The 72,089-nt window shown below is 40.1% G+C and overlaps 1 long non-coding RNA gene across 2 annotated transcripts; it reads right to left on the reverse strand.

Annotated features, from left to right (window-relative positions):
• Nucleotides 1-9,786: 9,786 nt before the first annotated feature.
• Nucleotides 9,787-28,830, reverse strand: LOC135231219 (uncharacterized). 2 transcript variants are annotated; one of them, XR_010321873.1, is made up of 3 exons: nt 28,654-28,830; nt 25,170-25,374; nt 9,787-19,810 (listed from the first exon to the last, which is right to left on the reverse strand). It is a non-coding gene; the product is annotated as an uncharacterized LOC135231219 (long non-coding RNA). The 2 variants fall into 2 exon arrangements; XR_010321872.1 differs by lacking the exon at nt 28,654-28,830 and adding an exon at nt 25,493-26,916.
• Nucleotides 28,831-72,089: the final 43,259 nt, after the last annotated feature.

Here is a 72,089-nt window from a genome sequence, read left to right on the forward strand (position 1 = left end):
CATATTCTATCCTAAGACAGTGCCTTTAAACTGCTGTTGAAATCCCAGAACTAAAAATAAATGGATAAAAAAGAATAGAATAGAAATGAAAATAATAGAGTATAACAGATATTGTTAGGGCAAGTATTTATTCAGTTATATATGTGTATGTGTATGTGTCCTAGGTCATAACATAAGATGTATTATATCTTTGAGAACTGTCTTAGGTAATCCTCAATAATTATGCAGATGGAAATTTTCAAACATGGAAGCAATCATCTCAGAACAGGAATGGCAGGATCAACAAGCGTTCCTAGGAGCAAAAGGTGAGGATGTAAACAATTTGTTCCTGGAGAGAATGTGCATAACTGAATATGCTGGTGCCACTCACCTAGGGAGTAAAACTCACTCCCCCCTAAGTAAAAAAAAAAAACAAAGGTCCAACATTTATATTTCAAAAGACTCCAAAGCTGAAGCTGAATCAGTCATTAACCCACTACCTTTCCTTTGTACTCTATGCATAAAAAACCTCTAACTTGATAGAGACAGTGAAGTGCTTTGGATGTAGAGATAGAACTTGGGGCTCTGTGTTTCAGATCAGGGTTCTCCCTGCTAACCCCAAGCCCCATGGTGAAGAGATGTGTGAATAGCATTTAGGGTGGACATGCTTTCATTAAATTTCATCCAAGAGTCTGCACGCTGTGCTAGATACCCAGGGCAGCTAGAGTGTCTGCAGCATAGCAGGCAGCAGCACCCTGTAGTGGGGACAGTAGCTGGCATTGTTCACCATTCTTCCAGAATTTACTTTCAAAGTGTCTGGAGGGAGGTTCCTTTGACAGGGTTCAATCCAATTAGAGTTCACTGATCATGTATAGGAGGAGCTCTGGTGGCACAGTGGTTAAAGAGCTCAGCTGCTAACCAAAAGGTTGACAGTTCAAACCCACCAGCTGCTCTGCAGGGTCTCCTTGGAAACTCTATGGGGCAGTTCTACTCTATCCTTTAGGGTTGCTATGAGTTGGAATTGACTTGATGGCCTGGGTTTTTTTTTTTTTTTTTTTTTTAATCGTAGGTACAACCAGAATGCAACTTTGAAGTCAGAATGGCAAGACTTTGGCTCGTTTACTTTGGACATTCATCAGGAAAGAACAATCACTAGAAAAAGTCATCATGTTTGGTAAAGTTAAGGGTCAGTGAAAACAAGGAAAACCTTCAGTGAGATGGATTGCCATAATAGCCACAACAACGGACTCATCGATCATGATCCACTTCCAAAAATCAGCCAATGAAAACTCTATGGATCACAACAGTCCTGGCTGCAATCTATTGTGGGACTTGTGCAGGATCAGGCAGCATTTCCTTCCCTTGTCCATGGGGTCACCACATCAGAGGCTGACTCCACAGCAGGTAACAACAATGGATAACTGGGGTAGGAGGGTCAGGAAGAGGTAGGAGTGCGTGAAGACCTAGGATACGAAAGAACTTGTGTATTCCAGGACTGGAGAGAAGGCCTTAGAGCTTAGTGAGTATAGGGTGTAGCTTGCTTTGTCTTGAGCCTTGACCCTCTCTCCTAAAAGGAAAGCTTGTGCTGCAGCCCAGTAAATAAAGCAGATGAGAACCCAGCTGCTCTGACAAGAGAGGTAAGAAGATCACCGACTAAATGAGGACTTTACACCTAAAGTTCTCAGAACAATACCTGGTTCATAGTAAATGCTCAATAAATATTAACTTAAACCCCCACACACACACAAGTCTAAGAAGTCCTCTTCATCAATCCCCTACTTTCCAACTGTTCCTTTATTGTCAGGTGCCATCAAGTCGATTACAACTTATAGTGACTGACCTCATGTGCAGACCTATAGAACTGGCCCAAAGGGTTTTCTAGGCTGTAATCTTTACAGGAGCAGGTAGCCAGGTCTTTAATCCCACGGAGCCACCAGGTGGGTTCAAACCACCAACCTTTGGGTTAGCAGTCAAATGCTTAACTGTTGCACCACCAAGACTCCAAGTGTCCCCTTAGGACACTCAAAGGAATGCCTAGGGTTCCGAGGAACACAGCTTGATAATCATTGCAATATTGCCAATACCTTACGCAGGAACATCAATTTCTGAAATCAGGTTTGTTTGTAAAACCTGCATAATGTAGTTTCTCTCTGGAAGAGACTGGTTTAGTGAGGCATTCTGATTGAAGGATTACATGTAGGTCCTGGTTTATGAAAAAAATCTTTAAGAAAACATAATGCTAGGAGAAATGAATAATACAGAGAGTATTAAAAACCAAACCAAACCCACTACCTTCAAGTCAATTCCAACTCATAGCGACCCTGAAGACATAATTGACAGGATTAAATGAAGTAGAAAAGGAGGACAACCAAGGAAAGATGTAAAGATGGTAAAATAGGGTTTAGTTCAGTGCTCCTCAGTCATTCATGTGTAAGGACCACCTGAAGAACTCGAAACAGCCCCAGAGCTTCTGATGCAACAGGTTTGGAGTGAAGCTCAAGAATTTGGGATTCTATCAAGTTTCCATAGGATTCTCGTGCAGCCCATCTGGGGAACACACTTTGAAAGTCACTGTTCCAGTCCTGGAAACCAGGCAGAAATTAAATGAGAACAGATTGAGGGGCAGGTCATGGCCAAATGTGAGATTCTTTTTGGCAGAATTAGTCATCTCTGTTAGTTGGAGGTGGGTGCAGCTTAGCCACTCTCCTAAACCCTCACTACCAGGTTACAGTGAAAGCAAGTCTGTAACACACAGATGTTTATTTGCAGACACAAAACAATGCAGAAAACCTGCTCTGTAAGTTCAAAGTAAAGTCCTGCTATCTGTCCTTTAAAGTGCTCCAAGCACACCTAGCATAAAAAAAGTTCACACTGAAGCAGAGGCCACACTATTCAGTTAACCAGGATGATAGCCTTAGGCACCCCAAGTCCTCTGTACAAATAGCTAGACACAGCACATTTAAGTACTAAGATTTTGAGGCCACGCTTAGGGGTATAGGCTTCGAGAACTTTGAATTCTTATGCCCTGTTCAAGCAAGAATGAAAGTATTTCTGCAACATTTTCAGCTAATCAACATCTCTTGAATATCATTAATTTCATCAATCAAAATCCATTTCTAACATTCATTTTAATAATTAGCACAGCCTCTGGGTTTGTTCAGAAGAAAAAGTAACTCGAGCTTTGTAGTGGCCACTTCTCAATTATGATCTTTCTGTTTAGGATATCAGATAAGCAGCTCTGGTGGAGCCCTGGACCATCAAGAGGGCACTTACTTGATATCACACTGCTTAAGCTAATGGTTTTAATGACAATTACACCATAAGCGTCACCAGCTACAGTAAAATTTAAAAAGTAAAAAACGGTTCTTAGTTGTCTTGGTCTAGGCTCTCTAGTGGACCAAAACCAGTGAGATGTATATATATATAAATATAGAGAGATTTACTTCAAGGAAATAGCTGATGCAATCATGAGGTCTGGAAAGCTCCCATATTTGTAGGTCAGGCTACAGGGTAAAGACCTCTGTTGGCTCACATGATTCCGGTGGTTGGTGAAACCAAAATCTGCAGGTCAGGTGGCAGGCCAGCCAGAGACTTCTGCAGGCTTATGTCCCAGGAACTTGAAGACAGAATTGAAGAGGGAGTGGGGGTAGGGGGGAGGAGAAGGAAGGGAAGAAAAAAGAGCGCTTGCCAGAACATACGCCCAAGGAAGCTCCCTGTCATGGATTGAATTGTGCACCCAAAAAATACGTGTCAACTTGGCTAGTCCATGATTCCCAGTATTGTGTGGTTGTCCTTCATCTTGTGATCTGATGTAATTATCCTTCATTTTGTGATGTATTGTAAATTCTAACCTCTATACGTTAATACGTTAATGAGGGTGTGACTCAAGACACATCCTTACTCAAGTCACACCCTTGCTTAAGTCACACCTTTTATCTTACACAAAATAAAAGGAGAGCGGAGTGAGCAGAGAGGGGAGGGACATCACTACCACTAAGAAAGAAGAGCCGGCGTGGAGCACATCCTTTGGCCTGGAGGTCCATGGACTGAGAAAATTTTTTAGGTTAATTTGTGAATATATAAAAATACTTATAAAATTTTATAATTAAAAAAAAATTAAAGCTTCTATTTATTCTGATAGATTATTATGGTTTCTTTTTTTTTTTAACAGTTATGAACTATGTGTATACTTCAACCAATTGCAAGAACATTTCTGATCCGTGTGTTTCTTAATTTAATAAGAACTTTTTTTTTTACCATGAAGCTGTACTGCATCAAAATGTAAAACAAATTATTTTATTTTTAATGCTGAATTTTTTAGTTGAACCTGTTGTTGTTGTTGTTAGTTGCCGTTGAGTTGGTTCCAACTCATAGCACCCTATGCACAACAGACCAAAACTCTGCCCCGTCCTGAGCCATCCTTACAATCTTTGTTATGCTTGAGCTCATTGTTGCAGCCACTGTGTCAATCCACCTCGTTGAGGGTCTTCCTCTTTTCTTTGAAGCATGATGTCCTTCTCCAGGCACTGATTTCTCCTGACAACATGTCCAAAGTATGTAAGACGCAGTCTCGCCAGCTTGCTTCTAAGGAGCATTCTGATTATACTTCTTCCAAGACAGACTTGTTCATTCTTTTGGCAGTCCATGATATATTCAATATTCTTCACCAGCTCCACAATTCTTCTTCTTCTTCTTCTCTGTCAATTCTTCTTCCGTCTTCCTTATTCATTGTCCAGCTTTCACATGCATATGATATGGTTGAAAATACCATGGCTCAGGTCAGGCGCACCTTAGTCTTCAAGGTGACATCTTTGCTTTTCAGCACTTTAAAGAGGTCCTTTGCGGCAAATTTACCCAATGCAATGCGTTGTTTGATTTCTTGATGCTGCTTCTGTGGCTATTGATTGTGGATCTAAGTAAAATGAATTCCTTGACAACTTTAATCTTTCCTCCATTTATCACGATGTTGCTCATTGGTCCAGTTGTGAGGATTTTTTTTTTTTTTATGTTGAGGTGCAATATACTGAAGGCTGTGGTCTTTGATCTTCATTAGTAAGTGCTTCAAGTCCTCTTCACTTTCAGCAATCAAGGTTGTGTCATCTGCATAGTGCAGGTTTTTAACGAGTCTTCCTCCAATCCTGATGCCCCATTCTTCTTCATATAGACCAGCTTCTCGGATTATTTGCTCAGCATACAGATTGAATAGGTGGGGTGAAAGGATATAGCCCCGACATACACCTTTCCTGACTTTAAACCACTCAGTATCCCCTTGTTCTGTCCAAACAACTGCCTCTTTATCTATGTACAGGTTCCTCATGAGCACAATTAAGTGTTCCAGAATTCCCATTCTTCGCAATGTTATCCATAACTTGTATGATCCACACAGTCGAATGCCTTTGTATAGTCAATAAAACACAAGTAAACATCCTTCTGGTATTCTCTGCTTTCAGCCAGGATCCATCTAACATCAGCAATGATATCCCTGGTTACATGTCCTCTTCTGAAACCAGCCTGAATTTCTGGCAGTTCCATCCATATACTCCTGCAGCCATTTTTGAATGATCTTCAGCAAAATTTTCCTTGTGTGTGATATTAATGATACTGTTCTATAATTTCCACATTCAGTTGGATCACCTTTCTTGGGAATAGGCATAAATATGGATCTCTTCCAGTCAGTTGGCCAGGAAGCTGTCTTCCATATTTCTTGGCATCGATGAGTGAGCACCTCCAGCGCAGCATCTGTTTGTTGAAACACCTCAATTGATATTCTGTCAATTCCTGGAGACTTGTTTTTCGCCAGTGCCTTCAGAGCAGCTCGAACTTCTTCCTTCAGTACCATCGGTTCCTGATCATATGCTACCTCTTGAAATGGTTAAACATCGACTAATTATTTTTGGCATAATGACTTTGTGTATTCCTTCCATCTTCTTTTGATGCTCCCTGTGTCGTTTGATGGTTTCCCCCGTAGAACCCTTCACTATTGCAATTCAAGGCTTGAATTTTTCTCCCACTCTTTCAGCTTGAGAAATGCCAAGCATGTTTGTGCCTTTTGGTTTTCTATCTCCAGCTCTTTGCACATGTCATTATATTTTACTTTGTCTTCTCAAGCTGCCCTTTGAAATCTTCTGTTCAGTTCTTTTACTTCATTATTCTTCCTTTTGCTTTAGCTGCTTGACATTTGTGAGCAAGTTTCGGAGTCTCCTCTGACAACCAGCTATGTCTTTTCTTTCTTTCCTGTCTCTTCAATGATCTCTTGCATCCTTCATATATGATGTCCTTGATGTCACTCCACAATTAGTCTGGTCTTCAGTCACTAGAGTTCAATACGTCAAATCTATTCTTGAGATGGTCTCTAAATTCTGATGGGATATACTCAAGGTCATATTTTGGCTCTCGTGGGCTTGCTCTGATTTTCTTCTGTTTCAGCTTGAACTTGCATATGAACAATTGATGGTCTGTTCCACAGCCGGCCCCTGGTCTTGTCCTGACTGATGATATTGAGCTTTTCCATCGTCTCTTTCCACAGATGTAGTCAATATGATTCCTGTATGTTCCATCTGGCGAGGTCCATGTGTATAGTCGCCGTTTATGTTGGTGAAAGAACGTATTTGCAATGAAGAAGTTGTTGGTCTTGCAAAATTCTATCATTCGATCTCCAGCATTGTTTCTATCACCAAGGCCATATTTTCCAAATACCAAACCTTCTTTGTTTCCAACTCTCGCATTCCAATCACCAGTAATTATCAATGCATCCTGATTGCATGTTCGATCAATTTCAGACTGCAGCAGCTGATAAAAAATCTTCTATTTCTTCATTTTTGGCCTCAGTGGTTGTATGTAAATTTGAATAATAGTCGTATTAACTGGTCTTCCTTGTAGGCACATGGATATTATCCTATCACTGTCAAGATCTTTCAAGGTCTATTCTAAAGTAACCCTAGTAAGGGTTGGGAAAAGGAAGATAGGTTATCCCTTCTATTTAAAATGAGAGTTCTGCTCACAGCACATGTGTTTCATACACTACTATATAAGAACATGGCAGAAGCTGGAAGTGCTAAGTGGAAGTCTACCAAATCTATCCTAGCTTCTTCTTCTTTTTTTTTTTTATTCATATCAATTGGTGTTTAAATGTATTTTGAAAAATGGGATAAGGATAAACTATTGCTGTCCAAAGCAAAGTTCCAGGCAGCTGGTGATGTAAACAATTGTGGAAGAAATTGTATTCATCAGACCTCTTAGGGATGCCTGTTTGTGTTTGGAGGGACTCTTAGGTCTACTACTTGAGAAGAAGGGGTGATGAGATCCCCCCAAGGGTCATACTCAAATAACCATAACCTGTCTCTAAGGAGTGAGAATGTGGTAACTGTGAGCCATCTGATTCACTGGGTGAGTCTGGGCTCTCCAAGTAATGCTCGCCATCTCTTCTAAACAAATGTTGAACATATATTTAAACAGTATTGCTTTGAAAGGGAACCAAATAACCAGTGTGTTGTGTCCCTCCCTCCAGCCTGTATTAATACTAAGAGTGATTTTCAAAATATTTACCTCTATCCTTGGGGTCTCTAGTAATGTCTCCTATAATACCTCAATCATGAAAAAGAAGTTTTCAGAAGTATCTTTTTTAGTGGAAAAGGACCTGGAAAGAGGTGGAAATGGCAATGACATAGCTACTGAGCTTATATATACTTTTGAATGAGGTAGATTAAAAAACAAATAAAACACATATTTTGAGGTTCAAATAGCTGTTTAGCCAGTTAAATTAGTCAGACAATGACCCTTTGGGTGTGTTGAGTTCAGGAAAAAGTGAGCTTGGAGAGTAAGGATTTAATTTAACTTCATTTCACAATCTTTTTTTAAACATTTCTTAAATGTCATAAGCCATATAAAGAGGAATAATTTATGCAACCTACCTTAAAGGAGTTCACACTCCCTCAGGGGATACAGATACCACCCGAAAAACTATAATTATCATAGGGTTTGAAAGGTTATGCTAACAGCATGCGTAAAGTGTAATAGGATCTCAGAGGTGGGGCTCAATTAATTGTGTCTAGAAGAGTTTTTTTTTTTTTAGAAGAGTTAGCAAATAGATGAGGTGATATTTGAGCTGGTCTTAGGAGTAGAATGAGTAGGATGTGTTCCATCAGATGGAGAAGCAGAAAAAGGGTTTTCGCAGCACAGGAGACAAAGCTTGAGCAAAGGCAGAATGCTTATACATACTAGGGACTGGTGTGTTTTATGGGGGGAAAGTGAGAAATTTCCTGTGACTGGCACAAAGAAAATATAAGATAGGGCCAAGGAAATGAGACAAAAAATAATTTGGTCCTAGTTTTTGAAAAGCCCTGACTATCATGATTTAGATATAGTTTTTTCGGGCTAGTTGTTCCTTATTTCTCCACTGGGGACCCACAAGAACATCACAGAGTGACAAATATTGGTATATCCTGCAAGGTAGCTGCAATTCCAACTCTTTCTCTACACCAGTCTTATCCAAAAGAAATAAAATGTGATCCACAAATGACAGTTGTGAAGATTAAGGTCATATGTCACCTTGCCTAGCTCATAATTTTTGTGCTTTGGCAACTATTATGTAGTCATCTTTCATTTTTCATCTGATGTGAGCAGCCAATCAGATCACACCGAGCCAATCAGCCAAGAAAAGAAGAGATTTCTTGGGGTTTGGTTTGCACTGAATATTTATATGGGTGCTCTGGCAAAGCTCAAACTCTCCCTGGATCTTGCATCTGACTCATCATCCTCTGATCTCCAGTCCTCGGAACATGAGCCAACAGCCTTCCATCTGACCTGCAGATTTTGGAATATGCCATCTCCCACAGCTTCATGACCCAGAGCCTGCCATCTGACTTGCTGATTTTGAGTTTGTTACCCCTGCAACCATGCGGGTCAGAAGAAGCCTGCAGCCTGACATCTGACACACGGATAAGGGACTTCCCAGCCTCCACAACAGTGTTACCATTTCTTTCAAGTAAATCTCTCTCTCTCTATATATACATATATTTGTTGTTGTTAGGTGCCATCAAGTCGGTTCCAACTCATAGCAAACCTGTGTACAACAGAATAAAATACTGCCCAGCTCTGCACCATCCTCATGATCGTTGTTGTGCTTGAGCCCATTGTTGCAGCCACTGTGTCAGTCCATCTGGTTGAGGGTCTTTCTCTTTTTTGCTGGCCTTCTACTTTACCAAGCATGATGTCCTTCTCCAGGGACTGATCCCTCCAGAAAACATGTCCAAAGTACGTGAGATGAAGTCTCACCATTCTCACTTCTGAGGAGTATTCTGGCTATACAGATCTGTTCACTCTTTTAACAGTCCATGGTATAGTCAATATCCTTCACTAACACCATAATTCAAATTCATTGCCAGCTTTTGCATACATATAAGGCAACTGAAAGCACCATGGTTTGGGTCAGGCACACCTTAGTCCTAAAACTGACATGTTTTTAAGAATTTAAAGAGATCTTTTACAGCAGATTTGCCCAGTGCAATGCATCATTTGATATCTTGACTGTTCCTTCCATGGGCATTGATTGTGGATCCAAGTAAAATGAAATCCTTGACAGCTTCAACCCTGGTTTTATCACGATGTTGATTATACATATACTCATACATGCTTCCCTGGTTTTCCTCCTAAAGAGAACCCAGCCAAAGGCATTTTGGTACTGAGAGTGCTTCTAGAGAAACAAAATTGTAAGGATAAGTTTTCTGAATTGGTTCTCAAGTCTGGCTAGTCTTAAAGGTGCTGATGATACCACCTCCAGTAATAAACAGGGCACTGCTAATCCCTGGTGTGAGATGGCAATAGAAATATACAAAATATCACTGCCAATGGCTCAAATATTTATGAGAAACAAGGCTGTGGGTGATTGCATATTTGATACATTTCTGCAATTTTGTCACAATGAGAAATGTAGGGAGGCTGGTTGGTTGGTTCTGCTTTCGCTAGACAAAGTGGTGAAAGAAAAAGATGAGATCAAGGATTCAGAGTCCCAGCTCAAAAGCCTCATAAAGGACCCCAGAATTGCCATTTATGCCCTGAAAGAAAGCCTTATTTCTTGTAGTAACAAAGCTTATAATGCCAAAAAACAAACCCAAAGTCTTAAGAGTGGCTGAATTACAATGCCAACTGAATTCTCAACCTTGAATGGTGTCTGAATTTAAAGTGAGGGTATTGATTGGGAAGAAATGGGATCCTGAAACTTGGCATGGGGATATATGGGCAGATAATCTGTAAGATGGGGACATTGAGCAACTAAATTCCATTGAATCACTCCTGCCAACAGAACCAACCCTATTACTCACCTCTGAAGAGATTACTCCATCTTTGTCTGCTAAGCCACCCTGCCCATTAAAACCATTATCCTTTTCATGGCTATTTGATGAGATTAACCCAGCTGTGCCTGAAGAGTCTTTGCCTGAGACATTGCCTAAGATAGCACCTGGGGCATTGCCTGAGGCACTGCCTGAGATAGATGCCTTACAAGACATTGTTAAATGTCCCCAGGACCCACCCCCAAGATCAGGTTTTCTTCTAGACCTATAACTAGACTTAAGTCCCAGTGAGCCCCAAGAAGTGAAGTACAAAGCGCGACCCAGGAGGAGGTACACTATACTCAGAAGAACTGTTTTATTTTTCTAATATGTACAAACAGAAACTTGGGAATATGTGTGGAAATGACTATTACGGGAGTGGGATAATGAAACAAGCAACATAAAGTTGAATCAGTCTGAGTTTATTGATATGGACCCACTACAGATCCCTCATTCAATGTTTCAGCATGAGAGGTTAGGAAAGGATTTAATAACCGAACCATAGATTAAGCGGTTGCCTACACTATATCATGTTGAAATGCAAGACCTACTTTGGTATACTGCAGAAGGTATTCAAAAGCTCAGGGAAATTGGCATGTTAGAGTAGACTTATCAAGTTAAATCCACAGACCCACCCATGGTAAGCCAAAAGCAATACTGCATACCTGGAGGGATTGCAGATTTTAGTATCACCATCAAGGACTTGAAAGATGCAGGGGTTATGATTCCTACCTCATCCCCACTCAATTCACCTATTTGGCCTGTGCAAAAAAACAGATGGATTTTGGAGAATGACAGAGGATTATTGTAAATTTAACCAGGTGGTGACTCCAGTTGCAGCTGCTATTCCAGATGTGGTTTCATTGCTTAAGCAAATTAATACATTTCCTGGTACCTGATATGTAGCTACTGAGCTGGCCAATGCCTTCTTCTTGATTCCAGTTTTGCAGGAACACCAGAAGCAGCTTGCCTTCAGCTGACAAAAGCAGCAATACACCTTCACTGTCCTACCTCAGAGGTATATCACTCTCCAATCTTATGTTGTAATTCAGTCCCCAGGAAAATTGAACACCTTTCCCTTCCTCAAGATGTTGTACTGGTCCATTACATTAATGACATTATGCTGATTGGACCTAGTAAGGAAAAAATATCAACAACTCTATGCTTAGTGATAAGACACTTGTGTGCTAGAGGATGGGAATTTAATTTGACAATAAATCAGGCAACTTCCACCTGAGTGAAATTTCTAGGGGTCCAGTGGTGTGGAGCATGTCAAGATATTCCTTTTACAGTAAAGAATAGGTTATTAGATATGGCCCCTCCTACAACTAAAAAGGAGGCATAATGCCTGATGGAACTGTTTGGGTTTCAGATGGAACATATTCCTCATTTGGGTGTGCTACTCCAACCTATTTATCAAGTGACTCAAAAAGCTTCTAGCTCTGAGTGGGGTTCAGAACAAGAGAAGGCTCTGCAAGCCTGAAGTCTCTCATGCAAACCGCTCTTCCATTTGGGGCATATGATCTGGTTGCTTTAGTGGTTCTTGATGTGTCAGTGGTAGATCGTGAGGTTGTCTGAAGTCTCTGTCAGGTCCCTATTGATGAATCACAGTACAGACCCTCAGGATTTTAGAGCAAAGTCCACAAATCCCCTGCAGATAACCATGGATCACAAAGTCACCATGTGGTCTGAGCTGTCCATCATGATCTCGTTGTTGTCTGATCCACAGAGCCATATCAGACATGTCCTGCAGCACTTCATTATTAAATGGAAGTGGTATATAAGAGATCAGTCTCAAACAGGACCTTAAGGCACAAGTAAGTTACATGAGGAAGCACCCAAATGCCCAAGCTCCACACTCCTGTCACTTTACCTTCATTATCCCAGCCTGCACCTAGGGCCTCATGAGGAGTTCCTTATGATTGACTGAGGAAGAGAAAACTCATGCCTGGTTTACAGATGGTTCTGTGCAACATACAGGCACTACTTGGAAGTGGACAGTGGCAACACCGAAGCCTCTTCTGTGACCTCCACAAAGGGAAATCCTCCCAGTGGGCAGAATTTCAAGCAGTGCAAATGGTTATTCATTTTCCTTGGAAGGAAAGATAGCTAAATGTGTGATTGTATACTGATTCATAGGCTGTGACCAATGGTTTAGCTGGATGATCCGGGACTTGGAAGGAATATGATTGGAAAATTGGTGACAAAGAGGTATGGGTAAGAGACATGGGGATAATCCTCCCTGAATGGGCCAAAGAATTGAAGATATTTGTGTCTCACATGAATGCTCACCAAAGGGTGACCTTGGCAGAGGAGGATTTTAATAATCAAGTGGATAAGATGAAATGTTCTGAGGATACCAGTCAGCCTCTTTCCTCAGACGCTTCTGTAATAGCCCAGTGAGCTCATGAACAAAGTGGCCATGGTTGTAGAGCGTGTTGTTATGCATGTGCTCAGCAACAAAGACTTCCACTCACCAACACTGACTTGCCTATAGCCACTGCTGAGTGCTCAATCTGCTAGCAGCAGAAATCAACACTAAGTCCTCAGTATGGCACCATTCCTTGAGGTGATCAGCCAGCAACCACGCAGGTTGATTCCTTTGGACCACTTCCATCATGGAAATGGCAGCATTTTGTTCTTAGTGGAATAGACACTCTGGATACGGATTTGGCTTCCCTGCACTCAATGCTTCTGCCAAAACTATCATCCATGGACTTACAGAATGACTCACCCACCATCATGGTATCCCATGGAGCATTGCCTTGGATCAAGGAACTCACTTTACAGCAAATGAAACATGGCAATGGCCCCATACTCATGGAATTTACTGGTCTACCATGTTCTCCATCATCCTGAAGCAGCTGGCTTGACAGAACAGTGGAATGACCTTCTAAAGGCACAATTATGGTGTCAGCTAGTTGGCAATACATTGCAGGGGTGGGGCAATGTTCTCCAGAGGCTGTATATGCTAAAAAAAAAAAAACAGTGTCCAATACATGGTGTTGTTTCTCCCATAAGCAGGATTCATGGGTCCAGAAATCAAAGGGTGGAAGTAGGAGTGGCACCACTCACTATTACCCCTAGTGACCCACTTGTAAAATTTTTGCTTCCTGTCCCCATGACTCTATGATCTGCAAGTCTAGAGGTCTTAGTTCCAAAGGGAGGAATGTCCCTACCAAAAGACACGACACTGATTCCGTTGAACTGAAAGTTAAGAATGCCACCTGCCTACTTTGGGCTTCCCATGTCTCTAGATCAACAGGCCAAGAAGAGTTACTGTATTGGCTGGCCTGATTCATCCTGAATACCAAGTGGAAATTGTATTGATATTACATAACAGATACAAAGAACAGTATGTCTGGAATACAGGAGATCACTTAAGATGTCTCAATACTACCATCTCTGATGATTAAAGTGAATGGAAAACTACAGCAACTCAATTTCAACATGACTACTAATGGCCTAGACATTTCAGGAATGAAGGTATGGATCACCCAACCAGGCAAAGAACCATGACCAGCTGAAGTGCTTGCTGAGTGCAAAGGAAATATGGAATGGGTATGTTTTAGTCATCTAGTGCTGCTATAACAGAAATAACACAAGTGGACGGCTCTAACAAAGAGAAATTTATTCTCTCACAGTCCACTACACTAGAAGTCCTAATTCAGGGCACCAGCTCCACAGGAAGTATTTTTCTCTCTGTCGGCTCTGGAGGAAGGTCCTTGTCCTCAGTCTTCCCTTGGTCTGGAAACATCTCAGCACAGGAACCTCAGGTGCAAAGGATGCACTTTGCTCCCAGCACTGCTTTCTTGGTGGTATGAGGTTCCCATGTCTGCCCACTTGCTTCTCGCTTTTATATCTCAAAAGAGATTGGCTTAAGACGCTACCTAACCTTGTAGACCTCATCAATATAATTGCCATTAATCCATCTTATTACATCATAGTGATAGGATTTACAATATAGAGGAAAATCACATAAAATGTTGCTGTGATGCTGGAAGCTATGCCATAGGTATTTAAATACCAGCAGGGTCATTCATAGTGGACAGGTTTCAACAGAGCTTCCAGGAGAAGTCAGACTAGGAATCTTGTGATCTACTTCTAAAACCATTGGCCAGTGAAAACAGTATGAATAGTAGTAGAACATTGTTTGAAATAGTGTCTGATGAGCCCCTCAGGTTGGAAGGCACTCAAAATACAACTGAGGAAGAACAGCCTCCTCAAAGTAGAGTTGACCTTAATTAAAGACGTGGATGGAATAAAGCTTTTGAGACCTTCATTTGCTGATGTGGCATGACTCAAAATGAGAAGAAACAGCTGCAAACATTCATTAATAATTGGAACGTGGAATGTACATAGTATAAAGATCTAGGAAAATTGGAAGTCATCAAAAAAGAAATGTAAAGCATAAAGATCAATATCCTAGGCAATAGTGGGCTGAAACGGAAATCTATTGTCCATTTTGAATCAGAAAATCATATAGTCTACTATGCCAGGAATGATGAATTGAAGAATGGCATTGCATTCAGCATCAGAAAGAATGTTTCAAGATCTACCCTGAAGTACAAAGCCACCAGTGACAGGATAATACCTATATGCCTATGAGAAAGACCACTTTACACAACTATTATTCAAATTTACGTACTAAGCACTAATGCCAAAGATGAAGACATTGAAGATGTTTATCAACTTGTGGCAGTCTAAAACTGATCAAATGTGCAATCAAGATGCATTGATAATTACTGGAGATTGGAATGTGAAAGTTGAAACAAAGGAGGATCAATAGATGGAAAATATGACCTAGACAATAGAAATGACACTGGAGATTGCAGGATAGAATTTTGCAAGACCAATGACTTATTCACTGCAAATACCTTTTTTCAACAACATAAATGGTGACGATACACATGGACCTCACTGGATGAATGACACGGATTGAACTATGTCCCCCCCATATGTGTGAACTTGCTGAGGCCATGATTCCCAGTACTGTGTGGTTGCCCTCCATTTTGTGATTTTCCTATGTGTTATAAATCATAATCTCTGCCTGTGGTTAAAGAGAATTCGGGTGGGATGTAACACCCTTGCTCAGGTCACATCCCTGATCCAATATAAAAGGAGTTTCCCTGGGGTGTGGCCTGCACCACTTTTATCTTACAAGAGATACAAGGAAAAGGAAACAAGCAGAGAATTGGGGACCTTACACCACCGAGAAAGCAGTGCCAGGAGCAGAGCGTGTCCTTTGACCCAACGTTCCTGTATGGAGAACCTCTTAGTCCAGGGGAAGACTGATAAGAAGGACCTTCCTTCAGAGTCAACAGAGAGAGAAAGCCTTCCCCTGGAGCTGACACCCTGAATTTGGACTTCTAGGCTACTAGGCTGTGAGAATATAAATTTCTTTTTGTTAAAGCCATCTACTTGCGGTATTTCTGTTACAGCAGCACTAGAACACTAAGACAATGGAGCAAACAGGAGTCAGTTGAACTATATCTGTGGAAAGAGATGATGGAGAAGCTCAATATCATCAGTCAGAACAAGGTCAGGAGCCAACTGAGGAACAGACTGTCAATTGCTCATATGGAAGTTCAAGTTGAAGCTGAAGAAAATTAAAACGAGTCCATAAGAGCCAAAGTATGACCTTGAGTGTACCCTACCTGAATTTAGAGATCACCTCAAGAATAGTTTTGTCGCTTTGTACACTAATGACCGAGGACAGACAAGTTATGGGATGGTATCAAGGACATCATACATGAAGAAAGCAAAAGGTCATTAAAAAGACAGCAAAGAGTGAAAAGTCCAAAATGGATGTCAGAAGAGACTCTGAAATTTGCTCTTGAATGCAGAGTAGCTAAAGCAAATGGAAGAAATGAACTAAAATGGCTGAACAAAAGATTTCAAAGGGCAGCTAAGGAAGATAAAGTATTATAACGAAATGTGCAAAAACCTGGAGTTAGAAAAACAAAAGGGAAGAACATGCTCAGCATTTCTCAAGCTGAAAGAACTGAAGAAAAAATTCAAGCCTCAAGTTGCCATTTTGAAGGATCTAAAGGCAATGCAGGCAGCATCAAAAGAAGTTGGAAGGAATACAGAGTCACTGTACCAAAAATAATTGGTTGATATTCAGCCATTTCAGAAGGTAGCATATGATCAAGAACGGATGGTATTTAAGGAAGATGTCCAAGCAGTACTGAAGGTATTGGTGAAAAAACAAGGCTCCAGGAATTGACGGAATACCAATTGTTAAGAGTGGCTGAATTACAATGCCAGCTCAATTGCTAACCTCGAAAGGTGTCTGAAGGTAAAGTGAGGGCACTGACTGGGAAGAAATAGGATACTGAAACTTGGAATGGGGACATATGGGCAGATTTGGGTGTGAGGCCCGAGAAGCCGAGGGGCTAAAAAAACAGAAAGCAGGAGCTGAAGAGAAAAGGAACACAAAAAGCCAAGCTGCCTCAGTCTCAAAAGTTTCTCCCATTTGTGATGGAGATGTATAGCTTATGCCTGTTCTGCCACAGTACCTTTGGAACCAGATAATTCGTATTCTAGATTTTACAGATGAAGAGGAATTTTTGGATTTTGGACTTGGAGTTAAGACTTTTGCTATGATGCAGTGAATATATTTTGTATGTTGCAAGGATGTGATTTTGGGGGGGGCCAGAGGGTGGAATGTCATGGATTGAATTATGTCCTCCCCAAAATTTGTGCATCAGTTTGGCTGGGCCATGATTCCTGGTATTGAGTGATTTTCCTATATGTTGTAAATTCTGCCTCTACGATGTTAAGGAAGGAGGATGAGCAGCAGTTGTGTTAGTGAGGCAGGACTCAATCTACAAGATTGGATTATGTCTTGAGGCAATCTCTTGAGATATAAACGAGAGAAGCAAGCAGAGAGACAGGGTACCTCATACAACCAAGAAAGCAGTGCCAAGAGCAGAGGATGTCCTTTGGACCTGGGGCCCCTGCACAGAGAAGCTCCTAGTCCGGGGCACACTGATGAGAGGGCCTACACACACAGAAAGCCTTCCGCTGGAGCCAACACCCTGAGTTTGGACTTTTAGCCTACTTTACTATGAGGAAATAAACTTCTCTTTGTTAAAGCCATCCACTTGTGGTATTTCTGTTATAGCAGCACTAGATAACTAAGACACATGTCATGCTTGGTAGAGGGTCAGAGAAAAAAAGGAAGACACTCATGAAGATGGGTTATCACAGTGGCTGCAAAATGGGCTGAAGATTGGATGTTGTTTTATTCTGTTGTCCGTAGGGTCACTATGAATCAGAACCTTTTGATGGCACTTAACAACAAGAACATATAGCAAATATCATAGTTTTAAAATATAAGATGTAAATGTGGCTAGTGCATTTTCAGTTTACACATGTTAGTTGTATCATCTTAGGCACAAGTGCTGTTGCTGTTGTGTTGTTAGGTACCCTCAAGTCAGTTCTGACTCATAGAGACCCTAGGTACTACAGAACAAAACACTCCCCAGTCCCGCATCATGTTCACAATCGTTGTTATGCTTGAGCCCATTGCTGCACTCACTGTGTCAGTCCATTTCATTGAGGGTCGACCTCTTTTTCACTGACCATTTACTTTACTAAGCATAATGTCCTTCTCCAGGAACTGATCCCTTCTGATAACATGTCCAAAGCATGTGAGATGTAGACTCATTCTTGCTTCTAAGGATCATTCTGCTTATACTTCTTCCAAGACAGATTTGTTCCTTTCTTTGGTAGTTCATGGTATATTCAATATTCTTCACCACCGCCACAATTCAAAGCCATCAATTCTTCTTTGGTTTTCCTTATTTATCGTCCAGCTTTTGCATGCATATGATGTGACTGAAAATACCATGGCTTGGGTCAGGTGCACCTTAGTCTTCAAGGTGACACCTTTGCTTTGCAACACTTTAAAGAGGTCTTTTGCAGCAGATTTGCCCAACACAATGAGCCTTTTGATTTCTTGACTGCTGAGTCCATTGGTATTGATTGTGGATCCAAGTAAAATGAAATCCTTGACAACTTCTATCTTTTCTCCGTTTATTATCATGTTGCTTATTGGTCCAGTTGTGAGGATTTTTGTTTTTTTTTTTATGTTGAGGTATAATCCATACTGAAGGCTGTGGTCTTTTATCTTCATCAGTAAGTGTTTCAAGTCCTCTTCACTTTCAGTAAGTGTTAGGCACAAGTATGACTTTATAATTGTCTTTATTTAGAGATTGTGTATGGTTTAAGATGTGTACAGGTGCCAAGTTGACAAGATGTAGAGTGTGATGGTTAAAGTTGTGTGTCAACATGGCTAAGCCATGCTTGTCAGTGTTTTGGAAAATAATTTGCAATCATCTTCCACTTTGTGTTCTGTTGTGAGCACCTAATAAGATTAAAATTCAACCAGATCAGCAAGCCAGAGCCAATCATCCAAGGAAAGGGAAGTTTTCCTGGGGGTGTGGCCTGCATCCAATATATACATGGATGTTCTGGCAAAGCTCGCTCTCTCTGGATCCTGCATCTGACTCATCATCCTCTAACCTCCAGTTCTTGGGACATGAGCCAGCAGAATGCTGTCTGACCTGCAGATTTTGGGTTTGTCAGTTCCTGCAACCACCTGAGTCTGGAGAAGTTTCCAGCCTCATGTCTGACCAACGGATTTGGGATTTACCAGCTTCCACAACTGCAGGAACCACTTCTTTGAAGTAAATCTCTCTCTCTTTATATATACACGCTTCACTAGTTTTGCTCCACTAAACAATATAGCCTAAGACAAGAGTCATGTATAGAATTTTGAATTTTCTAGTAGCAACATTTAAAAAGTAAAAAAAAAAGGTAAAAATTATTTATAATGTATTTTATTTAACTCAATATATCAAAAACATCATTTCAACAAGTAAGGCAATTTTTTTTTTTGTACTAAGTCTTCAAAATCTAATCTGTATTTTCCTCTTAAAGCACATATCAATTAATTAAGACTTTTGGATTAACATGAAACAGAGGTAAAAGTTGTTAAAGACAGATGCAGCAGTAATGTATGGAAAAGCTTATTTTCTTTACCTAGAATGGAAAAAAACTCAACAGAAAATCTATCACTTATGGTGGATGCGGGAGTGTCATGCAACAAAAGTAAATATTGATTTAGCATCGGTTCACAAACATTTTGGGCCCATGACCTATTTATACTCTTAAAAATTATTGAGAACTGAAACGAATTTTTGCTTATGTGTATCAATACTTACTGTTAGGTGCCGTCAAAATGTACCAGAAATTAAAACTAAGAACTTTAAATATTTATTTTTAACTAATTTTAAAATAACAATAATAACCTGTTTGGGAAAAATAACTATAATTTCCAAACAAACAAACAAAAAAATTCATTGAGAAGGGTGGCATTGTTTTACATTTTTGCAAATCTCTTTGATGTCTAGCCAAGTGGAAGACAGCTAGATCCTCATATGTGCTTCTAGATTCAATCTGTTGTGATATGTCAAAGAAGAAAATTCCATACTCTGTTAGGAGTAAAAGAAAAAGAGTTTTATTGCAGAATAATACAACTAACCTCCCACCCACCACTCTTCCCCCAAAACATATTCCCTTCTATGGAGATGGCCTGTGGAGTGCTGCTCACCTAAAATCTAGTTTCCATCATACTTCTGTGGAAAAAAGGTCCTCCCACCGTGCCCTTTTATCTTTTCAAATTTCACCAACTGCATTACCAGACCCTTTCTCCAGGACCTAGTCTCTGAATGCAAGGTCTCTTCGTAACATTTCCAATGAAGCTTTCCAATTAGAGGAACACTCTATAATATGGAAGTTACAATCATAAGGAAATGGAAACTGAAAATATGTGTTTGAATTGTGTCAGTCTTTCTCAATAAATAGCTTTACACAGTTTTCTGCAAAATTCAGTGACTTATTAAAAGGGGATTCATTGGGAATGAAGGCCCCCTAGTGGTACAATAGTTAAGCCCTGTTATAACCCTGGCGGCATGGTGGTTAAGAGCTATGGCTGCTAACCAAAAGGTCGGCAGTCCAAATCTAACAGGTGCTCCTTGGAAACTCTATGGGGCAGTTCTACTCTGTCATACACAGTCGCTATGAGTCAGTAATCGACTCAATGGCAGTGGGTTTGTTTTTTTATATAAAACAAAATCACTCAATCCACGAAATAAAATTAAAAAAAAACCCAAAAAAACCTGTTGCCATCAAATCGATTTCAACTCATGGCAGCCCTATAGGACAGAGTAGAACTGGCCCCATAGAATTGCCAAGGAGCAGCTGGTGGATTCCAACCGCCAACCTTTTGCTTAGCAGCTGAGCTCTTAACCACTGCACCACCAGGGCTCCTGAAATAAGATTGGCAGCATTTATTCAGGAAAAAAAAAAAGGTAAATTAAATGCAGAGAGATGCCATCTCATATAAGTGAAAACTGATGACTCCAGCAAGGGAGCTTCTAACAAGAATGGATATAGTTCAAGGAACAAAAAATATATATATAATACAATCATTTCATTTGTTAGTCTTTGGTTGAGGTCACAAGAAGAATGAGTTAGGAGGTGGGAAATGGGCTTCTATTGGATGACTGTATACAGAAGCTTATACTGACTGATTTTAGGGCCTCAATTACAGAGGTTTTCAATCACAATTACTATCCTTTGGAAGGGGTTATAAAAACACTGGTTGATGTTAAAAAGTCCTAACCAGATATCTCAGGGATTTGTGATAACCGTTTGGTACCAGGATCTCATTTCCCAGAAACAACTTGTTGATACAAAATCCTTTTAGGAAGAGAAACTAGTTAAATGGGAGCTCCTAAAAATCAAACACTTATGCTTATCCAAAGATTTCACCAAAAGAGTAAAAAGACAACCTACAGACTGGAAAAAAAAATTTTGGCTACAACAAATCCGATCAGTGTCTAATCTCTACAAGATACTGTAAAACCTCAACAACAAAAAGACAAAAAACTGAATTAAAAAATGAGCAAAGGATATGAATAGACACTTCACCAAAGAAAACATTCAGGTGGCTAACAGATACATGAGGAAATGCTCACAATCATTAGCCATTAGAGAAATGCAAATCAAAACTACAATGAGATACCATCTCACCCCATCAAGGCTAGCATTAACCCAAAAAACATGAAATAATAAATGTTGGAGAGGTTGTAGAGAGACTGGAACACTTACACACTGCTGGCGGGAATGTAAAATAGTACAACCACTTTGGAAATCGATTTGGCGCTTCCTTTTTTTAAAAAGCTAGAAATAGAAGTACCATACAATCCAGCAATCCCACTCCTTGGAATATATCCTAGAGAAATAAGAGCCCTCACAAGAATAGATATATGCATGCCCATGTTCGCTGCAGCACTGTTCACAACAGCAAAAATATGGAAACAACATAGATGCCTATCAACAGATGAATGGATAAACAAATTATGGTATATTCACATGATGGAATACTACAAAACAATAAAGAACCAGGATGAATCAGCGAAACATCTCATAACATGGATGAATCTGGAAGTCATTATGCTGAGTGGAATTAGTCAGTTACAAAAGGACAAATACTGTATGAGACCAGTATTATAAGAACTCAAGAAAATCTTTAAACACAGAATAAAACATTTTTTGATGGTTACCAGGGTGGGGAGGGAGGGAGAGGGGTATTCACTAACTAGATAGAAGTCAAGAATCATTTTAGCTAAAGGAAAGGACAATACACAATACAAGGGACGTCAGCACAACTGGACTAAACCAAAAGCTAAGAAGTTTTCTGAATACAACCAAACACTTCCAGGGACAGAGTGACAGGGGTGGGGGTTTAAGGACCATGGTTTCAGGGGACATCTAGGTCAATTGGCCTAACAAAGTTTATTAAGAAAATGTTCTGCATCCCACTTTGGTGAGTGGCATCTGTGGTCTTAAAAGCTGGTGAGCAACCATCTAAGATGCATCAATTGGTCCCAACCCACCTGGAGCAAAGGAGACTGAAGAACACCAAAGATGTAGAGAAAATATGAGCCAAAGAGACAGAAAGGGCCACATAAATCCGAGGCTCCATCAGCCTGAGACCAGAAGAACTAGTTGGCGTCCAGCCACCACCAATATCTGCCCTGACAGGGAACACAACAGAAAGTCTAATGGAGTGGAGGAAAAGCAGGGTACAGAACTCAAATTCTAGTAAAAAGACCAGACTCAATGGTCTGAGACTGGAGGAACCCGGAAGACACAGACCCCAGGCTCTCTGTTAGCCCAAAACTAAAACCATTCCTGAAGCCAACTCTTTAGACAAAGTTCAGACTATAAGACATAAAATGATACTGGTAAAGAGCGTGCTTCTCAGCTCAGGTAGATATATGAGACTAAATGGGTAGCTCATGTCCGGAGGTGAGATGAGAAGGCAGGAGACAGGAGCTTGTTGAACGGACGCAGGAAATACAGGGTGGTGAGAAGGAGTGTGCTGTCACATCATAGGGAGAGCAACTAGGATTACATAACAATGCGTGTATAAGTTTTTGTATGAGAAACTGACCTAAATTGTAAACTTTCACTTAAAGCACACAATGTAAAAAAATAAATCTTTAGGGATGCAAAAAAAAAAAAAACAAAAAACTCTTTTCAGTTGTCTGGGAAACCTTAGGTAAGGCTGGCTCCAGGACCCTTTAAAAACATTTTTTTTAATTACATTAGTGTCATCAAGATACATTTCTTAGGCCCACTTTACACAAAAAGACACCTATGTCATGATTCCCTTCCTTAGAGCGTGTATCTTTCACATCTGGTTTAACTGCAGAAGCACACCCTCAGTTCCCATAAAAAAAAAAAAAAATAGCTGCTAGCAATTAAGGAGCCAAACAGCAGGCGTCTGTGAGAAGTCTGGGTTAACTTTGCTGAGAGCAGCTAGGCAAATGAAGAATCCCAAGCAGGCATGTAAAAGGACCAGTTTAATTCAGCAAAAAACTGAGTTTAATTCAATCATTTAGTCCTGGTCAGAAAGGCTTCAGGAACTTCTTCACAGCCCTGGGATGCTAAACAAGGTAAGCAGTTCCGCAGTTGGAAACCACCAGTTGCTTCAGGGTGAGAAAGAAGGGGCACTCGGTTCTGTAAAGATCACAGCCTTGGAAACCCTGTGGGGGCAGTTAAACTCTGTCATACACGATGGCTTTGAGTCCCAATGGACTCGAGGGCACACAACAACAACACTGGGAATCAGTGGGTTGTAGAAATCCGTCAAAACCAAAAATAATTTCTGAGCCTCAACCACGCGTAAGGCACAAAGCATCGGACCCTGAGAGAAAGCGCACTCCAGAATAAGAGAGATAATACAACAAAGTTAAGGGCGTTGTAAGCAAAATAGTCTCAGTGAAGCTGATAAAGGCTTTAGAATTATAAAATGCAGAGTTCCTTACAGAAGAAGTTCCACAGACTTCTGTCTCTCTCGCCAAAATAGAGTAACAGTGACCAGATTTACCCTCCTGCCTGAGTCAACTAAACAAACTAAAAAAGCAAACAGAAAAAAATACATGATTTATTCTCAAGACACTGGGTATCAAGCAGTGAAGGACAATGGTTCTCTAGAAACAAAATAAGTGAAAAGCCCCACGATTGAATCGAAAGCCCAGTTTACTGCCCTGAGAGTTCCGAGGATGCGGCTGCTCACACTGCCAGTGAGGCCCTAACCAAGTCACACCCTGGGCGCATCTCGGAGAAGGCGCCCTCTCTTTTCCAGTTTTTTGGCTCTCTTGGAGACTGTTCCTCCTTCATCCCAACCAGGGAGCGCGAAGATGTGCGGACAGAGGGGTTTTGGGGCGGCAGAACCCGCTGCTTCTCCGCAGCCCCGCGCTTTCCCACTCCCCTGCAGGCTCTCTCGTGTCCCTCCACCAGCTCCCAGATCCTCACCCCTGCAAGTGCCCGCCTCCACCTCCCGCCTGGGTAAGGGCGGGTCTGAGCGGCTTCTTCCCGCCAAGCCCGGGGGAAGCGGCTGCACCCCAATCCGTGCCGAGCTGGGAGGTGACTGTGGGAGCCCGAGCTGCGCAAGGCCAGCCCGATCCCCAGCCGGTGGGCAGTTTGCTTTCGGTTCTGTTTCCTTAGGTTTCCTTTCTCCGTGCTGGCGGCAGCACAAAAGGAAGCGGAAAGAAGAGTAACAGGAAAGCGGCTTGTGGTTCTTTAACCAAGCCACTGCGACTCCGACTCACGGCGACCCCATAGGGTTTTAAAGGTTGTAAATCTCTACAGAAGCAGACTGCCACATCTTTCTCCCGCGGAGCCGCTGGTGGTTTCCAATCGCCCACCTTTCAGTTCACATTCGATCCCTTTAACCACTGCGCCACCAGGGCTCCTTACATCTTAAAACCCAGCAGGGGAGAACCCAACTCTCCAGCTGGAGGCGTCTTTTGGGGGCATGCTGGATCAGGAGCGGGACAGAGAAGACTTTAATCCCAATTCTGGGGCAGGATCAGAAGGTTCGGGGGAACCTAGCACAGAGCAATCCCTCAAACTCATCCGTTCCTGGCAAGACAGAGGAGTCTCCCCTAAGGGCGCCACAGACGGGACAGGGCACTCCCCCTCTTTAGGGACAACCCCTGTCTCCACCACCCTTTCTTGGAATTTTGGGGGTGATCAGATTTCAAGGCTAAGGATCTACTCATCATGCTGTTTGATAAAAACAAATATGTATATATAAGAAGCCATTAGACTAATTGGGCTCCAAGACCTGACTCCCTACCTAAGCAAACGTCTGCCAACTCAGCAAACCTTACACAGCTCAACAAATAAGACTAAATAATAGGATTCAAACAATCAAGTGTTAGCTGACATCACAATAGGTTCCAAAACAACCAGATGTGAGCTGGCTTCCCTTACCTCCTTGCCTGATAAAAGCACTCCCCTTGGGTTCCAGGGGATGGAGCTCCCAGTCACTTTGGGTTGCTGCCTGATTTGTGCATCCCGGTGTGATTGAATAAAATCACCAAAAATTTCTTCAAAGGTTGAATTTTTCTTTCTACGAATTTGTCCAGTTGAATCAATGCTTACATGTTGTGAACTAGCAGGAAAACTCCGGCACTGTCTGAAAATAAAAGTAGGAGATTTATTAAGGCTTAAGGCGATTTGATCCGGGCCGGAATCAGAGAGCAGCATGGTCCACCAAAATGGAGCCAAGCAGACCAAAACTGAAAACACCAAACCTGTTGCCATCGAGTGGATTCCAACTCATAGCGACCCTATACGACAGAGTAGTACTGTCCCATAGGGTTTCCAAGGATTCACATTGCCCACCCTTTGGTTAGCAGACGAGTTCTTAACCACTACACTACCAGGGTTCCAAAGCAGTCCGAGGCATTACAATTACAGAAACATCCACATAGGGTAAAAAGAGGAACTAAACCATACGTTAAGCATTTACAGGAAAGTTAATGAATATCTTGTGATAATCACATTCTGATTGGATCTATGTTAAACAGTTACAGTAAAAGCTATGCATATTAATAGGAATTATGGAAAAGACTATGAATATACTAAAACATGTTAAGTAGCTTGCAGGATAAAACTATAAATTTTTTTTTTTTGATTGGTCGATACTTTATAAGAGACCATAAGTTTTAGTAAGAGTTTCCTTGGAACAAGTCATAAAACATTTTCTAGGATCAGTAAAGCAGAACTAGGTTCTGGGCAATAGCTAAGGGGCCAAGACCAATTCTGGCCTGTACTTCAGGCAGAAGCCTCTGTTACGTCAACAAGCATTGAAAAGTAACCGAACAAGCAGTAAAATGGAATCTGGATTTTACACCAAAGCTCAGGATGGAGTCAGGGCTCTAGCTGTAAGCCTCAACTTTCTACAAACTAAAACCAAAACAAAACCTGTTGCCATCAAGTACGACTCATAGTGACGTTTTAGGACAAAGTAGAACTGTCCCACAGGGCTTCCATGGAGTGACTAGTGGATTAGAACTGTGGACCTTTTGGTTAACAGCTGAGTTCTTAAGCTACTACACCACCAGGGCTCTACAAACTAAGTGCCTCAGATTTTAAGTGCTTACTCAATGTGTATTATTATCGATTTGTCCAGTTGGAGCAGCGCTTACATATATATTATTGAAACAAGACAGTAGCTATGGAAATCGGTGGTAGATCAAGATCTCAGCCCTCCCACCCCGATTATTTTAATCTTTGACATTATATATAATCTCCTGCACATGGTAATAATAAAAAGCAGATAACTTCTTTGTTGGTATTTTGTCAGTAACTGTTCTAACTCTTGAGAAACTTAATTAATCCAGGCTTTCATGGAAGTTGGGGTAACCTAGGCAGGCCATTGCCCTTAGGTGTCCTTTTGAACCTCGAGCCTTGAAAAAACTGGTTCCTAAAAACCATGTTTTAGTCAAACGATGACCTAGATAAACTAGTAAGATCTAAGATTGTTTTGCCTAGGACATTGTACTCTTTTTGAAGAATTTAATTGGTTTCAGAAAACAAACTCCAAAGGTCAAACTGGGAGTTGCGTAAGAGCTCCAAAACTGAGGCACCTGGCATAACTAAGTGGTTGACACAGTCTGAATCGAAACTTCCCTTTTGCCCCATATCCCCACTCCCCCCCTTTTTTTCTTTTTTCAGGATATGTGCACCAGCAACTATGTGGTTATGCTTACTTAAGACTGATAAAAATGTTCTGTTCTCAGAAAGAATGCTTGTAGTTGATGAATGACAATGTTGTGGTTTGTGGTTAAGCAAGCAATAAGAATGTTCCAGGAAGGGAATGATAAGAATATTCCCCTGAAAAGATGTTTGTGTAAGATTGTTCTCGGAAAACTACTTGCACACCTTGCCCCCAGAAAGTCTGTGATAGATGGAGGATTAACTGACATTGTGAAAAGTTCACTTGTGACTCATGTGTAAACCCAGTTCTCATGTATAAAAATCCTTCTCCCCTTTCGGACTTCGGAGCATTTAGCACTTTCACTTTAAGCTGCCCAACTGCAGTCGTTTTATTCCTCAATAAAACTCATTTCTTTCTACTCCCAACAGAGTAAAAAGTTTGTTTTGCTTTGAAAGGGCTATATTTAGGGTAAATCAGTAATTATTTTAATTGTTCTTCAAGACAATGCTGTATGAAAATCCTTCCTGACCACAAATTTGTTTATCAGTTCTGTTCCAACCCTTTTTTTCCATAGCAATGCTGGTAAGATTTGGTATACGAATTTTGGAAGTTCTTCTCATCTTCAGAACATTTTTGACACTCTAGTTGAAATATTACCCCAATTTGCAAATCTTATATTCAAAAAACATCAATCAATTTCTATTATTGACTTAATGCAATTTTTGTTTCAACACTCTTAAAGCCCAGTGCCATAGGAACATAAACCCCAAAAAAACCATGCCATCGAGTTGATTCTGACTCATAGTGACCCTATAGGACAGAGTAGAACTGTCCCACAGGGTTTCCAAGGAGCTTCTAGTGGATTTGAACCACCGACCTTTTGGTTAGCAGCCATAGTACTTAACCATTACACCACCAAGGTTTCCATAGGAACATATAGCCACTCTTCACCTAGAATTAAATGTTACAGTTGTTACATATACAAAGCTATGATAACTGTGCTGTGAAATACATAACACGAGTTACTGATCCCGAGCAAAGTTCGTTTGCTGCCAGAGCCCCTTATATGCTTACTGAAAAAAGGTGCCTTGGAAACCACTAGAGACTACATTTAGCAAATTAAAGGACCAGCCTATAAAGGAAAAAGGATTGAGGCTGATAACTATAGTTTGCTCTTCTATCTCCATGATAACATTGTTAGAGAGAATTTTTATCCATTCATCTATTTACTGTTGCTGAGGGGTAAAAATAGTTTTCAAATTGTTTATTTTACAACACAGGCACGGCCTTTAAATCAGAACTTTGTGCAACAGAATCACCTGTGGGGTGAAAAACAAACAAACAGAAAACCCCTAACAACAACAGCAACATGCAGAAGACTGTGAATGAGAAGGCCAGGACTGGGATGCACAAATTATCCTTACGAGCATCGAGCATCAGAAGTGAGAGCCTCTGCTTGAAGGTACCTAACCACAGAAGTAACAATAGAATGCAGCTGATAAAGCAAACGAACAAAACTTAACCTTAATAGAAGGCAACAAAGATAATATAAAATGCAGAAACAGCTGTGTGTGTGTGTGTGTGTGTGTGTATACATATGTATATATAACCTTGATGACATTTCAAAAAGCAAAACAGTAATGACTGATTATAAACAATCTAGCTGTCTATCTTAAGGGCAAAAGATCTTAGATTGGAATTTAAAACATGATCTTATATTTTTGTTATATACAAGAGAAACATCAAAATTACCTTCAGACAAAGCTGTATCATAATACTCCCCCACTTTAATTACATTCGTGTAATTTGTCACTGCTTATAAATACAAAAGGATACAGGTCTGCCGCCACATGATGCAGTAAGATGATCGTCTCAGGTGATAACAAAATGCCCTTCTGTAGCATTTCAGAAGTACTGCCTCAAGAAGCAGCTCCACCCTTTGACTATCACATTCAGGAAGTACAAGAAACCACATGCTATGTTAATATAAAAGTTTATTGGTTAAGTAACAAATGTTTTGCTATATACATAGAGAATACTAATTTTATTCAATAGTTTAACTCAATACCTATTTGGGAGGTCAGTTTTTGTCCTTTTCTATTTTAACTTGTGGGGTTTTTTTTGAACTGTAATGTAATTATTATTTTCTGTGTCGGTTATTTTTTGGAAATAGGAAAAATACCCACCCATTGTAAACATTATGGGTTATGTTTCATTATTACTTAGTTAAGCATTTCTCAACTTTTCGTTTGAGTAAAAATAGTTTTGTTTTTCAGCGATGGGTGTTGTCTTAGCCTAGGTTCTCTTGAGGAGCAAAGCCAGTGAAGCATACTAGATATATGTAGAAAAATTTATTTCAAGGAAATGGTCACACAATTGTGAGGAAATGGTCACACAATTGTGAGGAAATGGCTCACACAATTGTAGGGGATGACAAGTCCCAAATCCATGGGTCAGACAACAGGCTGAGGATCTCTGCTGGCTCACATGGTTGCAGGGGCTGATGAACCCAAAATCTGCAGGCGAGGTGGCAAGCTAGGCCTCTGCTGGCGAAGGGGGTTGCAGGGGTTGCTGAATCCAAAATCGGCAATTCAAGCAGCAGGCCAGAAACTTCTGCAGGCTTACATCCTAAGAAAGGACGGTCAGGTGACTAGAAGAGTACAGGGTCAAGAAAAAAAGAGTGAGCTTTGCCAGAACATCCATTTGTATACTGGAGGCAGGCCATGCCCCCCAAGGAAACTCCCTTTCTAACTGATTTTGGCTGTTTACCTCAGATAACAAAATGGAAGGTGGTTACATAATGTCTGCCAAATCACTGAGAATCATAGCTTAGCACAGTTGACACATAACATTAACCATCACAAGTGGCAACTTATGAATTTTTCTTTAAAAATAACAATACTGGATAGCTCTCGCTCTTCTAACATAGCCCTTGTTAAGAAAAGTCTCTGTGGGAAATGGGTAAGTTTGAGTGCTTGATGATGATGTAAAATTAATCATTTTTCCATTCTTTTTACAAATGCTCCCAAATTACAGGCAGACATATAAGAATCTGAGTGCAAAGCCTTGTATTTTGGCCATGTTTTTAGAGGTATCATCACAATGAATGTGATGTGTCATTCCTATTATATACACTGAGAAAAAAGAAATTAATTCATAAGCACAGGACTGCTAATTCCTGTAACTGAATTCAGAATGTTCCTGTCCTCATAGGATGACAATGTTCCTTTGTATATAAAGATCCAAAAACCCATTGCTGTTGAGTTGATTCTGACTCACAGCGACCCTATAGGACAGAGTAAAACTGCCCCATAGGGTTTCCAAGGAGTGATTCCTGGATTTGAACTACTGACCTTTTGTTTAGCAGCTGAGCTCTTAACTACTGTGCGACCAGGGCTCCTATATAAAGATAGGTTATGTAAAGAAGGAAACATCAAGGGACCTTTTAGGACACACAAATAGAATGTAAGCTCTTTGGCTTTTTAATAAAATAATTATTGGCAAAGTCTGTTGCTGTTTAATGCTCTCTTCAACTGAAAACCAAAACAAACCCAGTGCCGTCGAGTCAATTCTGACTCATAGCGACCCTATAGGACGGAGTAGAACTGCCCCATAGAGTTTCCAAGGAGCATTTGATGGATTCAAACCACCGACCTTTTTCAGTTAGCAGCAGTAGCTCTTAACCACTAGGCCGCCAGGGTTTCCCCATAAAGATTACAGCCTTGGAAACCCTACAGGGGCAGTTCTACTCTTGTCTTATAGGGTCACAATGAGTTGAAATTGACTCAACAGCAAGGAGTGTTTGCTTTATTACCTAGTTAAGTAAACAGCCTGCAATTGTTTGGGTGGAAGAAAAAAACAAACCCAGTGCCATGGAATCTATTTTGACTCATAGTGACTCTACAGGACAGTAGATCTGCCCCCAAAGGGTTTCCAAGGCTGTAAATCTTTAAGAAATTTGACTGCCATGTCTTTCTCCAGCAGTTTGTGTTAAATAGTGCAATATTAGGTGAAGTTCTAGACTGCCACATTTTCATAAAAAGCCCTATTAGCAGTTACAATGTATTGAGCTCTTTGTGTTAAAGCGACTTGCTCAAAGCGTGTCTGCTGGGTCAGCAGCTATCCATAAACTGTCTCACTGGGCAGTGGTGAGTTATACTGAGAGAGCATTTAAAAACTTTGATAGCAATTTGACATCTCCATGATATCCCAGTGAGTAGTCAGTGGATTCATGTTGTGGAACAGGATATAGACTAGTACGGTGCTGTCAGATTCAGTGGTAAGTCACTTCTGACGTGAGTTGTGTGTAAGTTATGTGAACTAGGATTCCACTAAAAAGTGAGAAGTGGTTATTTTCTCAACTGCAACCAACTGTGTATAATATCTGAAATCCATTTATTCCACTTGTCTGGTTAATAAAAATTAATTATAAGCTTTAAAGAATAATTTGTTGGAAATGGTTAGTGATGAATTATTGAAGATACATTTTTAAAAAACAGCATCATTTGCATAACTTTGGAGAAGATTTTAAAATAAATAGCCTTAGCTTACTGAAATTGTTTTAAAATCTTTTTTTCCAATCCTTCAACATGTTGTTGTTAGCTGCCATTGAGTCAATTCCAACTCACAGTGATCCCGTGTGTGCAGAACAGACCTGCTCCACGATGTTTTCAAGGCTGTGACATTTTGAAAGCTGCTAACCAACCCTGTCTTCCGAGGTGCTTCTAGACGGGTTTGAACCTGTCAGCTAGCAGGACAGTGCTTAACGGTTTGTACCACCCAGGAATTCATACTTCATTCAGATTTGTTCCTCTACTATGAATGTTATTAAAATGAAATGGGTTGAGTTTAGATCCTGTATCTTCTATAGGCAGAGTGTTTTCAATCCAACCTAGCAAGCTTATTCGTCATATTACAAACTTTACATATTAATATAAATAATATTCATTCAAAGTGTGGTGATAGGAATTAATATGGGGAATACAATTTCACCCTTAAATTTAGGAATGGTTATAATTTCAGACTGTCAACGTTCAAAGTTAACAGGAATTCTTTATGATAGTCATCTAAAAGTACACAGTTTTTGTAATTCTTTCATTTTTTTCTACATTATGTTTATTCTAAGGCCCTGATGGCACAACGGTTAAGCACTTGGCTGTTAACAGAAAGGTTAACAGTTCGAACTCACCCAGCAGCTCTGTGGGAGAGAGACCTAGCGATTTGCTTCCATAACAATTACAGCCTGGGAAACCCTATGGGGCAATTCTGCTCGGTCACGTTCGTTGACTATGAGTCAAAATTGACTCAATGGCACCTGACAACAACAACCTGTTTATTCTGATTATATTGATGGAAATATAATTTTATGACTGATGAATGTGATAAAAATATTTCAAAATAAAAGTCTATTTTGTATGTCTTTTTTGTTTTAATTTCTGTTGTAATTAATTTTTATTATATTTTACGAATGTATTGACCTGTGATGGATTGGGGGGAAAAATAGGTCCTTCACTACACGTTAAAGTATTACACCACTTTCAAAGGAAACTCTGGTGGCGTAGTGGTTAAGTGCTATAGCTGCTAACCAAAAGGTCGGCAGTTCAAATCCACCAGGTGCTCCTTACAAACTCAACGGGGGCAGTTATACCCTCTCCTACAGGGTCGCTACGCATCAGAATTGACTCAATAGCAATGGGTTTGATTTTTGGGGGGGGGGGGCACTTTTAAAAATGCTTATTGTAATATTCTTTTCTTATTTAATTCCCCAAATGAGGACAGGAAGTAGACATTATTCCCATTTTATTAAAAAGAAACTGAGCTTAGTAAGGTTATTAACTTTCTCTTAGTTATTTAGATACTGAGTGGCAGAGCTATGTTCCAAATCTAACCAGTTGCTGTCAAGTACATTCCAACTCATATGATCCAAATCTAGGTCTGTTTAACTCCAAAGCCCATACATTAACCACTATGCTTGATTCAACAACAGTGACACAAATGGAGTTGATGGCTTTCCTGTAAGGTCCCTAGGTGATGCAAACAGTTTGCGCTGGGCTTCTAACTGAAAGGTTGGTGGTTCAAACCCACCCAGAGGAACTGCAGAAGAAAGACCTGGTGGCCCGAGGATCTAGTTCTGTAAGATTATACTCATGGAAAACCCTATGGAACACCTTTATTCTCTGAAGCACATGGGATTGCCATGAGTTGGAGTCAATATAGCAATGGGTTTGGTTTTCCTCTAGTCTCAGTCTAGCCTAGTAGGTTTCAAGCTAGTTCAGGTGGAGTGGCACCTGGAAGCTGTGGAGCTATTACAGAGCACAATGTTCTCTGTATTAACAAGATGTAATATTGATAAACTCAATTCTCTTTAGTAGACTCTAGATGTCCAAAAGAATTAAAAAACAAACATATTAAATACTCCTAGAAAAAATATTCATACGAAGCCTTATAACACTGGACACGGCATTACCTTTGTGTTTCTTGGAAATCATACATGAATTTATTCAATAAGGATTTACTATGTGTCTGCTATGCAACAGGCACCAAAGAGCTATGAACTAGACAGGAAAAATGCCTGCTGTCTTAGACCTCCCTCTCTAGCAAGAATGAGGCAGACAGTAACTAAATAATGATAAAATGAAGCAATTTCAGATAACCACCCGCAAAACCCAGTGCAGTCCAATTTCAGATAGTGTCATACATTATAAAGGTGGTGTGATAGAATATCTGGGAGGTTACATTAATTAGACTGAATGGTCAGAAAAAGCCTACCTGAGAATGTAAGGATCTCAGACAGGAGCAGTCCAGAGGTAGGGATTAGCTGGAGTAAAGGGCCTAAGGTAGGAAGGAGCTGACATGTGCTAGACACAGAGAGAAATTTGGCAGGACATAATAACACCAGTATGGCAGCAAAAGCAAGGGTGGAGAATGATGAATGGTAAGTAATGAGATTGAGAAGACATAAAAGTGTCAGAACCTGTTGGACCTTGTAGGAAAGTGAGAAGAAAGTCAATAGATTTTCCTGTAAATGCAATGAGGAGTTATTGGAGGATAGAGTTCCCAGAACAGTTAACAAATGATTCACAAATGAGGTGGTAATTGAGCTGGGTTTTGGAATAGAATGAGTAAAATGTGTTCCAGCTGATAGAGAAGCAGAAAATGGGCTTTCTAGGCACAGGAGATACAGCATGGGCATAAGCAGGCCACTTGTACATACTATGGACTTATTTGGGGGAAAGTGAGAAATTTAGTGTGACTGGAACAAAGAAAAGGACCTCTGGTTGCACAACGGTTAGAGCAATTGACTGTTAACCTAAAGGTCAGCAGTCTGAAACCACCAGCAGTTCCATGGGAGAAAGATGTGGCAGCCTGCTTCTGTAGAGAGTTACAGTGTCAGAAATCCTATGAGTTCATTATGACTCGGAATTGACTCGATGGCAGTGGGTTTGGGTTTGGGTGGGGCACAAAGAAAATAAAAGATAGGGGCCAAGGAGATAAGACTGAAAATAGTTTGGTCCTAAATTTTGAAAAACCCTGACTATTGTGATTTAGATACAGCCCTGGACCAATTGTTCGTTATTTCTCCTCTGGAGACTCACAAGAACATCAGTGAGTGACAAAATATTGGTAGATCCTACAAGGCAGCTAGAATGTCAACCCTTTCTCTACAGCAGTCCTATCCAGAAGAAATAAAATATGATCCACAAATGAGAGTCTGATGGTTAAGGTTATGTGTCAACGTGGCTAGGCCATGATTCTCGGTGATTTGGAAGATATTATGTAATCATCCTCCCTTTTGTGAGCTGATTGAGTAGTAAATTGGATAAAGAGCCAATCGGATCAGCCAATCAATCAAGCCAATCAGAGCCAATTGGCCAAGAACTGGGAGTTTCCTTGAAAATATGTCATAAATCCTATATATATATATATAGGAAACCCTGGTGATGTAATGGTTAATTGCTATGGCTGCTAACCAAGAGGTCGGCAGTTTGAATCCACCAGGCGCTCCTTGGAAACTCTATGGGACAGTTCTACCCTGTCCTATAGGGTTGCTATGAGTCGGGATTGACTCAGCGGCAGTGGTGGGTATATATGTATATATATATATATATATAAATGTTCAGGCATAGTTCACCCACTCTCTGAATCCTGCATCTGACTGCATCCTCATCCTCTCAACTCTGGTTCATGGGACTTGAGCCAGCAACCTGCTGTTCTAACTTGCAGATTTGAGGATTTGCCAGCTCCTGCCACCCCATAAACTATCATCCTCCCTTCTGACCTGCTGATTTGGGGTTCGTTACCCCTGCAACCACATGAATCAAGAGAAGCCTCCAACCCGATATCTGAATCAGGGATTTGGGACTTGCCAGCCTCCAAAACTGTGTGAGCCATTTCCTTGAAATAAATCTCTTTCTGTATATATTCTCACCACTTGTCTGTCAGTTTGTCATACTAGGGTGGCTTTCATGTTGCTGTGATACTGGAAGCTATGCCACAGGTATTTCAAATACCAGAAGGATCACCCTTGATGGACGATTTCAGTGGAGCTACCAGACTAAAACATACGAGGAAGAAGGACCTGGTGGTCTACTTCTGAAAAAATTGGCCAGTGAAAACCTTATGAATAGCAGTGAAATATTGTCTGATATAGTGCCAGAAGATGCGCCCCTCAGGTTAAAAGGCAATCAAAATATGATTGCAGAAGAACTGCCTCCTCAAAGTAGAGTCGTCCTTAATGATGGGGATTGTGCAAAGCTGTCGGGACCTTCATTTGCTGATGTGGCATGACTTAAAATGAGAAGAAAGAGCTGCAAATATCCATTAATAATTGAAAGGGGGAATACACAAAGTATGAATCTAGGAAAATTGGAAATTGTCAAAAATGAAATAGAACTCATAAAAATCGGTATCCCAGTTATCAGTGAGCTGAAGTGGACTGATATTGGCCATTTTGAATCAGGTAATCATACCATCTACTATGCCCGGAATGCCAAATTGAAGAGGAATGGCCTTCCATTCATTATCAAAAACATTGTAAGATCTATCCTGAAGTACAACGCTATCAGTGAAAGGATAATATCCATATACCTACACAGACACCCAGTTAATATGACTATTATTCAAATTTATGCTCCAACTACTAATGCCAAAGATGAAGAAATTGATTTTTACCAACTTCTGAAGCCTGAAATTGATCAAACAGACAATCAAGATGCATTGATAGTTAGTGATGACTGGAATACAAAAGTTGGAAATAAAAAAGAAGGATCGGTAGTTGGAAAATATGGCCATGTTGATAGAAATGACACCAGAGATCATATGATAGAATTTTGCAAGACTAACGACTTATTCATTAGAAATATCTTTTATCAAGAACATAAACGGGAACTATATACTTGCACCTCGCCAGATAGGAATCAGATCAACTATATCTGTGGAAAGAGACAATGGAGAATCTCAATATCATCAGTCAGAACAAGGCCAGGGGCCAACTAAGGAGCAGACCGTCAGTTGCTGTAGTCGAAGCTGAAGCTGAAGTTGAAGTTGAAGCTGAAGCTGAAGAACGTTAAAACAAGTTCACCAGAGACAAAATACGGCCCTGAATGTATCCCACCTGAATTTAGAGACCATCTCAAGAATAGATTTGACACATTGAATATTAATGACCCAAGACCAGAGGAGTTGTGGGATGCCATCAAGGGCATCATAAATGAAAAAACCAAAAGGTCATTAAAAAAACTGGAAAGAAAGACAGGGCCAAAATGGATGTCAGGAGAAACTCTGAAACTTGCTCTTGAGTGAAGAGCAGCTAAAGCAAATGGAAAGGTATGAAGAAGTAAAACAGCTGAACAGAAGATTTCAAAAGGCAGCTAGAGAAGACAAAATAAAGTATTACAATGAAATGTGCAAAGAACTGGAGATAGAAAGCCAAAAAAGGAAAAACACACGACATTTCTCAAGCTGAAAGACCAGAAGAAAAATTTCAAGTCTCAAGTTGCAATACTGAAGGATTCTGTGGACAAAATATTGAACAACGAAGGAAACATCAAAAAAGATGAAAGGATTACACAGAATCACTGTACCAAAAAGAATTGATCCAGGGTCCAACCATTTCAGCAGTAGCATATGATCAAGAACTGATGGTATTGAAGGAAGAAGTCCAAGCTGCACTGAAGGAATTGGCAAAAAACAAGGCTCCAGGAATTGACGGAATACCAGTTGAAATGTTTCAAAAAACAGCCTGGATGTACTCACTCATCTATGCCAAAAAATTTGAAAGACAATTACCTGGCCAACCGACTGGAAGAGATCCATATTTGTGCCCATTCATAGGAAAGGTAATTCAACAGAATGTGGAATTATCAAATGATACCATTAATATCACATGCAAGTAAAATTTTTCTGAAGATAATTGAAAAACAGTTGCAGCAGTACATCTACAGGGAACTGCCAGAAGTTCAAGTCAGATTCAGAAGAGGATGTGGAACAAGGGATATCATTGGTGATGTCAGATGGATTTTGGCTGAAAGCAAAGAATACCAGAAAGAAATTTACCTGTCTGTGTAAAGGCATCCAACTGTGTGAATCATAACAAATTATGGATAACATTGCAAAGGATGGAAATTTCTCTCTTTTTTTAAAATTGTACTGTAGATGAAGATTTACAGCACAAATAAGTTTCTCATTAAACAATTACTACACATATTGTTTTGTGACATTGGTTGCCAACCCCATGATGTGTCAACACTTTCCCCTTCTCAACCTTGGATTCCCCATTACTAGTTTTCCTGTCCCCTCCTGCCTTCTCATCCTTGCCCCTGGATTGGTATGTACATTGAGTCTCATTTTGTTTTATGGGCCTGTCTAATCTTTGGCTGAAGGATGAACCTTAGGAGTGACTTCATTACTGAGCTATAAGCATGTCTGGGGGCCATGCTGCTGGGTTTTCTTCAGTCTCTGTCAGACCAGTAAGTCTGGTCTTTTCTGTGTGTGTGTGAATTAGAATTTTGTTCTACATTTTTCTCCAGCTCTGTCTGGGACCCTTTACGGTGATCCCTGTCAGGGCAGTTGGTGGTCGTAGCTGGGTACCATCTAGTTGTGCTGGAATCAGTCTGGTGGTGAAGGCTGTGGAGGTTGTGGTCCATTAGTCCTTTGGGCTAATCTTTTCCTTGTGTCTTAGGTTTTCTTCTTTATTCCTTACTCCAGAAGGGGTGAGGCCAGTGGAGTATCCAGAACATACAGATTGTGCTCATGCGGAAGATGTACACAGACCAAGATGCAGTCTTTTGAACAGAACACGGAGAAATTGTGTGGTTTAAAATTAAGAAAGGTGTGAATCAGGGTTGTATCCTTTCACTATACTTATTTAATCTATATGCTAAGCAAATAGTCCAAGAAGCTAGACTATATGAAGAAGAACGCAGCATCAGGATTGGAGGAAGACTCATTAACAAACTACAACATGCAGATGACACAACCTTGCTTGCTGAAAGTGAAGAGATCTTGAGGCACTTACTGATGAAGATCAACAACTACAGCCTTCAGTATGGATTACACCTCAACATAAAGAAAACAAAAATCCTCACAACTGGACCAATAAGCAACATCATGATAAACGGAGAAAAGATGGAAGTTGTCAAGAATTTCATTTTACTTAGAACACAATCAACTCCCATGGAAGCAGCAGTCAAGGAATCAAATAACATATTGCATTGGACCAATCTGCTGCAAAAGATCTCTTAAAAGTGTTAAAAAGCAAAGAAGTCACTTTAAGAACTAAGGTGTGCCTGACCCAAGCCATCATATTTTCAATCTTCTCATATGCATGCAAAAGCTGGACAATGAATAAGGAAGACTGAAGAAGAACTGATGACTTTGAATTATGGTGTTGGCAAAGAATATTAAATATACTCTGAACTGCCAGAAGACCAAACAAATCTGTCTTTGAAGAAGTATAGCCAGAATGCTCCTTATAAGCGAGGATAACGAGACTTCATCTCACTTGCTTTTTACATGTTGCCAGGAGGGACCAATCCATGGATAGGAAGGACATCATGCTTGGTAAAGAAGAGGGTCAGGGAAAGAGAAGAAGATCCCTAATGAGATGGATTGACATGGTGGCTGCAATGATGGGCTCAAGCATAGGAAGGATTATAATTGTGGCATAGGACTGGGCAGTGTTTCTTTCTGATGTACATAGAGTCAGTATGAGTTGGAACTGATTCGATAGCACCTAACAACAACAAATATACACAAATATACATATACATCCTTGACTGGTTTTGCTCTTCTAGAGAACCCAGTCTAAGACATTTTAGTACCGAGAGGGGTTCTAGAGTAAGAAAATCATAAGGATGAGTTTTCTGAATTAGTTGTCAAGTCTGGTTATTCTTAAAGGCACTGATGACTCTTCCTCCAGTAGTAAAGAAAAAAAGGCAGTGCTAATTCATGGCACCAGGGGGCAATAGAAATACATAAAATATCACTACAAATGGATCAAATATTTGTGAGAAACAAGGCTCTGGGTGCTTGTGTATTTCATACTTTTCTACAGTTTTGTCAGAATGAGAAGTATAGGGAGGCTGGTTGTTTGGTCCTGCATTCCTAGACACAGTGGTGAAAGACATAGATGAGCTCAGGGCTTCAGAGTCACAGCTCAACTGCTGTATAAAAGATCTAAAAGTTGCCACTTGTGCTGTGAAAGAAAGTCTTTTTTTTGTAGTAATAGAGCTGATATTGCCAAAAACCAAACCCAAAGTCTCAGAGTGGCTGAATTACAATGCTAACTGAATTCCCAACTCTGAACGGTGTTTGAGGTTAAAGTGAGGTCATTGATGGGGAAGAAATAGGATCGTGAAACTTGGGACGGGGACGTATGTTCAGATAATCAGGAAGCTGGGGACTTTGAGCCCCTAAATTCCATTGAATCACTCCTGCGAACATAACCAGCTCCCTTACTCCCATCTGAAAATATTACTCCTTTTTTTCTGCTAAGCCACCCTTACCAGTAAAACCTTTATCCTTCCTCCCGCGTCTGATGAGATTAAACCGGGTGTGCCTGAAGACTCTTTGTCTGAGGTATCACCTGGGACAGCATCTGGGGCATTGCCTGAGGTAGATGTCTTACAAGACATTGCTAAACGTCCACAGGACCCACACTCAACACCCATTTTTGCTTCTAGACCTAAAACTAGACTTAAGTCCTAGTGAGCCCTAGGAGGGTATGTACAAAGTGTGACCTAGGAGATGGCGCACTATGAACTGCAATATACAAACTGATATATGCAATAAATATAAACAGATACCTGGGGAATATGTGTGGGAATGGTTATTAAGGGTGTGGGATAATGGTATAACAGAAAGTTGGATGATTCTGAGTTTATTGATATGCGTCCACTAAGCACAGATCTTTCATTCAGTGTTTTAGCTTGAGAGGTTAGGAAAAAAAAATCTAATAGTTTATTTGATTGGTTCACTGAAGCATGGATTATGCAGCAGCCCACACTAAATCAAGTTGAAGTGCCAGATCTGCCCTGGTGTAGTGGAGAAGAAGAAACCAAAGAATTAGGCAAATTGGCATATTAGACTGGATTTATCAGGTTGGACCCACAGACCAACACATGGAGTATCCAGAGGACATACCTTTCACCACAACAGTGAGGAACAAATTAGTGAAGAGGCCCCCAGCATCTTTAAAGACTACTGTGATTGCTATTTTATGTAAGTCAGATTTGACAGTGGGAACTGAGACAGATAGGGCTAACTGTGTTGGCGGAACTAAAGAGCTGTTAAAAGATTACCATGAAGAAGTTGGATAGACAGGAGCCACACCCTGTCAAACTTGAGATAAAACTGAAACAACTGGTGAATTGCTATCTCCTTCTTAGTGTTTTTCTAGTCCCTTCCCCCTTTACAGGCTCAGAAGAAGGAAGTGTGACCACTGTTTAACCTTCCTTAGCCCTCTGAAGATGGTGATGTAGTGCCGAAGATCAGTGCACTTGCGCTATAAAAATATATCTCATAATAAATGATGCCAAGGGCTGCCAAGAGGACTCCATCTTGAATATCAGCAGGTTCCATCTTGGATCCCAGATGCGCTTGCAACCTAATCAACAAGAACCACCATTCTGAGAAGTACCCGCCCCTTGAAAGAAACCCTTTAAATATTCATTACTCTATTGTCTCCACTGAACCCATATAAGTCCTAACCTTGCTTCCCTTTTCAAGTCAGTCTTTTGGAGAGGTGTAGATCCCCACTGCCTCCTTTTGCAAAATAAAGCTTGCTGAAGATAAAATTTGTCTTTTTGCATGTATTCATACTCAGGAAAAGACAAGGACCCTTTGTGTCAGATTGGCAATTGGTAACAGAACTACTCTAAAGAGATTAAGACACCTAATTACAGTGGTGGCATAATGGTTAAGGGCTATGGCTGCTAACTAAAAGGTTGGCAGCTCAAATCCACCAGCCACTCCTTGGAAACCTTATAGGACAGTTCTGCTCTGTCCTATAGGGTTACTATGAGCTGGAATTGACTCAACAGTAACGGGTAATTACAATGGGGCTGACTAGACTCTGTGGTGGTAAAAGTCAAGTCAAAAAACTTAATTGATAAAGACAAGGTGGGCATGGTTACAATAATGTACAGCAGACTCAAAGCAGTAATCAGAATAGTCTGACTAGTATGGACTTATGACATTTGTTACTTAGTCATGGTATCCCTAGGAGTGAAATAGATAGAAATCTAACAAATGTATACTTTATCTGTACTAAGCTGGAAACCCTGGTAGTGTAGTGGTTAAGTGCTATGGCTGCTAACCAAAGGGATGGCAGTTTGGATCTGCCAGGCACTCCTTGGAAACTCTATGGGGCAGTTCTACTCTGTCCTATAGGGTCTCTATGAGTCGGAATTGACTTGATGGCACTCGGTTTTTTGTTTTTTTTTTTTTGTCTCTACTAACCAGAAGAATTCTAGGTCAACTGAATGGCAATCTAACTTGAATCGCCAGAATAGAGAGTCACAACCCCTCAATCAATGCTCAGACTTTAGCCAATTACAGAGCCACAACTCCTCAAATGAAGAGGAGGTCAGGAGGTCCCAATGAGGAAACACCCCACTGCACTGCCAAAAATTTATACTGTTAATCTTTCTTCCAGCCTTCCCTAAAGAGATCTATGGCTTTTTACGAGTGACTGTTTATTAGAGAAAAGGAAATGATCAGACTTTTCAGGGATTACTGGATGTAAGCTCTGAACTGACACTAATAACAGGAGACCAAAAACATGGCCCACCAGCCATAGTATGGGTATATGGAGGTCAGGTTATTAATGGAGTCTTACCTCAGGTCCATCTCTCACTGGGTCTGGTGTATAATCAAACCCATCCTGTAGTGATTTGCCCAGTTCCAGAATGCATAATTGGAATAGAATGCAACTGGCAGAGCCCCCACATTGGATTTCTGACACATGGGTTAAGGGCTATTATGGTAAGAAAAGCTAAATGAAAGCCATTAGACCTGCCCTACCCTAAGAAAATAGTAAACAAAAAGCAATACAGCATTTCTGGAGGGATTGCAGAGATTGTTGCCACCATGAAGGATGCAGGGGTAGTGATTTCCACCATATCTCCATTCAATTCACCTATGTGGCCTGTGCAAAAAACAGCTGGATCCTGGAGAATGACTGTAGATTATCATAAACTTAACCAGGTGGTGACTGTTTCAGATGTAGTTTCATTTCTTGAGCAAATTAATACATCTCCTGGTACCTTGTATGTGGCTAGCTAGCTATTGCTCTGGCCAATGCCTTTTTCTCAATTCCACTTTCTAATGAACACCAGAAGCAGTTTGCCTTCAGGTGGCAAGGACAGCAATATACCTTCACTGTCCCACCTCTTTGGTATATCAACTCTCTAATTTAATAATTTAGTCTGTAGTCACCTTGACCACCTTTCCCTTCCACAAGAGCTCACGCTGGTCTATTACATTGATGTCATTATGCTAACTGGACCCTGTAAGTTAGAAGAGTCAATGACTCTAGACTTATTGGTAAGACATTTGCATACTAGAGGGTAGGAAATGAATCCGACAAAAATTCAGGCCCCTTCCACCTCAGCGAAATTTCTAGGGGTCTAGTGGTGTGGGGCATGTTGAGATATTCCTTCTAAAGTAAAGGAGAAGTTGCTATATCTGACCCCTTCTACAACTTAAAAGGATGCACAATGCCTGATGGGCTTTTTTTGATTTTAGAGGTTTCATGTCACTCATTTGGGTGTGCTACTCCAGCCTATTTATGAACTGACTCAGAAAGCTGTAAGTTTTGAGTGGGATCCAGAATAAGAGAAAGCTCAGCAACAGGTTTGCGCTGCCGTGCTGCTTCTCCCATAGTCAGGATTCATGGCTCCAGGAATCAAAGGTAGAAATGGGAGTGGCACCACTCACTATTACCCCAAGGTATATAATTATTACATCAGTTATTGCATTGTTCTTGCTTTAGGAAATAATATTGGAATCATTATTCCTGTCCTTGAGCATAGAGAATGTGACCCAACTGGAGTTGGGCTCACAAGGGCTCACAAGGACTCACAAGGACACATCAACTGGGCCCTGAGGTATAAAGACAATAGCTAAGATAATCTTGGAAAATATCTTTTAGGGAAACTTTCACATGAGCCAGAACACAAAAGACTTTCTACTCTTACCTTTTTCTATTAGCATTTAGTGAAGAGAAATCTGTTGGACCAATGAAGACCCTCCTGACTGTCCTTACTGAAACATGTACCAATGATTTTTAAGAAAGGCAATTCAAAATGTAGGATCACAGTTTCTAGCCAATCTGTGAAAAAGTGAAGCTTTCAATGGTTTTGCCCATTTGTAATGTTAATATATACTGATGACTCTGTAATATTCCCTGGACTTGGGCAGACATGGCTGTGGTAGCATGCTTGTCCATTTTCGCTGAACCGGGGCAGACAGGGCTGTGGTGGCATGCTTGTCCGCTTCTCAACTTTTGTCTTTTTGAATATATGCCAAATAAAACTTTCTTTTTGCCTTACTAAACTTTGTGATTTTTTTCCCCTACAACACTGTGTAAATTACTTAAACATTTCTGGGCAGAAGAAATGAACAATCAATTAGATTACATAAAGATGAGGAAAAAAATGCTGTTTGCGTTTACAGTGTTAGTCCTCTCTTTTACCCAGGTCCCTGGCAACCTGCAATAGCAGGTCACATTATGATGTTAAATAACTGGTCTTTTATATCTCAGAGTGATGGCAAACTCAGAGACTCCAACAATGTTGTAATTTATATACTAGCAAAGCACCCTGAAGTTCAAGCAGAGAGAGGTGTCTATATACATAGTGGACAAAGGAAAAGTAGGGGATCAATGATTGATTACAGATAAGATCAACTTCAGCTTGAAATCCATTGAAATTGATTTAGGAAAAAATATTGGAGTCATTATTCCCTGTCCTTGAGGATAGGGAATGTGACCCAGCTAGAGCTGGGCTCACAAGGACTCATAAGGACACATCAGCTGGGCCCTGAGGTAAAGATAATAGATGGGACAATCTTAGAAATTATCTTTTAAGGAAGAAAAATATCTTTCAGGGAACTTTTCACATAAAGCCAATTAAATAGAACACAAAAGACTTTCTACTCTTATCTTTTTCTATTAACATTTAGTGAATAGAAATTTGTTGGACCAATGAAGTCAGGACCTTCTGACTGATTATTAAGAACGGCAATTCAAAATGTAAGACCACAGTTTCTAGCCAGTTTGTAAAAAGATGAAGCTTTCAATGGTTCTACCTATTTTTGTGATGTTAATATATACTGATGATTCTGTAGCCTTCCTCTAATTGGGCAGACATTAGCTCTGGCAGCATGCTGGTTCACTTCTCACTTTTGTCTTTTTGAATATATGCCGAATAAAACTTTCTTTTTGCTTTACTAAACTTTGTGATGTTTTTTCCCCCTACAACAAAATGTAACAGTTGGCCACTTGGCCAGGAAGGAAGTGAGCGAGTTACCACTTAGGTGAGCAGTGTCAGCCTGTTCAGTTATATGTGATTGCAGTCTTCAACACATTTTTCCAGGGAACAAACTGTTTACATCTTGACACATTCTTCACATGAACAAATGGTTTACTCCCTGACCTTTTGCTCCCTGGGAAGGCATGTTGACCCTGTCATTCTTACAACTCACAGGAGTGCCTCCAGTTTGAAACTTTCCGTTTACAGATACCACACATCGTGCAGTCTCTGGAAAACTCTGTTGGATATTCATGAAAGAATAAGAATTAAAATGATAATAATAACAGCTTAGAATATTATGAGAATAATTTGACCCTTCAGGACCCTTAAAAGTGTCTTGGGGTCCCTGGGGTTCCCGGGCTACACTTTAAGAACTAAAGCAATAAAAAAAAAAAAAAACTAGTAATAAAGCATACACAAACAGGGAAGTAGAGAGTCCACGCTTGCATTGAACATGGTGACACCAGTGGAGAGAAGATGTTGAGGCACCCACCATCTTTCTTGTTTTGGCTTTTATGTTTTTCTAACCTGGGGAGCCTGGTCGTTATAACCTTATGTGGAAGTAACACTCTACACAGCCATCAGCACTTGTCCTCGTGTTCCCCTTATTGCTATTTATTGCTGCCGCACGTGCATCCTGTGTCCAAGGACTGAGCCTTTCCAGTTTTTGAAGCACTGGAGAAAGGGAGCTGGGGAGATGTCCCAGTAACCAGCAAGGAAGTGCACAGAGGCCTGTCCAGGCCCACTCTTCAGAGCATGACTAATTTTGACATGACTTAGAACTTCTCTACATCTGATTAGTCAGTTGATCACATTTCTTCATTTGAATCACTCATAGTAAGGCCACAGGCACAGCATACATACAAGGGCAGTCATTTCAGATCTAGGAAGATTACTTTTTTCCAAGGCACTTAATCTATTGTTTTTGCATTTAAATGTCTGGAGAACTGTTTGCATTGAGACCTTAGCATTGTTGAAGAGGAAAATTAATACCAGACATGTTACTTTGGTTTTCAGACAGGGAACAGAGGGCCCCCCAATCTGCAAACAAAGTACAGGAAATGGGCCAGGGCACAGAAACAAAGCCATTCCCCAGAACAATGGGGCAGGGTATCAGAAAATAGCCCGCAAACTTCTTCAAAGTTGTCTTACAGAAGCAGCTGGATAAAACCAGCCCCAGGAACATGTACAGAACATCCACCTGTGGCCACTGTGTAACCTTCCACCAGGGGCAGTGAGGGGCTGCAGCAGCAGCCGGAAAATTGAGCCTGGGGAGCAAGAGACTGCGAAGGCGTGACACCCCATAAATCCTGCTACGAATCCCAGAGGCCTCTGAGACAGGGGCCATCTTAGAAAGCTGCTGCGCGTGTACCATAGTTAACATATCCCTGCCTGTGCCTATGAATAAACATGAATCTTTTCCACCACCCCCCCCACCCAAGAACTTTTAAAACCCCATGCCAGTCTTTTGTTCTGTGAGACAGGCTAAGCGTTGCTTTAGACCCTCCTTGTCTCTGCTTGCAAGCCTCTTCAATAAAGCTTTGCTCCTGAGGAAAACTCTACATGCCTTACCTGCTCATTCTTGACCAGTGAGAAGCAAGAACCTTATTCTGGTAACAGTTTTAAGTTTTTTCTTATTCATTGAACAAAATATTAACCAGCAAAAGCCTGCCAGAAACTGCTCTATAGCAGTTTATCCTTATGTCTTATTCTGCCAGAAAAGGGTAGTTAACAAACCATTACCTCTTAATTTAAATCTCAAAAAGTCTCTTGGCTGCAGGTGGGTGGAGGGCCAAATTCTTAGCAGCCAGGCCAGAAGTAAACTGATATCGGTTGATCTCAGTAAAGGGGAAGGCAAGGTTAAATCAATCATGGTAAGATTAGCCGGTGGTTGCTCCTCTATATTTCTGACTCCTGTTTTCTTAATTTGTGTTTTTTGGTTTTCTTTATAAGCCCAGTTGTACTGACCTTCTTCAAGTCATTCGCTTTTTATAGAAACAAAATGGCCTCCCTATATGCACATAGAATAACTGCTCAGATTAACCTTACATTCAAATTTCCTTAAGTTTTGATGATTTTTTTTGGCAGTATTAAATGCATGTTTAAATATTAAGAGATTTTAGAAAAAGAGTTTTAAATCTAAAACCAAAAAACCAAACCTGTTGTCCTTGAGTCAATTCCAACTCAGAGCAACCCTACAGGATAGAGCTGCCCCACAGAGTTTCCAAGAAGCCTTTTGGTTAGCACCCGTAGCTCTTAACCACTGCGCCACAAGAGCTCCAAATCTAAAACAGTACAAAGTAAGTCATAGAGAATTGCTTTTTTTCCTATAAAATATGTTTAAAAAATACAATGTGATTTAAATTTTAAAAAACACAGCCTGTCTTTCCTGCCAGATTTTAAATTCTCTAAGATCAGGTACACTAACACGGTGATAGGCAGATGGCAGATATCAAATAATATTTTTAGTTGAATAAATGGGAAGGCAGAAATACGAACTGTTATAACAAAGCAAGAATGTCAGCCGTAACTTGAAAGACAAACAGGACTTGGGTAAAACCTGTTGCCGTCTAGTAGATTCCAACTCATAGTGACCCTAAAGGACAGAGTAGACATGCCCCATAGGGTTTCCAAGGGGTGCCTGGTGGATTCGAACTGCCAACCTTTTGGTTAGCAGCCATAGCTCTTAACCACCACATTACCAGGGTTTCCAGGACTTGGGTAAGTAACCCTAAAATCTACCTTTCTGGCTTTCTTTGCACATATTCTGTTTAGTTATGTGCATGTGGGACTAGGCATTCATCTCAGTCTCTTCCGTTTGGTTTTTCATTTGTACTCTTTCTTAGTCTATCTTGATCTGTTTCTGCCAGGGCTTCAAACTGGTTCAAAGTGGTTTAGTCATGGACAACAAAGCAAATCCTAAACAGACCTGAAGTTTTACAATTTGGGTGATTCGGCGGAGTAACCAGAACGGGAAAAATCATGGGTTGAAGCCCTAGAATGGGAGACTAGAAGAGGTATAGTGAGCCCTTTCAGGAGCCTGATGCAGGAGATCGGATTATTGCCAGGATTGTGGAGAGCAACGCACATTCAAAGCGGCATGTTTGGCTGCCATCTGTGATTGGGCCAGTACTGTTTCCCACACGGCTCAAAATCCTTTGGGTAAGAGATTTGGTTACTATGCAACACATATGCTGCTCTTGTTTTCTAAGACGGATATTAAGTTTCCAGCAGGCCTTCAACTTGTAACTTTTCCTGTTCTGGTTATTACTCCCGTACACCCAAATTCTAAAAACTCAGCTCTGTTCCAGTTTTGCTTCCTTATCCATGACTAAACAAGGAGGAACTGGTCCAAAGCTCTGGCCTCTGCACTTCATTTCTTCTTCAACAAAAAGAATTAATCTGCTTATCTTCCCCTTTTGTTGTTTTTCTTTAACTTAATTATTAATTAGAATTGTATGCTCCTTCTAATTTAAAAGCAGGTGAGTAAGCTAGCACATTAAATTAAATCATGTGATAATTTATCAGTGGTCATTGATAGAAAGACTCCTACCTTTTTGACTAAAACTCAGTGCCTCTTTGGCTAAGATTAGGCAAACTCATGCTAACTTTTTGTTAAGTGTAAAGGTAGTAAATGGCTTCTTCCTATCTCAGTCCTTTTATCTTCTCTCTGTTAAAGGTTAAGGATTTTTTTTTTCCTAATTAAGGTTAGAGAAATAATTTTCATCAATGACACACAGGTTAAAAGATTTAAGAAAATAGCCTTGGTTCTATGTCTAAGAATGAGTTTGACCTTTTATTGAAATAGAAACCCATTGCTAGTGAGTTGATTCCAACTCATAGCAACCGTACAGGACAGAGTAGAACTACCTCAGAGAGTTTTCAAGGCCATAATCTTTACAGAAGCAGACTGCTACATTTTTCTCTCATGGAGCAGCTGATGGTTCAAACTTCCGACCTTCCAGTTAGCAGCTGAGCCCTTAAACACTGCACCACCAGGGCTCCTTTTTATTAATATACTTGAGCAAAATTATGAGCTACTTTTCTTGGAATTAAATTTAAAATTTTAAGGCTTAGTATTTTTATTGGATTACATATTGATTCGCTGAAAATACAAAATTACTAATCCATAAAGTTAACAAAAATGTCCATTCTTTTCATTATTTTCTATAAAGTAATTAGGCATTTTTTTTTAAACATGTGTGCATATGTACATACATGAACAAGATTTTATCTTTAGTCAAGGCGAGGACTTTAATTCTTGACCTGAACTGACTTCTAAATCTAAACCTGTATACATTTCCTTAGAATGCAGTATCAAGGAAGTTTTTAAAAAGCTCAGCTAGTTAACACTAATGTACCAGTGCTGAGCTCGTCAATTGTAACAAACGTTCTACACTAATGAAATATGTTAGTAATAGGAGATACTGTGCAGGGGAAAGGGAGTACAGACGTGCCTTACATATGGTCTGTTCAGGAAACACCTCACCACATCTATGTCTGTGGTCCCATAAAGTTATAATAGAGTTCAGAAATCCCAGTCGGAAAATGGGACAGAGAGGACATAACCAGAGGTAGCGAATGCAACAGCTTCCCATGTGTAAAAATGTATACAAACAGACCCTGAGTTATGAACAAGATCTGTTCCTAAGACTGTCTTAAAGTCAAATTTGTAGGTAAGTTGAACATATACATATGTTTCTTATTTAGCGTCAGTTGGTCAACTATTGGAGCCCTGGTGGTACAGTGGTTAAGAGCTACAGCTGCTAACCAAAAGGTCGGCAGTTGAAATTCACCAGCCACTCCTTGGAAACCCTATGAGGCAGTTCTACTCTGTCCTGTGGGGTTGCTATGAGTCGGAATCAACTCAACAGCAACAGGTAGCCACTCATCAAATACTTGTCCTAGTATATAGTAAACATTCTACCTTTCTATGCATATACACACTTAAGAACACTTCCATACCCTGCAATGTTTTCAAGAGAGTCACAAAATAGTGTGTGCTTTCATTTTTATGGACCTTTGTATTTAAATCAAATTTTTAATATAATAGGCTTTATGACAGTCCATCTTAAGTATGTGTTGTCCGTAAGTCGGACATTCATAACGCAGGGACTGTCTGTAATATGGTATTCGCATAACGTCCAAATCACCTAACGTCCTACTTCACAGAATGTATCATGGATATTAACCTATGGATGACTGTATATGGGAGCTCTCTGTATTCTCTGTGCAATTTTTCTGTAAACTTAAAGCTGCACTGAAAAATAAAATGTATTAAAAAAAAAAAAAGGCCAATGAAAGAGCTAAGTCCTTGGCTACAACTTTCTCCATAGAAGGCAATGCACTGGCTGTGCACTAGCTCGCCTCCGCCACTCATCATAAGGCCTGTCAGGTAAAACCTTTGAAATTGTCTGTGATCAGCCTGAAGGTCATATATAGGAATTTGGCCAGAGGACAGACTCCTCCAGTTCAAACCCTGGCTCTGACATTTACCAGCTGTGTGACCATGGACAATGTACTTCATCTCCCTGTGCCCCAGTTTCTTCATTTGTAAAAGGAGAATAACAGTAGTTTCTACCTTGAAGTGTTATTAAGAGAACAAACTGAGTTCCTATTTGTAAAGTACCTAAAGTGATTATGTGTTCTTTAAATAAATAAATAAGCACTAGAAAACAAAGTAGATAAATTTCCTGTTCTTGTAGCTTTAAATTCTAATAGGCCGAGAAAAGGAACCCTGGTAGCACAATGGTTAAGTATGCAGCTACTAACTGAAAAATCGGAGGTTTAAACCCACCAACTACTCTGTAGGAGAAAAGACCTGGCCAACTACTCCGTAAAGATCACAGCCTAGGAAACCCTTTGGGGCAGTTCAACTATGTTATTTATATAGGGTCACTATGAGTTGAAATTGACTTGAGGACACACAACAACAAGGGAGAGAAAAAATAAATAAACATAAAACCCAGTGCCATTGTGATGGGCACAGTAAAGAAAAATAAAGGATAAAGATATGGTTTGGATAAGGAAGCCAGGGATGGCATCCCTGAAAAGTGACATTTGAGTGTCTTATGAAGGGAGGGAGTGCCCCATGGAGACATCCGGACAGGCATTGCTATAGTTCGAGAGAGAACAGTATGTGTGAAGGCTCTGATGTGGACTGTGTTTGAAATATTTGAGAAGCTGCAAAGAAGCCAGCGTGACCAGAGTGAAATAAGCTTAAGCAGATGTCTACTGAATCCAAAATGAGGATCTGGGCTCCAGAAAGAGCCCCCTTCCCCCCCCAAAATTAGTTGTCATTGCGTCAAGAAAATGTTGCTGTTGAGTTGAGTCCTACTCCTGGTGACCCACTGTGTGTCAAAGTATAACTGTAATATATAGGGTTTTCAATGACTGATTTTTTGGAAGTAGATTGCCAGGCCTTTCTTCTGAGGCACCTGTTGTTAGACTTGTTAGACTTGAACCTCCAACCTTTCAGTTAGCAGCCCAGCTTGTTAACATTTTGCACCACCTAGGACTCTAGGAAGGGGCCATATATATAAGTTATTTGAAATATACCAGGTGTGATGGTTAAGATCCCTCACTCTAGATCCTGCATCTGGCTTGTCATTATCTGGCTTCTGGTACTTGGGGCTTGGGCAGTGGCTTGCAGTATTGCCTGCCGATCTTAGGATTTGTTAGTCTCTACAGGCTGTGAGCCAGCAGCCTGCCATCTTACCTGCCTGTCTTGGAACGGTCAACCTCCACAGCCTGAGAGCCATCCAATTGCCATCTGACCTGCTGATGCTGGGTTCGTCAGCCCCTGTAGCTATGTGAATCAAGTTAAGCATTCAGCCTGATGCCTGACCCACAGACTTGGGACTTTCCAGCCTCTGCAATCATGCGAGCCATGTCCTCTCTCTCTCTCTTTATATATAATCACGCTTCACTGGTTTTGCTTCTCTAGAGAACCCAATCTAAGACATTTGGTACAAAGAGTAGTTCCAGAGAAACAAAATTGTAAGGATGAATTTTCTAAATTGGTTGTTAAGTCTCATTAGTCTTAAAGATGTTGATGACTCTGCTTCCAGTAATAAAGAGGGCACAGATAATCCGTGGTTTGAGGTGGCAATAGAAATACGCAAAATATCATCATCAATAGTGATGGTGAGTGGTAAGGCTCGGGGTGATAGCATGTTTGATACTTTTCCACAATTTTGTCAAAATGAGAAGTATATGGAAGCTGGTTGGTTGTCCTACTTTCGCTAGACAAAGCGGTGAAAGAGGTGAGCTCAGGGATTCAGAGTCACAGCTCAAGTGCTGCATAAATGACCTGAAACTTGCCACTTGTGCTGTGAAAAGTAACCTTATTTCTTGTAGTAATAAAGCTGATGTTGCTGGAAACCAAACCCAGAGTCTTATCATCAGAGTGGCTGAACTACAATGACTACTGAATTCCCAAACTTGAATGATAGCTGAAGTTAAAGTGAGGGCATTGATTGGGAAGAATCGTGAGAGCCATTTCCTTGAGACAAATCTCTCTTTCTCTCTCTCTCTATATGTATTTATATGCTTCACTGGTTTTGCCTCTCTAAATAACCCAGCCTAAGACATGAGGTATTGATAATCGTTACCTGTTGTAGGAACAGATATACAGGAACTAGAGGACCTCAGTTAGGAGAGCAGTCATCAAAAGTGACAATCCAAGAAAGCAAGAAGCTATCAGAGAATCTCCTTGTCCAGAGAGACTTTGAAATTAGATTTTATATGAAAGTTCAAAAAAAGTGAAACTCCTTCAAGTTGTTCTGCTCAAATGTAGGTATAGCAGAGCCCTGTAGTGATTTGTCTTAAACTACCTCTCAGTACCCCAAGATGGGAAAGTAATACACTATTTTATTTAACATACTTTCCTACATTGTGGGTAGAGTTATGAAAGAAAAGCACTAGATTAAAAATCCATCTGCTTCACAGATATCTACGAAATGCCTTCTATGACACAGAGGAGATGGGGCGCTATGCTGTACAATCAACAAAGGGTTTCACAGAACTCAGAGCCTAATGGGAATGGGAACTGTAAGTGTGAAGGCCTTGAAGGTCAGAGAAATTTGGTATATTCAAGGAACACCGAGAAGGCTTAGTTGTTGGGAAGCAGTGAAAGAGATGTGGAGTGCTGAGAAGGGAAAATTGACACAGGTGGGAGCCAGGGGATGCAATGGCTTTTGGCTGTATTAAGGACGTTGAAATTTATTTTCAGAGCAATGGAAAGCCATTAAACATCTTACGCAGAATGCTGACATCATATTTGTATTCTAAAGACATGGCCCTGAACTGCAAAGTGAAATATCAAAGTGTAACAAATCTAACATATTCTATTTTCAATAGATCGATGTATTAATTTAAAGTAACCAACACATACACATGTATATATTTACTTCATATACTTGTATGTAAGAAACTCTGGTGGCACAGTGGTTTAAGCACTTGGCCACTAACTGAAAGCTCAGCGGTTTGAACCCACCAGCTGCTCTGCAGGGGAATGATGCTTCTGTAAAGATTACAGCCTTGGAAATCCTACAGAACAGTTTTACTCTGTCCTATAGGGTCACTGGAAACTCTGGTGGCATAGTGGTTAAGTGCCACAGCTGCTAACCAAATGATTGACAGTTCTAATCCACCAGGCGCTCCTTGGAAACTCTATGGGGCAGTTCTACTCTGTCCTATAGACTCACTATAAGTCAGAATGGACTCGACGGTGGCTTTTTTTTTTTCTTTAATAGGGTCACTATGTGTCGGAATCGACTTGACAGCAATGGGTTTGTTTTGTTTTGTTTTTTAAAGAATATTGTAGACGTAAAAGCACAAGTAAAAGTAATTGTCTAGTTTCTCTATTTTAAAAGATGCAAGTCCTAAACTTGATTAAACATGTTTGCCTTATATATTGAGAGGATACTAACAAATATATGGCAAAATAAAAATATGATCTTAATGTTAAATAAACTTTTATTGTTTTTGATTGGTTCAAAATGCCAAACAAGTATTGTCATTTAATCTCACTTAGAAAAGTAAGCAGTTGGGAAGAAAACGAAAGTAGGTTCTAAAAGATTTGATTGTAGATTCTGCATTTGTTGTATGACATATTTATGTCCCAAGGTAAATTTAAAGGAATTTAATTATTTGAAAATTATACGAATTGTTTTATGACATTTATGTTGCAAAGGCCAGTTTACAGAGATCTGATTAATGTTATATTTTATTATCACATGGTGCAGGTGCACAGCCCAATTTAGAAGTTATTTAGAACATACTTCTCATAGTTTCATAATCTATTTCTAAAGTCAGAATAACTTTCTAAAGACTCATAGTTTCTTATGACTTTAAATTTTTAATGACTTGCAGTTAATACAGTATATCATAGAAATATATGTTTTTATTTTTAAGTTCAGAAATTCTCTATTTCTAACATCACATTATAAGTAACTTTCACATAGGTGTTTAAAAATATTATAAACAGCATCAAGCCCGTGTAAGAAACATTATAGAAACGTACATAATAGTGATTTATACATAGGTGATTTGAGAACATCACAAAAGCATGCATAATAATCAGTACACAAAATGTCAAAAAAGGAACATAAAATTCAGAGCAGAAGAGATAAGTAGCTAATAAACACGAAAAGTATTCAGGCTTACTAGAAATTTTAGAAAAGTACATTGAAATGAGATAACATTTTTCAAATATGACTTACCAAATTTAAAATAAACAAATGATAATACCCTGTATTGGTGAGGGTGCCAGGAAATCAGATTCAAATCATAGTGTAAACTCATACAATTCTGATGTTTAATTTTGGCAAAATGTATTGAGATTTAAATTGTTTTAGACTTTGACTAGTGATTATACTTCTAGCCATTTCGCCCAAGGAATTTTTTAAACAAATATGTTAATTAGTGTGGTTTATATTAGTGAAAAATTGGAAAGACTCTTAATGTCCAGAGAGAGGAATAAATAAATTAGACATAACATTTCAATGGAACATGTCACTCATTAGAATCATGTTTTTTTTTAAAACATTCTTTAATGAAGTCTGAAAATATTCATGATGAAATTGAAAGCATTAGAATAAAAACCTGATGGTCCCAATTTTTATAAGTACACAAATATGCAAAAAAAAAAAAGGCTAGAACTTTAATAGATTGTTGATAATGGCTATTTCTGGGTGGTAAAATCAGGTAATTATCTATCTTTTTAACCTTCCTTACAAACATCCTACTTCCTCATGCCCTCCTGACTTCCTCAGGAGGGGGCATGGTTAGCTGAGAATTGTATCTTTTTAATCCTGCTCACAAACATCACCCAAACCTTGGTGGTGTAGTAGTTAAGTGCTACGACTATCCAAAAAGGTCAGCAAGGTCAGCAGTTCCAGTCTACTAGACACTCCTTGGAACCTCTATGGGGCAGTTCTACTTTGTCCTATAGGATCACTATGAGTCAGAATCAGCTCGACAGCAATGTGTTTAGTCTGCTTTTTTTTTTTTTTTAACAAACATCACATGCAAGTAAAATTTCGCTGAGGATAATTCAAAAGCAGTTGCAGCAGTACATCAACAGGTAACTGCCAGAAATTCAAGCCAGATTCAGAAGAGGATGTAGAACCAAGGATATCATTGCTGATGTCAGATGGATCATTACTGAAAGCAGAGAACACCAGAAAGATGTTTACCTGTGTTTTAATGACTATGCAAAGGAATTCAACTATGCAGATCATGACGAATTTTGTAGGGCACTGCAAAGAATGGGAATTCCAGAACACTTAATTGTGCTCATTAGGAACTTGTACATAGATCAAGAGACAGTCTTTGAACAGAACAAAGGATTATTGCTTGGTTTAAAGTCAGGAAAGGTGTGCCTCAGGGTTGTAGTCTTTTACCATATTGATTCAAATGTATGCAGAGCAAATAATCTCAGAAGCTAGACTATATGAAGAAGATTTGAGCATCAGGATTGGAGAAGAACTCATTAACAACCTGTTTTATGCAGATGATACGACCTTGCTGAAGGTGGAGAGGACTTGAAGTACTTACTGATGAAGATCAAAGATCACAGCCTTCAGTATGGATTACACCTCAACATAAAGAAAACAAAAATTCTCACAACTAGACCAATAAGCAGCATCATGATACACGGAGAAGAGATTGAAGTTGTCAAGGATTTCATTTTACTTGGATCCACAATCAACACCCATGGAAGCAGCAGCCAAGAAATCAAAAGGTGCACTGCATTAGGCAAATCTGCTGCAAAAGACCTCTTTAAAGTGTTCAAAACAAAGATGTCACTTTGAGGAATAAGGAGTGCATGACGCAAGCCAAAGTGTTTTCAATCGTGTCATGTGCATGTAAAAGCTGGGCAATGAATAAGGAAGACTAAAGAAAAATTGATACCTTTGAATTATGATGTTGGAGAACAATACTGAATATACCATGAACTACCAAAAGAAAGAACAAACCTGTCTTGGAAGAAGTACAGCCAGAGTCCTTGCTCCTTAAAAGCAAGGATGGTAAGACTTTGTCTTACTTATTTTGGGCATATTATCAGGAGAGATCAGTCCCTGAAAAAGGACATCATGCTTGGTAAAGCAGAGCATCAGTGAAAAAGAGGAAGACCCTCAACGAGATGGTTTGACACAGTGGCTGCAACAATGGGCTCAAGCATAACAATGATTGTGATGATGGTGCAGTACTGGGCAGAGTTTAGCTCTGTTGTACACAGGGTTGCTATGAGTCAGAACCAACTGGATGGCGCCTAACAGCAAACATCAGGTCTCAGTGGTGCTAGTGTTTTGTTCTGAGACCTGAATTTGCCAGCAGGGAGAAAACCATGGCCACCTAGCTTGTCTGAAGGACTTGCTCCTCACAAAGCGCTTGCCACTTTGGCATGACACTGGATAAAATGTTCATTTCTGAGGATCTGAGATCAGCTAAACCCACTGGATCAAAAAAAAAAAAAAAACCCACTGGATATGGCACAGTAAAATACGATGGTTATAATTCGATTGCCTGAAAAGTTTATTAATCTTTACTAAGCAGCCAATATTATCTGGTGTAATGGGTTGAATGGTGGCACCCAAAAGATATATCCACCCAGAACCTGTGAACGTGACTTAAATGTCTTTGCAGATGTAATTAATCTAAGGATCTTGAGATGAGCTCATCCTGGGTTATCCAGATGAACCCTAAATTCAATGGTTAAGAAAAAAAAAAGTTGCTGTCAAGTCCCACTCATAGTGAACCTATAGGACAGAGTAGAACTGCCCCATAGAGCTTCCAAGGAGCGCCTAGTAGATTTGAACTCCCAACCTCTTGGTTAGCAGCCATAGCACTTAGCCACTACACCACCAGGGTTTCCAAAATAAGTGGTAAGTATCTTTATAAGAAGAAGAGAAGATGCACAGAGACAAATAAAGGGAAGAAGGCCATGTGAAGATAGAGGCAGATTTGGAGTGTAGAAATAGACGAAGGACACTGAAATGAGAAAAAAGGCAATTTACTCAGAGGTTGCTATATAGAAAGAGAATCAGCCACCATCACTTGCCTTTGGCAGAGATTCAAAAGGCGAGTAGGGGATTGGGAAAGCTATGCAGTGGGAAGAGAAGGGAAGACTCCAGGTGTACCCTGATTGGAGGCTGTTGGCATGGGAAACCAGGTGGAGGGCTATCTAGAAGTGGGACATACTCTGTGATTAGCTAGGGGAGCATATTTGGCTTTTTCCAGTTGGTCTAAAATTGGAAACAGAGGCAAAAATTAGGGAAGCTGTTGGGTATTAATCAAATACTGTTTTGGGCCCATTGTTACAGGGGTTGTTTGGCTTCCTGGACTGGTAGCTGCAGATAGCGGTTTGACTTTCTGGTCTGGTAGCTACAGGTTGTGGATCAGGGTTCTGTTTTTATAAATGGTCTTGCCATTGTCCATTTGGATATTCAGTGCATCAGAAGTTATGTAGCTATAAGCCAAGGAATGTCACAGATTGCCAGCAGCCACCAGAACTAAGAGGGAGGCATGAAAGGGATTCCCTTCAGAGCTTCCAGAAGGAATCTATCTAGCCCGCTGATAACTAGATTTAGACATCTGTCCTCCAGAACTGTGAGAGAGGAAATTTTTTGTTGTTTTAAGCCACCTAGTTTGTGGTAATTTGTCACAGTAGCCACAAGAAATTAATACATCTGGGAAAGAGAAAGTAATGCAACTCTTTGAAGGTACACTGGGACGTTAATGATCACAGAAGGCTGGTGGGAGAGGAGATGAAAAATGTTCTTGCTTTCTTAATGCTGTTTTGTACAGTGTGGAGAGGATCATTGTTTAGGAAGCACTGAGTTTCTGTTTATGGTGATGGAAATTTTAGCAATGGATGTTGGTGATGGCTACACAACATGATTATTGTAACTGGTGTCACTGAATTGTACACATGAAAAACGTTGAATTGGCATATGTTGTGTTATCTATATTTTTACAATAAATAATAATAATAATAAAAAGGAGACAAAAGTGCTTGCAGTTTAAAGGAAAATATTCTTGCTGAGGAAAACATATTCTCAAGCAATTTGATTCTTTCCTTAATTTGGTCAACTGGAATGGATCTCTCCATTCCCAAATTTTATGGCATTCTGTAATTTTTTTATTAGCAATTTGTTTATATTGCTATTAGAACATTTTCCATTCATCTTTTATCATAAATAGATATTTTCTTTGTTTTCCCCAGTAGACTGTGAGAACTTTTATGTCAGGGAACTTCTTTTAATCATCATATTGTTAGGTGCTGTCAAGTCAGTTCTGACTCACAATGACCCCGTGTGTAACAAAACGGAACATTGCCTCATCCTGTGCTATCCTCACAATAGTAGATATGTTTGAGCCCATTATTGGCCAATGCGTCAATTCATCTCATTGAAGGTTGCTGTTAAGTCGATTCATACTCATAGCAACCCTATGCACAACAGAACAAAACCCTACCTGGTCCTGCATCATCCTCACAATTGTTGCTATGCTTGTGCCCATTGTTTGTAACCACTGTGTCAATCCATCTTATTGAGGGTCTTCTTCTTTTTCACTTACACTCTACTTTACCAAGCATGATGTCCTTTTCCAGTGACTAATCCCTCCTGATAATATGTCCAAAGCATGTGAGATGTAGTCTCGCCATCCTTGCTTCTTCTAAGGATCATTCTGGTTGTACTTCTTCCAAGACAGATTTGTTTGTGTTTTTGGAAGTCCATGGTATATTCAAGATTCTTTGCCAGTATCACAATTCAAAGGCATCAGTTCTTTTTCAGTCTTTCTTATTCATTGCACCAGCTTTCACATGCATAAGGGGTGATTGAAAATGCCATGGTTTGAGTCAGGTGCACCTTAGTCCTCAAGATGACATCTTTACTTTTCAACACTCTAAAGAGGTCTTTTGCAACAGGTTTGCCCAATGCAATCAACACATCTTTTGATTGCATGACTGCTACTTCCATGGGTGTTGATTGTAGATCCAGGTAAAATGAAATCCTTGACAACCTCAGTCTTTTCTCCATGTATCATGATGTTGCTTCTTAGTCCAGTTGTGAGGATTTTTGTTTTCTTTATGTTGAGGCTAATTTAGGAAATAATATTGGAGTCATCATTCCCTGTCCTTCAGCATAGAGAATGTGACCCAGCAGGAGCTGGGCTCATGAGGACTCAAGGACTCACAAGGACACATCAACTGGGCCCTGAGATAAAGACAATAGATGGGACAATCTTGGAAAATATCTTTAGGGAATCTTTCACATAAGCCAGAACACAAAAGACTTTCCACTCTCATCATTTTCTATTAGCATTTAGTAAATAAAAATTTGCTGGACCAATGAAGACCCTCCTGACTGTCATTACTGAAACCTGTATCAATGATCGTTAAGAAAGACAATTCAAACTATAAGATCACAGTTTCTAGTCAATCTATGAAAAGGTGAAGCTTTCTATGGTTTTGCCCATTTACAATGTTAATATAAACTGATGACTCTGTAACCTTTCTTGGACTCGGGCAGACATGGCTGTGGCAGCATACTTGTCCGTTTTCCCATTCTTGCTTACTCTGTAATATTCTCTGGACTTGGGCAGACATAGCTCTGGCAGTGTGCTTGTTTGCTTCTCAACTTTTGTCCTTTTGAATATATGCCTAATAAGACTTTCTTTTTGTTCTACTAAACTTTGTGATGATTTTACCCCTACAACAAGGTGTAATTCATACTGACGGCTGTAGTCTTTGATCTTCATTAGTAAGTGCTCCAATTCCTCTTCACTTTCAGCAAGCAAGATTGTGTCATCTGCATAACGCAGGTTGTTAGTGAGTTTTCCTCTAATCCTGATGCCCCGTTCTTCTTCATATAGTCTAGTTTCTTGGATTCGTTGCTCAGCATACAGACTGAATAGGTATGGTGAAAGGATCATGCTTTACCAAGCATGATGTCTTTCTCCAGGGATTGGTCCCTCCTGATAATGTGTTAGAAATAAGACAGATCAAGTATTGCCATCCTCACTTCTAAGCAGCATTCTGGCTGTACTTCTTTCAAGATAGATTTGTTCATTCTTCTGGCAGTCAAAAGTATATTCACTGACACTATTATTCAAATGTATCAATCATCATAATTATCATCAAAGCTGATGGTCATGTGTCCTTTCTAAAGGCCAGGCACTGTGTTCAGGAAACAGTTTCAGAGAGCCTAAGAAAGTTGCCTCAGAGTTACACAGCTGGTAAATATCACAACTAGGTCTGTCTGACTCCAAAGCCAACAATCTTATCTACTTTCTTTGCCAACTTAGTACCTAGTGACAATGCCTGGCTTTGAGCCTATTGCTACAGACTTTGGCAGACAACAAATCAGAGAGACTTCTTTCTTAAAGGCATATCCTAATCTTTGATTTATTGGTACATAGACATATCCAAGTTGTATCTAAATGTTTCTAGATCCAAATTCCTAGACAGCAGATTGTAGCATAGGTACAATGGACCTGTGCAAGGCACTTCTCACGTACTCTCCCAACATATCCAAGGGCTGGGATTCCCATGTCACTCAATACTGGCATCATAAAATTCATCTTTACCTTCTCTTTTCCTCTTGCTTAGCAATAATGAGATATGAGTGCTTAGGAGGCTCAAACTCCAACACTCAGGCCTTAGACTTTGTGGTATTACCTCCACATAGCCAAACATCCCACTCTCCACATAGGTGTCACCAGCTCTAAGTTTATCAACCTGCCATGGGTTGTATTAGATGAAAAATCAAATGTGCTAACAACAGTAATGAATTATAGCACCTTCAGTTTAAAAAAAAAAAGTCTACAGTGATGAAAGAGAGGGAGAGAAATAATGAATAAGGTGGAAAAATGAAGATAGGAAAATTCTTTTTTAGTGACGAATTCTGGCTAATAAATATAGAAGAACTTCTAGAATAACAAACATCACCTTTTTATAATCCCCAAAATAATAATTGAGTCAGCCATGATTCATCCTTGGATATTAAAACCATTGGGGAATAGTATGTTGAAGAAAAGCATACTCATGCAGACTCAAAAATATCACCTCCACAGTTTACTTACTAATTACAAAGAGGAAAAGGTGCCTTTATATAATAGAGACTTGGTCATTACTACCTGTATCATTTGCCTATTGCCAGGTGTCAAAATAAAATCAACATTAACCCAGTAATAGAAATTAAATGAACTGTGTTTAGTACACTATTTGTAAATCGGCCAGCACTCTGACTTAGGGGGTCAAGAAGTGCTCTGCAGGATTTTCCACAGATCTTATATACTAAAATCTTGAAGAATCCTTCATTACTACAGAAACAGAGCCGAAAAGACAGTTAAGCAATGACCGGTTCAGAGTAAAAAACTAGTTTAATAGTCAGTGATCAAGCTTCTACATTTAAAAATTGTTTTAGAGAGAATTCAATGTTAAATTAAGCTAACCTTGGAACAGGCTGCTTGGCCATGACATGAATAGGACCTACACCATTTTTCTTTCTTCTAAACTTATTCTTGAATGATCGGTTCCTTTTTCCTTGTTAAATTTTTACTAATGACTAATGTCTTTTTCAGACTGTGGAAAATAAATGATATGATCTAAGAAAGTCTTATGACCACTGAAACCACTCCAGGGGACCAGTCATCCCCTGGGCAGATGAGATAATACCTTGGGACCATGACCATGGAAACCACCCCAGGAGACCAGTCACCCCCTGGGCAGATGAGATAATACCTTGGGACCATGACCATGGAAACCACCCCAGGAGACCAGTCACCCCCTGGGCAGATGAGATAATACCTTGGGACCACAAACACCGAAACCACCCCAGGAAAAAATGGGAAAAGAATAGAAAAATCAACCATTGGCTAAAAATTTTTTTTAGAGAGGCCAAAGTTTACTGGTGGTTACCAGGGGTGGGGGGGGTGGAAGGGGAAAGGGGGTCACTGACTATGGAGTACTGAGCCTCAGTCCTCAGTGATGGAAAAATCGCATTGATCAAGGACAGTGCCAAACAGCTGACTGTCACAAGTGCTGTCCAACAAGTTGTACACCTGCAAAAAGTTGAATTGGCAAAAGTTGTGCAATAGACACACCTATAACACTGACCAAAAAAAAAAAAAAAAAAAAAAAGAACAGCTGCTGAGGCTGTCCATGCACAAGGGAACACCCCATGGGATTTTGTTCCCCAGCCCAGAGGCCCAGGGTCATGGCTTTATGAGACATCCCAGGTAACTGGCCCAGCAACATGCACCAGTGCTCCTTTTCCACCTCTCATTCATTGTGCAATGCCGGAAGTCGTCCTAAAGGCTTACAAGTGACCATCTAAGGCACAACAATTGGTCTCCATTTGCTTAGAGAAACAAAGAAAGGAGAGCCAGGAATAGGAGGAGGATACTGTGTCTAATTACCTCCTTGAACAACTGCATTGGCTAAGCTTCACATGACTAACTGAAACCCTGGTGGCATAGTGGTTAAGAGTTTGGCTGCTAACCAAAAGGTTGGCAGTTCAAATCCACCAGGTGCTTCTTGAAAATGCTGTGGGGCAGTTCTGCTATTGTATAGGGTCACTATGAGTTGAAATCGACTCAACAGCAACAGGTTTTGTTTTCTACACTTTACTGAGATCAATTGATAACAAGTTACTTCTCATCCTTCTTGTGAGGCCTGACGAATTTCCCCTTGCCATGGAGTCGATTCCAACTCCTAGCGACCCTAGAGGACAGGGTAGAACTGTCCCATAGGGTTTCTGAGGCTGTAAATCTTTATGAAAGCAGACTGCCACATCTTTCTCCTTTTGAGTAGCTGGTTAGCAGCCAGCATTTAACCACTGCACCCACTCCTTCTAACAAATGTACTTTTTGTATAATCTTTAGATGATTTTTATCTATAATTTCAGTAAAAAGGTTATTCATAGGCACCATGTGTTGGGGAAAACTTACTAAAAACAAAATCTAATCCCAACCCAGAAAACCTCTCCACAAAAATGTTACAGGGCAGGGCTTCCCAGCTCAGGACTAAGCCCTGCTTACGTTCTTACCTTCTTCTGACCAAGAACGACCAGGAGAGGCTGAGAAATTCCACACGAACAAAGGTTTATTAGGGACAGAGTAAAAGGCTCAAAACGGAGAGAGGGAGAGGGGTTTCCACCTATGCTAGCCTCCTGTCTCTCACTGAGCAACTGATTCCCTAGAGCTTATGAAACTTTTTAGGTGGGGAAAAAGGCATTATCTTTATTCATTAGATGGGCGGAGATTTCCAGGAGAAGCGGAGGGATTATGAAGATCAAATTCGTGCACAGTTAGAATTCATGATGGACTTCCTCGAAGAGGTTGCTGGAACTAAGATGGAGTCTGTCACAAAGGCTCCCGGGATGTCAAACAGGACTTATTCTGGGATGTTGTGCATGTGTGATGCCTCTGGATCTTGGTTCGAGCCCCAGCGAGGGGTCACTGTTCATGTTTGTCTATGAAGGTCATTCACAGGCCATGTTGATCTTTACTGCTCATGCTCTGCAGCTGGTGAGGCCTTGAAAAACAATTCAGAAGGATTATCAGTAATTTAAAGCTGGTCACGCACACAGGGCCTTGAAATGTAGCCCCTTATCTTGTCTAAGCAGCAAAAGTTATACAGTGGTCTGCACTTAGGTTTAGATTCAGAGACTATTTAATTATAGCTGGTCAAGAACACAGGGCCTTGAAATGCAGCCTTTATTTAATTCAGCCAGCCCAATCTCTTCCCTGTCTCAAAAATAGAAGAGAAAAGAAAGTTTTATTATTGGGTAAGCATTAAACCAGAATGTGAGGCATCACAGGCAATCTGTTAAAAAGTGATTGCCAAAACAGAAAGAAATCTTAACCGTTATATAGGTAGGCGGGTAGAGTCATTACATTCATATTTTAAAGATAATTGATTATTTTCTAATCTTTCTGGCCAGGAAATAGGGCTGGACCACCTGAGTTTATGCTAATTTCCTTCCAGGAAAAAAAGGAAGGTAGAGGAGAACTATCTGAAGTCACATTTACATAGGTCCTTTTTAGAAAGGCAAAGAATTTGCAATTTTAAGTTATCTAATAGGGTCCTATGAGTCGGAATCAACTTGACTGGCAGTGGGTTTGGTTTTGGTTTTAAAGTGAATTCTAAAGAAAGACATGGAGAAGCTGAGTCCTTCCCCTATTTTCACCAGGGGAATTTGCCCATTTATTTTCCATTTGTACTTGTCTTTACACATGCATCTGACAAAATTAAAATTACAAAAGAAACATTCATTTACTTCATCTTCTTAATTGTTCAAGGGCAGACTGCTTTTTAATCCTCTCTCTCACTCTTGGCTTTAGTAATTAAAAAAAAAAAAATCCCTATTGTTTTTTTCTTGTAAAGCAGATTTGAGTCTATTTTAAACCTTATTAAAAGTCATAGAAATGGAATAGGGTTAGAAACAAAAAGATAATTTTAAAAAATTTCCTTCCAATTGGCTCTAAATAAATCAAGGGTAGATTATCCAATAGGCAACGTAAGCATGGTCTTTACCTTGCTTATGATTTAGAAAATAATATTGGAGTCATTATTCCCTGTCCTTGAGCATAGCTAATGTGACCCATCTGGAGCTGGACCCACAAGCACTCACAAGGACAAATCAGCTGGGACCTGAGATATAAAGACAGTGGCTTGGACAATCTTGGAAAATATAGTTTAGAGAACATTTCACATAAACCAATCAAACAGAACACAAGATACTTTCTACTCTTATCTTTTTCTATTAAAATTTAGTGAATAGAAAATTTCTTGGACCAATGAAGGCCCTCCTGACCATCGTTACTGAAACCTGTACCAATGATTTTTAAGAAAATTCAAAATGTAAGATCACAATTTCTAGCCAATCTGCAAAAAGGTGAAGCTTTCAATGGTTTTGTGCATTTATAATGTTAACACATATTGGTCATTTCTATAACGTTCCTTGGACTCGGGCAGGCAGGGCTGTGGCAGCAGGCTTGTCTGTTTTCCCATTCTTGCCTATTCTGTAATATTTCCTTGGATTTGGGCAGACGTGCCTGTAGCAGTAGGCTTATCCATTTTCCCACTTTTGTCTGTTATGTAATATTCCTTGGATTCCGGCAGACATGGCTCTCTGGCAGCATGCTTGTTCAATTTCTCACTTTAGCCTTTTTCAATATATGCTGAATAAAACTTTTTTTTGCTTTATTAAACCTCGTGATTTTTTTCCCTACAACACTTACCAGATCATCTGTAGTGAACAATTTCACATTTTTGTTTTTTTTACCACATAAAAGGTTCTGCCTCTAGGTATGACCAGCATCTCTCTGTCCCAACCCCACAGCACCTTCCTACAAGAATCAAAGTCTCTTTTCAAATTTAAAATCCCTGACAGAAGATTAGTAAGTAAGCACAAATAAGTCTGTGCTTACCTTGCTTATTGGGTAATCCATGCCTGGACTCCATTTAGAGAGCTTCTAACATGAACGGATATAGTCCAAGGAACAAAGAATGTATAATACAATCATTTGACTGGTTAAGCTTTGGTTGAGGTCACAAGGGGGGAAGGGTTAGAAGACAGGAATGGGCTTCTATTTAATAATGTGTACAGGGGCTTACAGTGATTGATTTCAGGAACTCATTGCAGAGGTTTTCAATCTTAGTTATCTATACTTCCGGAGGGATCATAAAAACATCACTAGGGAGGGGGCCAAGATGGCTGACTAGGTAGACGCTACCTCGGATCCCTCTTGCAACAAAGACTCGGAAAAACAAGCAAATCGATCACATACATGACAATCTACGAACCCTGAACAACACACACAGATTTAAAGAGTTGACCTGAGTGACAGAGACGAAGAACTAACAACTACGGGGAAGCAGTGACTGTTTTCGGAGCCTGGAGCCAGCGTCCCAGTCAGGTAACCTTGGCGTCCGGCTTAAGACTGGGCGCAGGGTAGCTGAACACAACATTCTGTGACGGCGCAAACATGGGGCACAGCCCTACCCGCCTGAACTGACCCCGGGAGGGGGCCCAGCCAGTCCGCGCAGGCGGCAGGGCAACCCGGCTGGTGGGAGGAGAAGTCCCCGGGAGGCAGCGACTGGTTTTGGAGCCGGGAGTGCAGTGTCCCAGCTGGGGAACCTTGGCGCCGGGCTTTGGACTGGGCACAGGAGAGCTGAGCACAGCATCCTGTCACGGCACAAACACGGGGCTCAGCCCTACCCCCCTGAACTGACCTCAGGAGGGGGCCCAGCTGGTCTGCGCGGGCAGTGCAGCAATGCGGCTGGTGGGTGGAGAAGTCCCCGGGAGGCAGCGACTGATTTTGGAGCTGGGAGTGCAGTGTCCCAGCCGGGACCTTGACGCTGAGCTTTGGACTGGCAGCAGAGGAACTGACCGTGGCTTCTGCGGGCCAGACCCTCGAGGGCAATCTATACACAGCCAGCACACATAGGCGACACGGCCCTCGGGAATCTCAGATAAAATAGTCATCCCAAGCAAGATAAGCAACTTTAGCTATATTCCGGGGTGCTACTCTCTCCTGTTTTTCTGAACCCTCCCCTCCCCTTCCCAGGTGGCTTCATTAACATTGGAATTTCCTGAGCCAGAGGGAGAACGGCTCTGGCTCCGCGGCTTTTCTTTTCCCTTTTTTTTTTTTTGGTCTTTTCCTAACCCATTCTTCTGGCCTGAGAGAAGCAACCACAAAAAACCCAGGGACCAAAAATCCTTCCCTAATTGGACTAAAAACACAGAACCAGCTCCAGCCAAGCATATATGATCCATATCTCGGGCTTTCATCCCTACAGGGAACAAGGTGGCTATTATACTGCAAAGGCATTTCTGATAGGGATCTGACTGCATTTTTTTTTTTTAGCGGATTTACTGGAAAAACAAGTTTCCCAGGTCTGATATCTCTGCTTATTCAAAAGAGCCCTAACTGATCCACAACAGGGAACTGAGGGCTGAAGCTCCCCCCAGACCACCTAGTCTCTTGCCTTAGGGGGCTAAGGAGGGTGACACCTTCCAATCTGTAGAGGTACTTGCATTGGGGGCCTAAGGTACAGCTGCAGAGCCCTCCCACCTAGGTGCTTTAGGAATAAAGACACACCTACCTCACTGACACTTAGGGGAAGCCTGTCAGCATTCTGCCCTCCTCTGGAGTGTGAACCCCAGCTGCTAATAGAATCTGGTGCACACAACTATCACCACTACTTCTCAAGGTGGATAGGTGTTAGGGTGCATCACACACTTGATGACCCAAAATCAGATTCTACTCAAGAATAGTGGATGGACTCAGGCATATATATCTGGCAACAGCCCAAACCAGCTGGTAATAGGTCATAAGTAAGTCAAGAGCTACAACAATCAAGACAGCACAATCTAGTAGCCCATCCACATATATTGAAAGAAAACAAAACAAGATAAGACTCAGTGAGCAAATATAGAATAAATCAGTACAATATCTTAGTGATGGCTCAGAGACAACAGTTGATATCAAACCACATAAAGAAGCAGACCATGACAGCTCCTACAACCCCCCAAACAAAAGAATCAAAATCTTTCCCAAATGAAGATACAATCCTGGAATTATCAGATACAGAATATAAAAAACTAATTTACAGAATGCTTCAAGACATCAGGGATGACCTCAGAAATGAAATAAGGCAAACTGCAGAAAAAGCCAAGGAACACACTGATAAAACAGTTGAAGAACTCAAAAAGATTATTCAAGACCATAGTGGAAAAATTAATAAGATGCAAGAATCCATAGAGAGACAGCATTCAGAAATCCAAAAGATTAACAATAAAATTACAGAACTAGACAACGCAATAGGAAGTCAAAGGAGCAGACTCGAGCAATTAGAATGCAGAGTGGGAAATCTGGAGGACCAGGGAATTAACACCAACATAGCTGAAAAAAAATCAGATAAAAGAATTAAGAAAAATGAAGAAAACCTAAGAATCACGTGGGACTCTATCAAGAAGGATAACTTGCGTGTGATTGGAGTCCCAGAACAGGGAGGGAGGACAGAAAACAGAGAGAGAATAGTTGAAGATCTGCTGACAGAAAACTTCCCTGACATCAAGAAAGACAAAAGGATATCTATCCAAGATGCTCATCGAACCCCATTTAAGATTGATCCAAAAAGAAAAACACCAAGACATATTATCATCAAACTTGCCAAAACCAAAGATAAAGAGAAAATTTTAAAAGTAGCCAGGGATAAAAGAAAGGTCTCCTTCAAGGGAGACTCAATAAGAATAAGTTCAGACGACTCAGCAGAAACCATGCAGGCAAGAAGGCAATGGGATGACATATACAGAGCACTGAAGGAGAAAAACTGCCAGCCAAGGATCATATATCCAGCAAAACTCTCTCTGAAATATGAAGGCGAAATTAAGATGTTTACAGATAAACACAAGCTTAGAGAATTTGCAAAAATCAAACCAAAGCTACAAGAAATACTAAAGGAAATTGGTCAGAAAACCAATAATATCAGATACCAGCACAACACAAGGTCACAGAACAGAACATCCTGATATCAACTCAAATAGGGAAATCACAAAAACAAATTAAGATTAATTTAAAAAAATGCTCAAAACAGGGAATCATTGAAGTCAATATGTAAAAGATCACAATAATCAAAAAGAGGGACTAAATACAGGTGGCACAGAACTGCCATATGGAGAGGGATACAAGGCAATATAAGACAATACAAGTTAGGTTTTTACTTAGAAAAATAGGGGTAAATATTAAGGTAACCACAAAGAGGTATAACAACTCCATAACTCAAAATAAAAACCAAGAAAAACGTAACAACTCAGCAAACATAAAGTCAAATACTATGAAAATGAGGATCACACAATTTACAAAGAAAAATGTCTCAGCACAAAAAAGTAAGTGGAAAAATGAAAATGTCAACAACACACATAAAAAGGCATCAAAATGACAACACTAAACACTTACTTATCTGTAATTACACTGAATGTAAATGGACTAAATGCACCAATAAAGAGACAGAGAGTCTCAGACTGGATAAAGAAACACGATCCATCTATATGCTGCCTACAAGAGACACACCTTAGACTTAGAGACACAAACAAAATAAAACTCAAAGGATGGAAAAAATATATCAAGCAAACAATAAGCAAAAAAGAAGAGGAGTAGCAATATTAAGTTCTGACCAAACAGACTTTAAAGTTAAATCCACCACAAAGGATAAAGAAGGACACTGCATAATGATAAAAGGGACAATTGACCAGGAAGATATAAACATATTAAATATTTATCCACCCAATGACAGGGCTTCAAGATACATAAATCAAATTTGAACAGAACTGAAAAGTGAGATAGACATCTCCACAATTATAGTAGGAGATTTCAACACACCACTTTCGGAGAAGGACAGGACATCCAGTAAGAAGCTCAATAGAGACACGGAAGACCTAATTACAACAATCAACCAACTTGACCTCATTGACTTATACAGAACTCTCCACCCAACTGCTGCAAAGTATACTTTTTCTTCTAGCACACATGGAACATTCTCTAGAATAGACCACATATTAGGTCATAAAACAAACCTTTGCAGAATCCAAAACATCGAAATATTACAAAGCATCTTCTCAGACCATAACGCCATAAAAGTGGAAATCAATAACAGAAAAATTAGGGAAAAGAAATCAAATACTTGGAAAATGAACAATACCCTCCTGAAAAAAGACTGGGTTATAGAAGACATTAAGGAGGGAATAAGGAAATTCATAGAATGCAACGAGAATGAAAATACTTCCTATCAAAACCTCTGGGACAAAGCAAAAGCAGTGCTCAGAGGCCAATTTATATCGATAAATGCACACATACAAAAAGAAGAAAGAGCCAAAATCAGAGAACTGTCCCGACAACTTGAACAAATAGAAAGTGAGCAACAAAAGAATCCATCAAGCACCAGAAGAAAACAAATAATAAAAATTAGAGCTGAACTAAATGAATTAGAGAACAGAAAAAAAAATTGAAAGAATTAACAAAGCCAAAAGCTGGTTCTTTGAAAAAATTAACAAAATTGATAAACCATTGGCTAGACTAAAGAAATACAGGAAACGAAACAAATAACTCGAATAGGAAACGAGAAGGGCCACATCACAACAGACCCAACTGAAATTAAAAGAATCATATCAGATTATTACGAAAAATTGTACTCTAGCAAATTTGCAAACCTAGAAGAAATGGATGAATTCCTGGAAAAACACTACCTACCTAAACTAACACATTCAGAAGTAGAACAACTAAATAGACCCATAACAAAAAAAGAGATTGAAACGGTAATCAAAAAACTCCCAACAAAAAAAAGCCCTGGCCCGGATGGCTATACTGCAGAGTTCTACCAAACTTTCAGAGAAGAGGTAACACCACTACTACTAAAGGGATTTCAAAGCATAGAAAATGACGGAATACTACCTAACTCATTCTATGAAGCCACCATCTCCCTGACACCAAAACCAGGTAAAGACATCACAAAAAAGAAAATTACAGACCTATATCCCTCATGAACATAGATGCAAAAATCCTCAACAAAATTCTAGCCAATAGAATTCAACAACATATCAAAAAAATAATTCACCATGACCAAGTGGGATTTATACCAGCTATTTTATGCAAGGCTGGTTTAATATTAGAAAAACCATTAACGTAATCCACCATATAAATAAAACAAAAGACAAAAACCACATGATCTTATCAATTGATGCAGAAAAGGCATTGGACAAAGTCCAACACCCATTTATGATAAAAACTCTCAGCAAAATAGGAATTGAAGGAAAATTTCTCAACACAATAAAGGGCTTCTATACAAAGCCAACAGCCAACATCACTCTAAATGGAGAGAGCATGAAAGCATTGCCCTTGAGAACGGGAACCAGACAAGGATGCCCTTTATCACCACTCTTATTCAACATTTTGCTAGAGGTCCTAGCCAGAGCAATTAGGCTAGACAAAGAAATAAAGGGCATCCGGATTGGCAAGGAGGAAGTGAAATTATCTCTATTTGCAGATGACATGATCTTATACACAGAAAACCCTAAGGAATCCTCCAGAAAACTACTGAAACTAATAAAAGAGTTTGGCAGAGTCTCAGGTTATAAAATAAACATACAAAAATCACTTGGATTCCTCTACATCAACAAAAAGAACATCGAAGAGGAAATAACCAAATCAATACCATTCACAGTAGCCCCCAAGAAGATAAAATAAAGAAGAAAAAAAAAAACTTAGGAATAAATCTTACCAAAGATGTAAAAGACCGATACAAAGAAAACTACAAAGCACTACTATAAGAAATTAAAAAGGACATACTTAAGTGGAAAAACATACCTTGCTCATGGATAGGAAGACTTAACATAGTAAAAATGTGTATTCTGCCAAAAGCCATCTATAGATACAATGCACTTCCGATCCAAATTCCAATGTCATTTTTTAATGTGATAGAGAAACAAATCACCAACTTCATATGGAAGGGAAAGAAGCCTCAGATAAGCAAAGCATTACTGAAAAAGAAGAAGAAAGTGGGAGGCCTCACTCTACCTGATTTTAGAAGCTATTATACAGCCACAGTAGTCAAAACAGCCTGGTACTGGTACAACAATA

The sequence above is a fragment of the Loxodonta africana genome, chromosome 4 (genome assembly GCF_030014295.1).
Source record: "Loxodonta africana isolate mLoxAfr1 chromosome 4, mLoxAfr1.hap2, whole genome shotgun sequence".
In the NCBI taxonomy this organism is placed as follows: Eukaryota; Metazoa; Chordata; class Mammalia; order Proboscidea; family Elephantidae; genus Loxodonta; species Loxodonta africana.